This window comes from Thermobia domestica, chromosome 17, assembly GCF_964235325.1.
Source record: "Thermobia domestica chromosome 17, izTheDome1.hap1.1, whole genome shotgun sequence".
In the NCBI taxonomy this organism is placed as follows: domain Eukaryota; kingdom Metazoa; phylum Arthropoda; class Insecta; order Zygentoma; family Lepismatidae; genus Thermobia; species Thermobia domestica.
In genome coordinates, this window is record NC_137470.1 from 19,059,954 (window position 1) to 19,132,042 (window position 72,089).

At 36.1% G+C, this 72,089-nt stretch overlaps 1 protein-coding gene across 1 annotated transcript in view; it reads left to right on the forward strand.

The window, feature by feature from the left end:
* Positions 1–1,108, forward strand: part of LOC145674598 (uncharacterized) — a 50,929-nt gene extending 49,821 nt beyond the window's left edge. Inside the window, exon 3 of the mRNA XM_081744815.1 lies at positions 1–1,108. This exon is cut by the window's left edge and continues 1,372 nt beyond it. The gene's annotated coding sequence lies outside the window, so the exon portion shown is untranslated.
* The last annotated feature ends 70,981 nt before the right edge of the window (positions 1,109–72,089 follow it).

Here is a 72,089-nt window from a genome sequence, read left to right on the forward strand (position 1 = left end):
CTATTAAGTGGGATATCTAAGATGGACGGTATATGTGATAATTATCAATTCTTTATCTGTATCAATTTCATTCATGTTACGCTATGAGTATTTTTCATGTATTTCCCTTTTACGTATATGTCCATGAATATTAACTGAGATATCCAAAATAACCAATTAATCAATAATATATACAAGGTTTAAAATATTCAACAGGCAAAATTCGGGAGATAATTCCTTATATCAAATGAAAGAAAAATTCTAAGTAACGTTGGAAGAAAAATTCCTCTTTTCAGAGTATTATAATCGCCAAAAAACGCGGAGAATCACATTTTAGAAAAGCTGTAGCATAAAAACTACATAACCTATCGGTAGTAGTTGAAGGAATTACACCGAAACAAGTATAGACTTACACAAATATTCATGTTTCACAATGCTCCGGTTACGGGGTAACGAATTGTAACACAAAGGAGGTTGGTTTTGGAAAATGTTTTTTCTTAAGTTGTGATATGCTATGTGGTTGCATAACACTCCAAACTAATAACAGTTCTATGAAAGGGAAAAGTTATGTTAGTAATTTTCGATTACTTACAGTGAGATAAAATTAGTTTTAAATGGCATCTACTTGATTATCTTATTCATGCTCATGTAGTACTTAAAAGTGTAGTTCCTCTATACAATTCATTCCGCCGATACCAGAGGATTGTGAAACATGGGTATTTAGATAGAGCGCTTAGTAGCTTCTGTCAAATTGATTTAACTGCCTGCAATAGGTCCCATAATTTTCAAGCTACGGCGTTTTAAAATGTTTTTTTTCGCGTTTAGGTGGTTTTTGAGTCTGGAAAGAGGCTTTTTCTCCTGTTTGTTTTACTTTTTTTCATTTGATGTCAGGAATCTCCCCCCAAAATTTTTCAGTTTAATTTTTTGACACCCTTTAGAAAAATGGAACTGGTCCTAAATTCACTTTGAACGTTTCTGATTTTCAAAATTTGTTTTTGTTTTTAAGTAGCTACGAAGCAAAGATAACACTACTCCTTACATTCCACATTTATCAAGTTTGCATAGGATAATTTTGTGATATTTATTACTACCATTTTGTTGTCTATGTTCTTACTAATAAATTCTGTTAATTTATGTACAGCATTTGATGAATTTTTGTCTCTTCGAAAACCATACTGATTTGTTGTTAAAACATTTTGTTCAATACAAAATAAAAAGGTGTCTTTTATACAGGGTGTTCACGTGCCCAGTTTACAACGCTTGGGAGGTGAATTTACTCACAGAAACATGAAAAAAGTTCTGTAAACATTTTCCCGGAATTACTTTCTAAGTTACAATCTGCCGAAGTCGTCTGCATGCACGTGAACACCCTATATATATACATTTTCTGTTAGTGTCAAAGTTACTAAAAATGAAATTGGTCTTCAGTTATTTGGAGCAACATTTTTTCTTGTTTGGGGGTTTAACGTTCTACGATTATGCACAGAGGCTAAGGGAGAATGTGATAATGGTATGGATGATATTGGTGAAATGAAGAAAGTGGGAGGAAACTAGAGAATTCCGGGAAAACTGTCTCACACAGTGTTTGTCAACCAAAGTTTACTTAACAGTAGATGGCGCCAGAGGCAGAGGTAGATCCAGGACGGACCCCTGAGGGGGTGGTTGGGGGTAACACTGCTGGTTAGTTAGCTTAATTTTATTTATGAAGAAATGTGGGCTTTTGCAAAACTGGTGGCTGTGCCGCTGGAGGGGCTAACGACCCTTCGCCCCCTCTGGATCTGCCTATGTTATGTACTCAGAGAGCCTCAGTCATAACATCACTGAGAAATTGAATTATTTGATCTTGTAATCTTGCATAAGGCAATATCAAACATAACTAAGTTTTATAAGAAAATGGAAAATATTGAAAGTTCGTAATGTCGAAAAATATCACAATATCGAACATCAAAATTTCGACACACGGGTTTGTACAATTTTTGATATCTATTTACGTATCGAAATCTTGCACAGGCCTGTGTTAAAACTTAGAAAGCTGTTAATGTCTAAATCTAATTAAAATCCTAACACGTTCGCTGCGTTACGAGTCACCGGTTCCTCGTGCGATATATCATTTCCGTGCGGTGCTGTTTTATACATATGATTACCTCTGTGTATTTGTGGTATTTTCGTTTGTACTGATTTTTAACATCACTAGCATCCACGAATTAACCTTCAACGACACACACGGTTACTCGTATAGCACTGAGATCCAAACTCAAGTTTTACGCTGCCACAGCGAACGTGTTAACACTCGCATTTTTTTAATGCCTCACGACAATGCATCAAGGTTAAGAGAGTCGGTGATGATATGATGGATGATAATGGAAGAATGATAAAACAGGGAGCAACAAGAGAGCCCCGAGAAAACCCACGGATATGGTGTTTGTCCACAACAATACGCACTGGGCGTCGGCTGTGATCGAACCAGGGACTCAATGGACCATAGGTAGCCGCCGTAGCTCCAATGTTTACATACAAAGGTCAAAGCACGTACACAGGACTTTATTTTGGGAGGGATCCAAAGCTGATCAGGGGGTCAAATTCAATACGATGATCAATTATATTAAAATTTGTAAAATAACCTCCAAATGTAGGCTAAATTTACTAAGAAAAAAGTAGCAATGTTAGGGAAGGATCGTCCGGACTCCTAGGACCCGCCCGCTGTACCCCTGCCACGCGATATTGGTGTTGCTTTTGTGTTTTGGTTGAATCTCGGGTACAGACCTGCCTAATAAGGTTTTGTTTCATTTTGATATTTCCTACCATGATGGAATTTTTCGGTTTGTTTGAATTTAACATACCGCGTTACGCCATGGCGGCTAAAGGAAACGTAAACCAATAATTATATTGGAATCCGAACCACTTGTTTCATTCAACGCACTCCCACCGGGAATCGAACTCGGAACACGCGCATCGAAGGCAAGCGTGGTAGCCACTAGACCAAACGAGGTTCTCCATCATGATATAGACATGTTTCTTTACTTACACTTACATGAAGATTTACGCTCAAAGTAGGTAATTAATAAGGCCAAAACATCACATCCCACATGCAGGAAACAGGAGCTCAGATCATAGCATACACTTGTTATATTATCACCATTAAGTTATTTTCCGTCATCAGTCTTGCTGGGTATTAAAAGCCCAACTGAAGACACCTTACCACGAGATCTTTTCGTGCACACATTAACACTCAATATTTCCAATTTAAATATGTCATAAATAATTCGATTGTCCTTCAATTGATTAAAATCACGAGTATATGTCGAGATGAAACGAGAAATTTCACGAGTACACGGTAGGCTACAGTAATTTACTCAAGCCTTAAATCTCAAAAAATTGTTTTAGTGTTAAATAATTCATAGTATAAAACCTATAAATTAATAGTGGCCATACAGCACGAACACTTGTAATGAAGAGTATTTATCAACGTTTAATAATACGCAAATCAGTACACAATATACTGGAATTTTATATATACAGGGTGAGTCAAAATAAGTGTTACAAGCCAATATCTCCAAGCCAATTTTTCAAGCTCTTTCGAACGAGGTATCACTCGACATATGTTCCTATTTGAATATTTTACGTTCACCCCCCTCCCCCCAAAATGGGGGGCGGGGGAAACCTAATGTTTGACTCATTTCTTAGGCCCCTCTGTATTGTATGTTGTCTCTTAATAGTTTTCTTATATGATGTATAGTTCGCGAGATATTGGCTTGTAACACTTATTTATAAGTACTGGAAATTTTATCGGATACAGGACCATTTTTGGGGCCCATCTTGAAAACGGTGCCCCATAACAAAAATTGTTTCCTACAAAAATTGTTCAATTTTTTAAGCTCTTTCGAACGAGGTATCACTCGACCTATGTTACCATTTGAAAATTTCACGTTCACCTCCCTCACCCCAACATGGGGGGCGGGGGAAACCTAATGTTTGACTCATTTCTTAGGCCCCTCTGTATTGTACGTTGTCTCTTAATATTTTTCTTATATGATGTATAGTTCGGGAGATATCGGCTTGTAACACTTATTTTGACTCACCCTGTATATATATATATATATATATATATATATATATATATATATATAGAGAGAGAGAGAGAGAGAGAGGCCTATATATATATATATATATATACAAGGGCGGATTTTACACTGGATAAAATGGGCTTCAACTCTGCTTTACACTGGATAAAACGGCAAATTATGGTTTAGCCCCTCCCTCGATCCTATCCTAGATCCGCCACTGTATATATATATATATGTTGTTATGCACACAGAAAAATCAGTTATCCGGAGAGCGGGTATATTATAGGTATACATATATACGGAATCGTTACGTTTACTATAGAAATCAGTATTGAGCATACGTTATTCATATGCTACATATGTATTGCCCTTAGATGTTATATCAGGTTGCAGGATGTCTAACATCTAAGAGTCTTCCATATGTTATGTACGTGCACGTACATGTGTTTCGTCTCGTCAGCAACACTAAAAGAAACACATCCGATTGGTGTGTGCAGATCTATGGTTCTCGAGCCATTGGCCTGCAAAATTGGGTTTGAACCTATTGAAAGCATATTACTGTATATATCACGCTATCAATGAAACTCATTCAATCTTCAAAAAACTATATCTCAATGAACTGAGTACGCATTTTACATGTTATGATGTGCAGATCTTCCATTTCCGTTTTGTTGAGAAATAAATTTGGAGTTTTGACTAAGTGAAATATATATAAAAAAGAAATCACTAAAAGCGTCCGATGAACTCAACCAATATTGACCAAACTTCCAAATTTTTAGATGTTTACTTACTCAGCATCCATATAACATCATTTAATCAAGTATGATATCACTTACAGCTACTCAGTGAATCAGAGTAAATACCATAACAGACAGTCCAAATAAGGTATCAATTGGAGACAATAGGAAGGTATCATTGGCGTCTCAGAGAAACTTATCTTTGGTCCAACGGTTCTCTAGGGGACAATACTATGATAGCAGGGGAACGGTCAGAATGACAGGAGGACAAAATGGCAGGGGACATAATGGCAGGAGGATAAAATGGCAGAGGACGAAATGGCAGGGAACAAAATGGCAGGCGGACGAAATGGCAGGAGGACATAAAGGCAGAAAGTATAATTTGAATTCTCGGGTTTTAAACTATTTTGTTTCTTACTTAGTAAATGAAGATTTCAGCATAAATTTTCGACTTGTTCATTATGTTCCAAAATTCGAACTGCTGATAATATTTCAATTCTGAGAATGCTGATGTCGTAAGAATTAAGAGAGTGCCACTAAGATTTCCGCCGGAAGTTTGGAATTCTCATGAAGCAACTCTGTCTAACAATCTTCGCACAAATAACTTATGTGAGGGGTGGAATCTTAAGTTTTTCCATTTGGTTGGACATAACCACCCAACGATCTTGCATCGTTTGGCCTAATCCTAGTTTCGCCTAACCAATTATCTGACACTTTTATGACAGATAAAAATAAGTTTTATGTCCCACATTTTAGGCGAAATAAGGATGCTCGTTTGGCCTAATCCTCGTTTTGCCTAAAATGGTGGACTATAAAAACTCGTGGAGATAAAACTGGAGGGAAATTTTTCGAAAAAAAATATTCCCTACTATGTGAAGAAGTGAGAAATACAAATTAGTTTTCCCATAACAAATTTGTAATAGGACTATTTGCTTTCGGAAAAATGTTTCGACAATTGTACAGTTATTTTTTCGTTCCATTTTGAGAATATTAATGCCCCCACATTGTGTATAGTGACTATATTTGAGATTTGCAGTTTGTTTCGAAATATCTGATATAATCAAATGGTACTGCTAATCGGTATGTTAAAGGAAATATGGCTTGTGTGTTTCTTCTTATGTAGGTGCAAAAGTTATTTTATTGTAGGTTTTGCTGATCTTTCAGACGATTTCATTCCAATTTCAACGCTTTTTTGAAACTGATAATGCATTATAAGTAGAGACCGGATGTTAGACAAAATGCCTATTCTTTAATATTAAAGATATGATCAAAAATAACGTTTTAAAGTTTATATGGGGGTTATAGTTTCGATTTCAGCCAATTTTATTTTGCCTATTTTGCCTATTTCGACCTTTACTGAATAAATAATTGCTTTAGTGCCTAATGTTGCCTATTCTATACATTTTCTTCAAATTAAGCCTTCATTGGAAAAAATGTAATTTATATAACATAAATAATACACACATATATGGTGTATATTAGGTGTTTGTAAACACAAGCACGTGGTACGTTGCAATATATGTATACACACAGAGTGAACTTCAAAGATATGCTCATACTTCGGGAAGTGATTAGTGATATCAAAAGAACACAAAAAGTCCTCGTGTATTTTTTCTAATTCCATGTCTTGTACGAATGACAGAGTGCCAACTTGGAATTGAAAATCGAATCCTGACAATTGGAACGAAACCGAACGATGTGCGCATACTTCGAGAGGAGATTCGTGGCATGAAAAGAAGACAAAAATTCCTCTTGAATGTCAGGAATCACCTCCCGAAGTATGTGCATGCCTTTAAGTCTCGTTCCAATTATCAGGATTTGATTTTGGATTCCAAGTTCGCCCCCTGTCACTCCTACACGACGTGGAATTCAACAATATACAAAAGGACTTTTTGTCTTCTTTTGATATCATGAATCACCTCCTGACGTATGTGCATATCTTTCAGGTTCTCCCAGTATATATGGAATGCATGACAAGCTTCGTTTTTATATGTACAATAAAAGAAGATATTAACAAAGAAGTATGTTGCTACATTCTTTGAACATTATCTATGACTTGAATCTATTTTTTAATTACATTGAGTATTTATCTTCATTATTTCGAGTTACATTTTAGTGCCTATTTTACTGCCTATTTCTTAAATGTTTAGTGCCTATTTGCCTGTCTATTTTCCAGGTTTTTAGTGCCTAAACATCCGGTCTCTAATTATAAGGGATCATATTGTGTTTCTATTGTAATTACAATTCGTATTAAATTTGTAACTATTTCGAGCTAGATCTGACAAAAGATCCCTAAATTTGCTCATAACTTAACAATGGACAACTGTGATCGAAATGAGTGATTTGTGACAAATTGCTCCTCTGACAAATTGCTCTTTGGATAATTCCAAGGTTTACTGGTGTTCAGTGCAGTAAGCAAAGTTATGAAAACATTTATACCTTGTTCTCTTACATGTGAGTTTCTTTTTACACTGTTAAATTACTGTAGATTTCCAAATTATGCAGATTCAATATTGAAACCGGAAATATATCTATAACTTACGGCAGGAATAGAGTGATAGTGTGAAACATGCAACTTGTTTATCGGAAGCTGAATTCTCATCAAAAACGATTTCTCATTATCTCCTACGATTTTTAATATTTAGGAATCAATATTGAAACCGAAAGTTGTACTAGTTCTTACTTTAATAGAAGACTCAAGCTGAGATGAAATCTATTCTTAAGATTTGGAATCCATACCATAAAACTTTTGAATCGTTAGAGAACGTGTCGATATATATGAGTAGGCCAATGGCAAAACCCGTTAAATTCACTTTTAAAAAAAATGAGATAGTGGTTGCTCTGAAAACCTTAGTTGGGAAGCTATTATTTCCAAATAGTATTCAGTAGAAAAAGCCATTTTAACTAGTTGAAAATTGAGATTGAAACATGTGCCAATTACCAAAACTTGTTAAATCCATCATGATAAGGGATGCAAAACCAGTTAAATCCCTCTTCCATATTCAGTTTCATGAACTGTTAAATCCCAAACCTGCAAATAACCTCATGAGAAAAGCAGAATCAAACCCGGTTAACTCCATATTTCAAATAATTTGAGGTTTCGTACTGTATAGGATTAGTTTAGTAATCTGAATATTTATTGCAACTCTTCGTAAATCATTCGAAATTTTATTTGGCAGAATTTGAAGTGTGCTTTCATTATTTTTTTATTTTTATACTGAAAATTGAAAAAAATGATATCTTTAGTCTTACGTCCCACGGTTATGCCGGTTAGGCTAAAGGAGACGGTGATGATGAGAAATGAATGAAATTAAGAAAGTTGGAGGAAACGGGAGAACCCCGAGAAAACCCACGAGCACGGTGTTTGTCCACCACAGTCCACACGGCGCGAGCTGGGATCGAACCAGGACCCCAAGCACCGGAGGTGAACGATCTACTACTGAGCCACCGCGCACCCTGGACTGAAAATGGAGACACTATAAGTCTTAACCTAACTGTTCGTGAAACTTTTCTGTGCTTATTTGCTTTTCTTTAATAATTACTAGACAAATGCATGCAGAATCGAAAGAAAACGACACTCTAGGCAGCGATTATCATAATTTTGTTATCAGACAACACCAAAATTGTCTAATAAACGTACAAGACACATGAAAAACTGGAAAAGAAATGTAGCCAAAAAGACAAGGTGAGTGGACTATCCTTTGGTTAAAAGTCATTTGTTTTGTATTTCAGGGTAACTCTTTACTTTGAACAGAACATTGTTGGATTAGGTTCTTCTCTAAACAGTCTCTTCAGCTTCAGCAGAACCTCTTTCTTAACAAAAATGGCCGCTCGTCCAGATGCAAAAGCTGTTATTTCCATTTACATACGCAAAACCTGTCAAATCCAAACTATTTTCTTCAATAACGCAATTCACAGACTAGTGTGATTATACAGCTTTCGACAGACCAACACTCACATTATTCTTAATTTTTTAATGTTCTCTAGTTTCTAATGTTATTTTACAATTATGACGTGTTTAAACAGTTTTTCTCGATTTGTCACAAATTTTAAAATGTGCATTTAACGGGTTTTGCTATTCGCCTACTCATATATATTCGTATATATCCATGGTCCTAGTAAATACATAAAGGAGTTTTGGTAATCCTAACTCCTCGAAAATAGTTAATATAATATTAATCTATATATTTTACATTTCTTAATTCTTTATATACTAGGGAATTTTCTCTTATATAATTTCCCTCTAGTTGAATTTATACCATTTTTTCTTATTGTCCGCCATTTTAGGCGTAACGAGGGTTAGGCCAAACGAGGATCCTTTTTTCGCCTAAAATGGTGGACACAAATCTTATCATTTATCAGTTATAAAAGTGTCAGATAATTGGTTGGGCGAAACGAGGATTAGGCCAAACATGGCGACACGCCACCCAACGGTATGGAATCTCATACAAAGCCTACAGAAAGAAAATTCCATAGTTCATTCTACCATTTCCTAGTGCGAAAGAGGACAATACCCCGTCAAGAAAACTAAAAAGGTTTATGTTGATCTGCAGCATAGATTGAGGATCCTATGTGTGGATTATGACACAAACAAAAGATCTCTTGAGGAATTCTTGCGGGGAATTGATCACAACTTGAAATTAACGACAATGAAAGTAGTTAGTCATTCTTATGATTGCAAATTGCTTTGTAGTCTATTTCACGGTATATTTTATTATATAAAATTAACGACGGTGTTAATAATTAGCAATTCTTTTCTTAAGACTACAGAATGTTTTTATAGCATATTCTAGGATATGTGTTATAGGATGTTCACGACACTGTAAGTAACTAGTCATTCTTACGACTGCAAAGTATATTTATAGTCTATATTATGATATATTTTGTTATATAAAATTAAAGCCGATGTAATTATTAGGTATATGTGTCATAAGATGTTAACGACCAGGTATCAAGCCGGTAGCCAGCCCAAAAATGTAGGGGGGACCCGGCTGAAGTTAGAGGGGGCCCGATCCAACCATATTATTGTTCATCACCATCGTGAACATTTTAGGGGGGGGCTGCAAAAATTTAGGGGAGCCAGGCCCCTAGATCCCCCTGGATACGGGTCTGTCTGGTATGTAATTAGTTATTCATAAGACTGTAAAGTGTATTTATAGTCTATATTATGATATATTTTGTTATATAAAATTAAGGACTATGGTTTAGTCATTCTTACGAGCGCAAAGGGTTTTAACTGGTGCTGTCGAAATCGGTTTTTCAAAAACCGAAAACCGCTTTTGCGGTTTCGATGTTGGAAACCGCTTTTGCTGTTTCCGTTTTGAAAACCGCATGATTAAATTTGGCATGATTGTAGCTTTCCGGGACAAACCCACAGAAAAATTGCCAAAAGTGAATATTTTGAATTTTTTAGGGGTGTAAACGGTGATGAAGAGATTTCCATGTTATTTAAGCGGACGTTTTCTTGGGATACAAACCTTATCTTCTAGATAGTTGAAATAGGAAAAGAAACGATAGAATTATGGGTTTAAGAGATGCGAGGCCGAGCAAAGACAGTGGTTGTGGGACGAAGCCCCCGCATGGACAGATTCAGGAAATACGAAGAGCAAGTTCACGAAATTCATTGTTGATGCAAATGTGGATAGATAAGAAATGCGAGGCCGTAGGCCGAGCAGACCTGGGAGTCTGGATGCGGAGCCCCCAGCTAGCCAAAGGCTAGCTTTGTTATATAAAAATTAATGACGATGTTAGTAATTGGTCATTCCGACGACTGCAGTGTTTCTGATAGTCTGTTCTATGATATCCGTTATTATTGAGAATTAAGAAAGATGTACGTAATTAGTCATTCTTACAACTGCAAGCTGTTTTTATAATTTAAAGGATATGTTATAGGAAATTAGAAAAAAAAACTTTGTCATTCCTATAACTTTAAAGGAATTTTGTAATCCTGTTCTGTGATAGGTATTGGTATTGAAGAATAAATAGTAACCATTCTTTCAGTTTTGTACTTGTTTGCTTTCAATCTATATTTTCTTGTAGATAGAATTGTTACAAGACCAAGATATCAATTGGAAGATGATTACAAAGAAATATTTTTTTTTTTTTTTAAAGTTAAGATTTTAAGTTAAGTTTGGATATGTGATATTTACCCTCTTTTACGCTCTTGGTTCAATTTAGCTGTATTTATATGCTTTGGACATTCGAGGCAGAAATGACTAAATCGAGAACCGTTACCTACTAACAAACACAATATGTGAGCCCTAAAAATACGAGCCCTAGGAGTTATAATTTTTGCCAAATTAACTTCCTGCCATTCTGTCCTTCTGCCATTTCGTCCGCTGCCATTTTGTCCTCCTGACATTTCGTCCGCTGTCATTTTGTCCTCCTGCATTTATTTCCTGCCATTATGTCCCCTGCCATTTTGTCCTCCTGCCATTCTGTCCTAAATTCATGATAGCAACGCTGTCCCTATAGTGACTAGTATGGAAGGAACATTGCATTGAAGTAAACTTCGAGTATTTCTTGTGAAGATCGTCCACCAAAATACATCTCCAGGAGAAAAGTACAGAATAGAAGACTTTCGCAATTATAAAAATTACATATGTTAATTAGTCTTGTTACATTGTGTGTTCTAAATGAAGAAAATTAAATAATCGAGTTTTACGTTCCACGGTTATGCCATGTAGGCTACGGAAGACAATGATGACTATGAACGAAGTGGTAGAATAAAGAAAGAAAGAGGAAACAGGACAACCCAAGAAAACTCACTCTCAGAGTGTTTGTCAACCACAAAACCCATTTGGTACGAGCTGCGATCGAACCAGATACCTCACGCACCAGAGATGAACCTTCTACTACTGAGCCATCACAATCTAAAAAAAATTTTGATATAATCAGTGAAAGTTGGATTATCCTTCCTTGTCTAATATTAAAATCCTATTCCTTGTCCAAATATACCTATTTCTTTAGCGTCTTTTCTTTATTCTTTTTCTCAACAATATAACATTGATAGTACCCGCACTTAAAACTTTGCTTTCGATCGATCCATTCTGCAACTGCTTTCCTCAGCTTATATGCGTAAATTCATGCACAGTGCATGAACTGTATGACGCGCATAAACTCACATCGTTAGTTTACGCGCCTAAATATACGGTAGTGTATAGCTGAGCTTATGTTGCAGACCTACATTAAACAGGTGTTTGCTTCAGGAATAAAATATAAGAAATGTATTCCAAATCCAGATTATAGCGACCTGCAAGATTTTAACCGCTATGCAAACGAAAATGAAGAAAAAGTGCATTCTGTACTATCTGAAGTGTATTATATTTATCCACTCGACGAATGTTTGACATCTGACCTGTGATCTCATTGTCGAAACAACTTTGGGAATGAAAATCCCATTTTTTCATACTTATTATCAGTGGTGTTTGAGGCTGGCATTTGTTTTTGTTTTGCAAATTCCATGGCCATTTTCTTTTTCTAATAGATCATAGAGTAAGGAAACTGCTTGACTCTACAAGATGGGAAATTTATATATAGCAACTAATGTGAAGCTGTATGTTCAAAGAAAAGTCGAGCGAAATATGTATTATTTTAATTGTAGGTTCTTTAAATCTCAATAAACAAGAGTAGCTCTTAATAGTGTTAAATACTTGCAACATAATTTTTTCTTAGCTTATTAATTTATATTACGAAACATTTTATTTATTCTTTCAAAAAGAAATTACAGTTTTAGCAAGTCAATTTTACTGAATTCTTCTTGAGATCTTTAAATGTATTTTACGCGAAATTTAACTACTGCACTATGTAATTTTAATACAGTAGAGCGTCGATTATCCGAACGTCAGTCAACCGAACGACCGCTTAACCGAACTGTGTACTCGCTCGCACCTGTTACTCTCCCAGCCTACCGTCCATCACCCCGTCACTCCCAAACCAAGTTTCCCACAGCAAGGTCCGTCGACCCTACTGTTCCGCGCTTTTACACGTCCCTTCATAACTCCTGTTTCTGAGTAGCCACTTTCTCCAGCTGTAGTGTGACGTCACCGCGGTGAAGCAGGGACAAATATCGTGTGCTAAGTCTATGTTCCACCGTAGCGATTTGCAGAGGAAAACACATTTTTAAATGCAATAAAAATAAAGACTACATACAGATACAATATGTACTCACTATAGCATTGAGTGGCACTTGAAGAATAGCTTTGCATCCACTATCTTAAAGAACACTCCTCCTGCGGAATTCCTGTGTTTTTCTATTCAAAAACCGAATTCTGAAGTATGTCTTAGCCTTGTCGAATAGTTTCAAGAGCGAATTGTCTTTCTTAGGACATAAAACGGTCGGCCAATCACATTCTTTTTATTTTCTTCGATTCACAGTTTTTTGTGAAATGTTCGAAATATAACTTTATACTATTTTATTGCTTCCATCCACCTGGAAGAAGGTGAAACGAGACCACCACATAGCCTCATATTGCCACCATTGAACTTCGAAAGAATCTCAACTATCTTGAATCCTGAGACTTCAACTTTCGATATGATTTCGAAGAGTAATTTTTTACTTTTCATAGTCTTATCGAAATCATAATGTACTGGCTGTTTCCACACATCTATTAAGCCTCGAATTATTGCCACCTGGACATTTCTGTAGGGTTCTAAAAATAAATAAACTTCTTAGTCATAGCATACGTGCCTATTAAAATTCAATTCACCGTAATTTTTTCCACACTCTTTAAGTAGCGCCCTTGCTAAGTCAAAATTTTCAAAACTAGGGTAAGAATACCAGAAAAAAACGGTAAATTTTGCATACAACGTCGAAATGTTGACACATTGGGTACGGGAATTCTAACTTGTAACCGCAGATGATTGTATAATTTATCAGTGAGGCGTGTTGCGTTAATACAGGAATGATATCTTAATCAATCCATCTTAGTTTTTTCTTGCCATTTATTAGCATATATACTTGCCTAGTATAAAACTTTTTCGTAATATATCATCACCCGGTTATTAACCACTTTGTTGAAACGATCACAGTATTATATTTTAGAACTGGCCCTTGAAATTAATTCTTTATTATATTTGCTTTCCAATTGTTTTAACTTGTTTAATTGTTTGTAAACATATTATTTTGGCTTTGTACACACTGTTAGACTTCATTTTTTCGTTCTCTTTACGCAAAAAGAAAAGCTCTTCTTTTGGTTTATGCCCCTCACTCTCCACAGAACAAACGGAAAATAACATAAACAAAGAGTTATTTTTTGTTTCAGTCAATATATTTATTTCATCTGGCGCATCCCAATGTCTGATTTGTTCTTTCTTTAAACACCTAACTTCCGTACATTTAATTCTTTCATTATTTACATCAACACGGTTCCGTATGGTAATGGTCAAGTTTAGTGAAGGCATATCTTGTTTAAACTTTTTGTTGGATAGAATATTTAGAAGTTCACATTTAAATTATGTCCATAAGCTTCGAGAATAAAATGATCGGAATGGATGCTGGCGTTTTCAACTTTAAAGACGTCTTTCCGACAGCATTTCTTTCGCCAAACTTTCCGAAAAGGATCTGAGGGAAATACATGATAAATAACTTTGGAACCCGTAGTACTTCTACTATAATTGTGACAAGTACTTAGTGTACAATTCGACATGCTTATAGGTTAACACCAGCACTACAGTAATTAATGTTTTCTTAATACAGGAAAGCAAGAATCACTCACTTTCCTGCAAAAATCAAAGAAACAAGCAAGGGTGAATGACAAGGACCTTGGGCGAAAGCTGTTTCTGCGCCCGCCGTGACGTCACAATTTTACTGCATCTTCGGTTTTCAAAGAAGGGTAGTTATGACGCGAGCTTAAAAGAGGAAAGGAACAGTAGGGTCGACGGACCTTGTCCCACAGTAGTCGCCGCACTGAGTCACCGCTGGCGGAACATTGCTTCTAATGGGGCCTTCATAAGGCGCTGTTGACCGGCCAAGCCGCCAGTCGCTGTGTTTCAACAATCATCAGCACACTTTGTGTACTGTGTATATTGTTCATGCAAAATGCGTATGTAATATGTACATATTTTTCTTTAATAAACCTCCTTGTAGACTGTATTTGTCTATAACTGAATAAACCTTTCAAAAATTGCAGATCTTGTAATGGTGAATGGGATGTTTGATTACATTTAAGCCAAGCTTGAACATATAGTCGTATCAGGAATCGCATACTCTCCGAAGACCCGTTTCTATTTGCTTCGTTAAACGAAATTGTTGGCGAAAGAGAAATGTTTTTAAATAGTAGATTTCTTTTCCCATCCACCTTAGGAGGTATGCCACCCAAGAATATGATGGTCAGTTCTAAAAATTCCCAGTAATCTTCTCTGCGGTGTCCTACTTCTACAAGTTTGATAGCAAAATTCAACACTTCATTTCTTACATCGGAAATATTGTTCATTACATCATCACCATCAATTCCTGGAATAAAGGTAGTGCAGTCTATTTTAGACCACTCGTTCTGAAAACACTTCAATAGAATATCTGGTCCAGATGTAAACGGAACACAACACTTGAGGCATTGGGTGGCAAAGTGGCGCAAGTCAGTTTTGAGACATTGTGAGATGTTGATACTTTTATTAGAATCGATATAGTAAAAGCGGATAAAATCGGTTCTTTGTTCTGCCATCTTTTGGCCTATGGCCTGTTCTTTTAACTCTGAGATACACAACGTTGCCATCCATTAGATTATGGTTTGAAGTTCACAGAAATGACTACATCTCAATTTTTTTTATGACGCCACTTTGCCATCCAACGCCTCACTTATCAAATACACATTTTAAAACTAATCCATAAACGTGGTGTCTACAAGGAAGGTATAGAAGGTTATTTTGGAGCTACTGCTCTAGCAGAGTGCAAGCACCATTCACATGACCCATATTACAGGGAGTAGTGTCACAATAAACTGACTGCACGAACTTTATCAAGTTCCATTCTTCAAGCGAATGTACTATAGAAGAAGTAATATGTTCTTCTCTTTATGATGACAAAATGAGAACACCATTTAGCTTCTCATGACCATCTTTTATAATAATTATTGATAACCTGTCGGCAGTCTCTCTGCCAGTCAAATAAGGCAGTAATTATCCATTCCAATGCACAACTAACGCACTTGATACACTCTGAAATTGTTTTTTGTGGTTCTGTACAACTTCGCTATGGATTTTCTCTCAGCATCGGTGAATGGAAGACCCATTTATTACTAGTTCCTCTGCATTATGGCCTAATGTTTCTGTCGTCGCTGTCAGAATATGTATTGCTGCTCTAACAGTGACCCTTTATCGATCAAGAACAACACCAGTCTCTAAGTAATAAAATTAGTTTTTCCCCTTTTACATCTCTTGGAGGGTCCGGGCACAGACGCATCCAAATTTACATTTTGTCTAACATTCTCAACTGGGTTTTCCTCTTCATTACTTGAATTGCTCCATGTCTTTTGGTGTATAAAGTTAAAAGAAATACTTTTCAGAAGTGCATTTTCTTTCGCATTCCCCTTTCTTTTGAAGCCGTGCATATCCCTTTAGTTCTTTTCGCGCCAAACTCATGTCTTTGGTTTTAGTCGTGTAAAAATTACTACCTGTGAAAGGGAGAAATCTTTTCACAGGTAATAATTCTTACATTACTAAAGCTATCTTTAAAATAGTGCCAGATTTGTGCTTCTGGTAAAACGCTACCTCAAAATGATATGTCATATGACCCTCTTCCTATTTGAAAATTTTGACCTGAATCCAAGATGGCGGATTTTAAGATGGCCACTATGACAGTACTATACAAAATTAGGTATGTTCCTTCCTCTATTTCTATTATTCAGGGTATCTTCGCATCCCCTTTAGCCGTTTCTAAATTACATGAGTTTATTCCAGATTTTTCCCATACACCATGTACTGTAATCGGATTCAAAATTGTAGGTCGCTTCGGGCACCATTTAATATTGTTCAATGAAGCTAATTTTTCTCCTGGATTAATTTAGTCCCATATGGAACCATTTTAGGGGGTGAGTACAAAGAAATTCGGAAATCAAAAATTAAGGACCAGCCGAATATATATATATACTTCCTTCCTTTAAAGTCTTTTTATTTTTTATTATTTTTTTTTCGAAATCTACTCTGAAACGATAGCATTCAGTTTGCCACTACTCGATTTTGGTGTTGTTTGTCACAATATTTTCATACGGATTTATCAGATGATATTACAGTGAAGTTTAACACATACCTAACGAAACAGCTAACGGTTACCAGGCATTTATATTCACATTGATTTAATGTGATTAAGTGGTATGTATTCTCGTCTTCCGGACAAATGAGGTATCATATACTAATTGCTAAAAAAAAGAACACAAAACATCCTAAATTTTACGATAGCTTCGTCAATTGACATAATTGTTTAAATAGTAAGGTAGTTAGGGATCTCTTGCCTGTCAGATGTCAATTAACAGATTAATAATTTCCTTCTACAACAAGCAAGACTTTATTTTACATGAAGTAAAGACCAAATACAAATTCAATTTATGCTCTTTCGCAGGAGACCAATTCGACAAGCTTGGAGCCTTATATAAATGACAGCGAGTTGGTACAAATGAAAAATACAACTTACGGTATAAATGTTAATTTTCCACCCATGTTGTGTAGATGCTGGTCGATTACTCGACGAGATGCTGGTTGGTTGCTGAGATGATCCTTGGTCCTCTCCCTTACCTTTTTATATTGTATAAATTTCGTCAGTTAGACCCTGAGGTTCTCCATAACAGCCTTGTTTGTTCACTTAATTACTTTTTACGCTACGTGACTCCCGGAGAACCTCATTAGTCCACGATGAGTGTGACTGTTTATTCAAAATTCCTTTGTAACCTAATTTAAGTACACATATACATTTTTTTAAATATAATTACTAGAAAACAATGTTAGTTATTTGACAAAAACCTTTTTTTTGATATATTCCTTTTTGCAATATCTTGAGCTTTTTTTTTACTCAACTCATGTCATAGTTCCATTACAGTCCCTCACTGATGAGGAACTGTTCCTGAACATCACCGTAGTGTGTGCCACTCCTTTTTTTTTCAACTCACAGTTGTGTAATGAAACTATGACATGAGATGAGAAAAAAAAGGAGTGGCACACACTACGGTGATGTTCAGGAACAGTTCCTCATCAGTGGGGGACTGTAATGGAACTATGACATGAGTTGAGTAAAAAAAGCTCAAGATATTGCAAAAAGGAATATATCAAAAAAAGTTTTTTGTCAAATAACTAACATTGTTTTCTAGTAATTATATGTAAAAAAATGTATATGTGTACTTAAATTAGGTTACAAAGGAATTTTGGATAAACAGTCACACTCATCGTGGACTAATGAGGTTCTCCGGCAGTCACGTAGCGTAAAAAGTAATTAAGTGAACAAACAAGGCTGTTATGGAGAACCTCAGGGTCTGACTGACGAAATTTATACAATATAAAAAGGTAAGGGAGAGGACCAAGGATCATCTCAGCAACCAACCAGCATCTCGTCGAGTAATCGACCAGCATCTACACAACATGGGTGGAAAATTAACATTTATACCGTAAGTTGTATTTTTCATTTGCACCAACTCGCTGTCATTTATATAAGGCTCCAAGCTTGTCGAATTGGTCTCCTGCGAAAGAGCATAAATTGAATTTGTATTTGGTCTTTACTTCATGTAAAATAAAGTCTTGCTTGTTGTAGAAGGAAATTATTAATCTGTTAATTGACATCTGACAGGCAAGAGATCCCTAACTACCTCAATATTTAAACATAATTGTATTTCCTGTTTTAACGCACTTCGTAAAATTACCTCATTTTATATAATGTAGCTACTATTTTTTCCGTTATGTTATGCGATTTAAAAACTGACATTTTTATACTTAAAGAAATGTAAAGATGAATCGAAAACTAGAACCACATTATGCTTATCATTATCATTATGCTTATCATATATAACTTCTTGACTCAAAGTTATATTATGACGTAAGTTTCATATTCACAAACATCTTGCTTGACCTTTCATTAACTTGTAATTTTCTTTGATAGGTGTTGTTTTAACAAATTACAGGCTGTAATCAACGCACAATTTCAAAAATTCAGTTTTAATACTCTTAAATTTGACTTAAATTAAGAAATTTTCATATTTACTGTATTGTAACAGGACAATATGCCTTCAAACAGCAAACACATATTTAAAAGTAAAGGCTGCTCCGGAGGGAAGTCACCGTTAAAAAATTAAAGTTTTCTTTCTTCAAGTGAGAGAGAAAAGATAACCTAATGGACTTACAAGACGTGGGACTCGATTGGAAACACTATTTTACGGGCCCCAGGTTTCCAACGAACTTGCATATATATATAAAGGGCTTGGAGTAATATAACTTTAAGCCACATTTATACGTATTGTTCCGAAAAAAAACCCGAAATTTATCGCTGCACTACAATACAAATTAATGAAGGCAAGAACACCATTTACGATATTTACTGCCATCTAATCTCAATTTTTGCAAATTTGTCAACAGCAACGGGTAGATTTTGCTTTTACAAATGCGGCTTAGCACTATATTGCCCCAAGCCAATTATCTATCTATCTAATATATATATATATATATATATATATATATATATATATATATATATATATATATATATATATATATATATATATATATATATACAGTGTTATGAAAAATGAAATAAGCGCCAAACTTTGAAAATTCAAGTAAATGCGACGATTGGTTCCTGATTAGCATTAGAACGGTTTGCACAATCGAAAAGAGAGGAAAACCAACACCTTTCCAAAAAAAGAAACATAATTTCACTTTTGATTACGGCTACATTAATCCTGGACATCAACCTTTAAACGTAATTTTCTTAAAAGTATGAAAGTGGCGCTTAGTTCGTTTCCACAGGACACGGTATATATATATATAGGGTGCGAATTACCGGGAGAGATGAGGGGGAATTTTCCCCTCAATCGCATTTTCTTCCCCCTCAAAGAAGTCAGCTGAAGTATACCTACCGGGGATGCTCGCTTCCTCCCCCAAACTATGCTCAGTATAACTCCAAATTTCTTCGGAATGATCGATGCAAACTATTCAGTTTTGTTCATTTCTACTTACAACCTAATTATCCACTATTTTCAACGTTGTTTAGTTGAACTATATTATTATGACTATGGTTGTTACTTGCAACTGTACCTTCGTACCCTTTAGTTCGTCACCGTTCGTGAATTTGAATGTATTAATTGCGTATAACAAAGCCACATATGGATTTATAAATGTTCTTAGCAGTTGGTCAAGAAGAAGTAAACAAATAGCTTCTTCCACCGTACTTGGCGAAGTTCGGACATGCCATATTCATCCTCTACATTTGTATCGATTATCATCTTATTTTAATTTTTGTTATAACATGTTATTTCATTTTCCAGTGTACTCTTTGTTAGTACATGCTCGTCATTCCCTAGTAGTTTGTGTGTATGCAACTCAAAAGTTGCATTTAATTTGTGATAATTAGCATAGCAATTACTGTCTTTACAGCTTACGGAAATCAACTTTTGAGACTGTACTCAAAATCTGAGATATAGGTATTTTCTCGTAAGTATATGTTAACGTACACGCTGGGGATTCGCTCCTAGTGAGCAGACATGTTAGTGAAGGTGATTTTTAGGTGAATAAGCGAATAATTCAAGATTTGTTTCAGCATTTGTTAATACGACTGGTTATGCGTGTCATTGTCTGTGTCTGTATCATAGGTGTCCAAACTCGCGAGCCCGACGCTCGTGAGCTCGGCACTCACGCTCAACCGGGCTCGGGCTCAATAATTGAGCGCGAGCCCGAGTGAGCCCGAGCCCCAATGAAATAATTAAGCACGAGCCCGAGCCCACTTGAGATTAGTGAGCGCGAGCCCCAGTGAGCGCGAACCCAATCGAGAGAAGTAAGTGCGAGCCCGAGTGAACGCGAGCCCAGTTGAGGGAAGTGATCGCGAGCCCGAGTGATCGCGAGCCCGAGTGAGCGCGAGCCCAGTTCAGAAAAGTGATCGCGAGCCCGAGTGAGCGCGAGCCCAGTTGGGAGAAGTGATCGCGAGCTCAAGTGAGCGCGAGCCCAGTTAAGGGAAGTGATCGCGAGCGCGAGTGAGCGCGAGCCCAGTTGGGAGAAGTGTGCGCGAGCCCGAGTGAGTGCAAGCGCAGTCCAGAGAGATGAGCGCGAGCCCGAGTGAGTGCGAGATCAGTTGAGAGAAGTAAGCGCGAGCGCGAGTGAGCGCGAGCCCAGTTGAGACAGGTGAGCGCGAGCCCGAGCGAGCCCAATGGAAAATGGCCATCTATGGAACAGACACATAGATACAGAGAATTCAGTAACGAACTTTTTTAAGTTCGTTGAAAATGGAGCGGGAAGAATAACTGATTGTTGCTACATGTAAACGTAAATCTTTTTATCTGCACGTTCTTCTGTTTCTCGCAAAATATCATTTCTCTATGACTTACGGTTCCGAGACATGGCTCGTCAAGTCTCCGAAAATTCGAACATTTTTGACCAATATAGGGAAACAATGGCCAGCTGGCTAGTAGCCAGTTAGCAAGTGGTCATCGGTTGCTATTTGGTACCAAATGTTCACCATCCTCTTAGGTACTGATCAACGCCAATATTATCTCTTTATGACTTATTGTTCCTGAGATATGGTTCCTTAAATCTCCCGAAATCGGAACTTTTTCTGACCCATATCTCGGGAACGGTAAGTCATACAGGGATGATATTGGTGTTAATCAATATCTAAAAGTATGGTAAACGTTTTGGTACCGATATTAACTGGTCGCCAGTTGCACAGTGGCCACCCGTTACTATTTGATACCAAAATATTCACTATCCTTTTAGGTATTGATCAACACCAATATCATCTTTCTATAACTTATGGTTCCCGAGATATGGCTCCATGAAACTCCGGAAATCGGCCACTTTTTAACCAATATCTTGGAATTGGTAACAATGATGCAAAAGAATTCCATCAGTTTCTCAGATAGTTTTTGAAGCTCTATCGAATGGAGGGCTCAAAATTGAAAATATCGGAAATAACCGACAGACAGAGACACAGACATAGAGAATCCAGTAACTACTGAGAACGTGAGAAATGGAGTGTTAGCTGGAGCAAAACTACGAAATTAAATTTTGCTTTCATGTGAGCAAAACCTCTTCCGAGACACTTACCTTAGTCGAGGAGGCTTACAAAGACGATGCCCTCTTAAGAGCCCAGGTTTTTCGGTGGTTCAGTGAGTTCAAGAATGAAGGGGAGACTGTTGAAGACATGAAGTAATCTGGACACCATTCGAGTGGTTTGAAAAATTATGTGGCCAAAGTAAAAAAAAAAACCCTCCTGGACTCCGACCTGTAATCATGTAGCGCTGAAACTGAACGGAAACTGAAACGGAACTGAAAATAATTTTGGTTCCGGTACCACAAACTAAATGAATGTTTAATTCGGTTCTGTTCTGAAAAGAGAATCGAAATACCTTTGTGCATGTGGGTTCTGTTCATGGAACCGAAATTCACAGTCTTTTAGGTTTCGACACCAGAACCTAAGTAAATCTTTTAATTAGGTGCGATTTTTGGAACAGAACTGTAATATATTTTGATGTAACTATTCTGTCTAGAGAACAGGAAACCATTATAAACTATGCTTTCTCAAAAGAACTAAAATATATTGTAAAGCTTTGTCCCATATAGGTATAGGTAGAGCGTTAATAAAAAGAGTGTCCAGAATTGATCTCCCACTGCCTATTTATTTATATAATTTCTCTATAAAAGTATTTTCACAAAATACTGTACAAATTAATATCTCTAGTATCAAAGGTTAGTTATAGGTGGTCTTTGACCGTAAGGTCGCAGACAGGATCTCTTGCAGAGCCCCGTGCAGGCTAAGCAGAGTGGAATTAGGTGCCCAAAACTCCGAAGCAAGCAGTGGGTAGGTTAGATGGCCAACAGAGCCCCGAAGCAGGCTAAGCGGCTGAGGTTGGAATTCCCAGTCAGAGCCTCGAGGAGGTTAAGCCAGAAGAAAGGATAGACGTATTCCCGAAGCAGACTAGAGGCCCTGGGGTTATATTACTCCTAAAGTCCCTAAGCAGACTAGAGAAGTGTCACCAGAAAACTGGTACTGAATTGCCTTTGTCCATCCAATTTATAGGGTTCCTTGGGTGGCGGTGACGCTGCTGCTCCGATGTCGTCTTCTGCTCCGTGGGAAGGGCTAGAAGCCTTCGTCTGCAACTGATTGTAAATCCATCTGGTGTGAGGTCTTCTTACCGAACCACGTGGTGGTGTTAGTAAACACTGACATGTGGAATTGTTTGTTTACAACATCACATGAAATATTACACCCTCTGGCTTGTTTAAAAAATAAGCCGCAGGGTTTTTTTCTTCTTGTAGGGGTTAGCAATACTGAGGGATCACACACAAAAAATCACTGAAAACATTATCAACACTGGCAACAGGAAAAAATCAGTTCTCTGGGCACTAGAAGGTAGCGGAAGAAAGCACTAAACAGTTAGTCCTTAATCACAGGCAGGATCGGCGCATACTATATGTCGGTGCATTTCCCTCAAGGTAGGGATGTTTTAGCTTTGGTGTTAATATATATATATATATATATATATATATATATATATATAAGTTCACTTATAGTTATGGGTTTTAGAATCTGTGAACTCGGTCGCTCTTTAGTTGTAAGAATTGTATTAAATGTGTCCATTGGAATTGGAAGATATATTTCTAAGCCAGGTCTCTTGGATATTTTTGGTATTTAGCGAAGACGGATATATAGTATATATAAAATGATAAGAGTTACAAGTACTAAAAAGTTGCGATTAACACTGGGATATAAAGATAATTTATATTGGAATGTTCGTAATGCGAACGGCGTGATTTCTTGGTCACCCTATATAAGGTGTAAAATTTCTAAAATATTTGCACTAATGATATGTATTTCGATAAAATAATCCAATTTTAAATTCCAATGATGATAATAGTAATGGTCCTGAATTCCTGGACATCCCGTATAGTGATCGTGATTTTTGGAACATCATGTATAATGTAAGAGTGGTCATGACTTTTGGAACATAATATATAATATCTATGTTGCATGATGTCGGTGACAATATGTAGTCCATAGTGGAAAAAGAAAAAATATCAAAGAGTTGTAGAATTATGAGCTAATTGTCCTTGTAAAGATCAGTTGCCTTTTAAATGCGGAAATGCAAATCTCAGTATTCTTTCATTCAGTTGCTGAATAATGAATCAGCTTTCTGTTAAAGCAGAAAATAGTAAGTATTTGTATTGCAATGAAAAGTATTTTTATCTGTCTGAGTACTTGTGTTCATATTTCCTTCTTCCTAGTGGTGAGTATTTTATTTTTTTAAAATTAAGAAGTGAGAATGATTAAAATGTTTTATGCTATTCAATGTTCTTTGCCAATTGAGTTAAATAATGTAGATGCGTTTATTTCGTTGCCTTATGCTTTCCTTTTCGAGCTACCAATTGAAAGAAGAGAAACATGTAAAAGATTAGGTATTTCAGATCTTATAGTGTATCTTGCGCTCTTCCCTGGCTATTATATACATTTTTATTATTATTTTCTTAAATTAAAAGTCTTCGCTCGTGTAGAAAATAAAAGAAAGCTACTTATTCTTGCTCCATGTCTTCTTCACCTTCATAATATGGTTTAATTCTGTCTACTGAAATTTCCTGTATTGTTTGACGATATGAGTCTGGAAATTTGATCTTGTAAAGATTAGGATTAACTCTTTCGATGGTTTCTAAAGATCCTACGTATCTAGCTGAAAAGGATTCTGGTATTCTAACTTGCCGATTGGGAAAAAATACAAATACTTTCTGGCCCTTATCAAAATTAATTTGTTGATGTTTACGATTGAAATATCTTTTCTGATTGTTATAACTTGCAATTAAATTATCCTGTACGATCCCACGTATCTTATAAGGTGTTCTTTGTGGACACATAACGTCGGAGTTGGTGCTAATGCTGTATCAGAGATAGTCTTAGGTTTGTATCCGTACATAAGAAAAAACTTGAATATTTAGTTCCAGCTTGTAGAAATGTATTGATTGCGAATGTTATATACGGAAATAGTTTTGACCAATAGTTTTGATTTTCCTGTACAAAAAATTAAGAGCCTTCTGTATAATTTTGTGGAACGTTTCAACTACACCCAGAGTTTTGTGGTCATACGCTGGACAAAATTTAAATGCGAAGTTGTATAACTTTGCTAGGTTCTGCAGCCTCTTAGCGTTATGTATAGGGTGTCTGTCCAAATAAAGGTATGAAAAAGCTCTGTATTTAAGAATAATGTCATATATAAGAAATTGTTCAATTTCTTCTGTTGTAATATTGTCTACAACCTTGGTCACACAGTATTAGAGATGCAAAAAAGCCGGCTTTTTTGAATCGATGGTTTTTTGCACATAAAAAGCCGGCTTTTTGGGAAAAAACGAGAATTTTTGAAATTTTGGCTTTTTTTCATTTTCATGATTTTTCTATCTAAATAGCTTTCTTATAGTATATTCTATAGTTAGATAAGAATTCCACGACCTAAATGCCATATTTCGCTCTAAAATTCACCATCAAGCTGGATGGAGCGCATGTTTTACGAATTAAAGCTAACATGAAGAATGTAGTATTTGAGGGCAATTTTAGAGGCCATTTAACTTTATTTTAACTTTTGAGTTATCGACATTTTTTCCTCTCGGGATCATTTCAGTTTGTCATCTGTGTTTCATTTCTAAGAGCTTAGTACTCTAGCTTCTGGCGCGAAAGTTAAACTTACGTTTTTCTATATGCCCGTCAAAGCGTACGTTTTTCAATATAACCGTCCAACCGTACTTCCACATTTCTGTTATACTGTAACTGTGCAACGATTTAGCAATAATTTTGCGGATACAACCTTGAATACTAATTTATACAAATAATCAGTAGCGGATTTAGAAACGTACTTTGGGACGGGTTTCTCTGATATTTTTCGTTTTCTAAAATGTCCTAATTTTATTTGGGAAGAGCTTGAAGTTTATGAGTATAGGCATAACTAATACTGTATTTCGTTTCGTTTATATATTTAGAGATAATCTTCCGGATACAACCTTGAAGATCATTTTATACTGAGAATCAGTGGCGGATTTAGAAAAGTATTTTGGGAGGGTTTTTTTCTTACTAATATTTAGTTTTTCTAAACATTCGTAATTTTTATTTGACGGGAGCTTAAAGTTTATGAATAAAGTCATAACTAATAGATATTTCGTTTGTTTAGACATTCCGTAATTTTGGGGAACAGGCTTCAGTCCGAAAGACCGTCCCCCTAACCTTCGCAAAACCATCACTGCTAATAATTAGTAATAATAACGATTTAAAAACAATAAGAAATGAACTCGGTCAACTCACAGTACACGCACTATTTCTACTTCATAGATGGAATGAAGAAACGTTTTGTCAGAATGGTCGAATGCTGAGTTGAAGCCCGGACTTCCCGATAGAAGCGCAAAAACTCCACTCATTCATGTTTGTTGTGCAGTTGTATTTATCTTACCTTAAATATATTCCGTATTCCTTTTTTTGTGGTGGTGGGGTGGGGAGAGTTCCATAATGATATGAAGGGTGTGAGCCAAGAACATGGTAACTAACAAATTTTCAGTTGCTGAGTTACGCAGCACCAGATAGACAGCAACGCATACCGCTTCGTTTAATCCTTCACGTATAGTCTTATGTGAAAAATCAGCTTTCCGACTTTCAAAATGGATTGTGCAGCAGAAAATTTCTAATTTCTTAAAATAGTAAAATTGTGGGTTACCATGTTCTTACCTCACATCCTTCATATGTTGAATCCCTCTTGTTAAAAATACAGAAAACTTAAGGACTGAGTAAATCGTGATGGTGCTTATATAAAACTGCAGAATTTCAAGAATATACAAAACCAAAAGTTCTAGATGTGCAGCCTTTAAGTGTATCATATAAATCTAAGTATTTTTCTTATGTTTTATTTTAATTTTATTTTGTTCCAAAAAGAGAAATAAACACACTGCTGAACAAGACTGCACTTATTTAATATAAAAACACATTTACACGTGACATTTCGATCTTCTAGCCAAGACCCTCATCAGAGGATACATCAGGATACATCAGACGTCCTCATCAGTGTGTTTATTTTTCTGATTTTATTTGCAAGACGTATGACTATGATTGTGTGTCAGTCCAAAAAGAGGGTATGGAATATTTTGAAGTAAAGATACTACATAGAATTTTGCTACTTATTTGAGTATTTTTTTAAAGAAGTATTTACTTTTAGGGTTGGCTGGTTTACACCAGATTTTTTTTTAAATAAACAACTGGTTTAAACCAAAAAATAAAATTAAAAAACGAAAAATGCGAATCGTGTGAACTTCATGGTGACGTTTCCACACATCAAATCATCTGCATTAGTTTTATTTCCTTTTCACCATTTAATGAAGGTGTCCCATGTTCAATTCTTGGTCGAACTACAACCCTTCTTTCATGCGTAAACAAAGTAGCGGTTCGGATGTAACTTAAAGCGAAAGTCTTCTCCTTGATAACCTCGGTATTACGTAAGGATGTTAAGCCTGAACATACGAAACAAAACTAAATTGTATATTTCCGCATGCCTGAATGCCTGTTGTTTTATAAAGAAGCCAAGGTTGCTTAAATATATTGATATAAATTGGCAAAATTTATCGATTGCCTACGTAGCTTCCAACATTAGCTTGGATTGTACTTTCAATGATACGTACGTACTAAATTTGTAATTTAATACGTCAGTTTTAGCGTACTGATTATGATACGTTGACCTTTAAATTTTACATGCAAAGCAATAACAGGATTTTTCCGTTATTGTTTTACATTTAGAATAATGACGGGATTTTCCCGATGGCTAGGGCGGGAATTTCTCAATTTAAGAAATTTACTGACCGGATTTCTTTAAGCTTATGTGACCTCTTCCAGCATAACCCCCGTTGTTGCATAATAACACCAAGGTGAGAGAAACTTATTTCTGTCAATATGTAATAAAAATACATAAAGCAAAATATCTAAACCCAAAAAACTTGATTTAAACCCAAAAAAACCTAGTTTAAACTCCTCCCCAAAACGGATTTTTTGCATTTTCAAAAACCACCGTGGTTCTTGCCAACCCTGCTTACTTTTGTATGTAGGAGATTAAAAATAAATCTTATTATATACATTGGTTAATCCTATTTTTAATTCATAATGTAAATATGTTGAGAAGTAAAACTGTTTGAATATCTTTTCGAAATTCATGGTTTATTTTGGAGGTTTTATATTATTATTGGCATCAACCACTAATTAAATGACTTTTTGTGATATAGAGAAGCGATACAAAATCTGGTTTATCAATTTAAAGCAGAATTTTCAAAAAAGCCCAAAATTTTCCAAGCAAAAAAGCGAAGCAGAAAAAAACGAGTTTTTTTCCAAAAAAGCCGGTTTTTTTCTGAGCCCTTGCATTTCTACACAGTATTGCATAGACATTTCAATGGCAACTAGTATGTGTTTGAAATTTCCTTGCTCGACTGGGATTTTTCCTATTGAATTATACTGCCAGGCAGTGGTAATGGGTTTAGATGATTGATGCAGCAATTGGCCTGCTAGCTTAGCTGGTAACTTCTTGAATCTTTGGCAAAGATTGTATATCTTTATTCTATTGGCTACGGAAGCTTTCATATTAGGAAAATAATATTTTCTGAGTGCCGATTGGTACGTCTTAGTATACACAAAGTGGAGTGCCATTGGGTTGTTATGGATTGCGTCAAACTATTTGCTTCGCAAGGATTTTGGCACACAAAGTAAATACAGTAGTCCTAGTTGAAGGTGTTTCTGAGTCCTATATAACAATCCATTTTTAAGAGATAAGTGTTTCGCCGCACGGAGTGTAGACAACTTGTTAGGATTTTTTTATTTTCCAACACAGTAATGATGTCCGAAAATGAAGGGTCCTTCCTTTGTTCATCTGCTAAATTGGGTAACATAATGGACTGGTAAATTTGAAAGGTGTGCTCCAATGAGTGGGAAGCAGGGACTTTAGCATCCTCTGTATCCGAGAAGTTATCAACTTCTTGATTTCCGTCACGTTGTATATCTTGCTTGTCTTCTAAGCGGCTAAAAATGTCTGCAGGATGTTGCTGACTTTTAATGTGTTGAATTTCAAAATTGTAATCCGCCAAGAATATTTTATAGCGGCGGAATTTCCCTACTTTGTCCAGCTGGGTGTTGAGTGATGCTAAGCATTTAGCATCTATAAATAATTTAAATTTTCTATTCAATAAGAAATATCGGAATTTTCGCAGGACATATATATCAGTGCATATAGTTCCTTTTGCCATGTTGAGGCATATCTATCGGTTTTGGTAAAACGACTACTACAATAGGAAACAACACGTTCCTGATTAGTTTTATTATCATAACATACCAATATGCTGCCTGCGGAGGTTGATGATGCATCTGAATATGCTCGGATTTTCACCGATGGATTAAAATGGAACAAAGATGGAGCTTGTACAATATCCGTCTTAAGTTTTTCAAATAGCTCATCATGCTGAGTTGTCCATTTAAATTTTGAATTCTTGTCCAAAAGAATTTAAAAGGGTTCCACCTTCTTCGTGAAATTTTTATATAGTCCTTCAAATAAGAACAGTGTCCTGGGAACTCTTCAAGGGTGTTTTAGAGGATGGTCTCTTAAAATTTCGCATTTTATTGGCAATTTTGATTTCGTTGCCGCTAACTGTAAATCCCAAAACATCCAATTCCGAGTATAATAGATGGGTCTTATTCATGCTCGTTCTAAAATCGTGTTTTCGTAATCTTTTAAAGAGGAATTTCAAGTCTGATAGTTGTTGTTTCCAATTTTTGCTCCCTATTACGAGGTCATCCGCAAAAGCAGTTATGCGAGGTGGTAAACCTTCCAAAAGCATGCGTACTGCAATAGTGAGGGCTGCTGCCGACGTGGTGTGTCCCATTACACGCCTTCATAGTATGATTAAGCTCAAAAGTCGTGTATTCTTTTACTTTTAGGATGTAATAATAGTTGAAAATAACTAGACTTTATGTCGATAGTTGAGATACAAGATTTGCCTCTAAGTACATGTAAAATGTCTTTTGTGGACTGGGATGGAATGTTCAAATACTGTGTAAATTTATTGTAAGCCTGTAGATTCAGAACTAGGCCGAACTCTGAACTATTTGGCTTGCTCACTATGAGAAGTGGCAAGGAATAGGAACTGTCACTATTCTAATAATATTGGCCTCTAAAGTTGTGTAATTTGCAAATCAATTTGCGGTCTTACTGCCAATGGAATGGGTGGTGACCTCTGGTGGAAAGAGGCCCCTTTATCTATCCTTATCTTATGTACATAACCGAGAAAGTGGCCAATGTCAGTTGATGTATGAGAAAAGACATCTCTGTATCTAAAAGGTAGATCATGTAGAGCCTTTTTCTGTTGAATCGTTAATTTTGGATTGATGTCGAATAAGTTAACATTGAAGAGCGATTTGGTCTCGTCCAGCCTATTTTGATTTTCTTGTTCAGTTCTATAGAATGTTTCATCATTTTTTTCGTCAGTTTGGTAATCATCCTATATATCTACTTCTTGAATATTTTTTCAACATATGCAATGGGTGTATTTTTTCTAAGGTTACCCAATACCGGTCTATTAGTCGGATTTGGTATTAATAGCGTGAAATTATTCTTAAGTACTTTGATAGGCAACGTTTGTAGTCTGTACTTGTCCAATAAGTTTTCTAATGGAGAAATAAAGAAAATATTCGCTATCTGCTTGCCGATTCTTGACATAAATTGGTAAAAAGAAATGTGACCTGGCTAGTATAGTAACCTTTCGAGTAGTAAATACGTCAGCCGATTTATGCTACTTTATTGTATGCATAGCGCTAGCAGATAATTTTTCTTGAGTGTCAACTTCAATTGGATACAGCGGAGGCCGTGGTTTCCTATATACCGATAACATGTTATATTGTAAGTCAATTCTGGTCTGTAAACAATTTAGAATATCCTCACCAAATAAGGGCAAAAAATCTCCATGCTCTAGAATACGAAAATAACGAAAAAATTGCTGAGCCAATCCTGAACTTTAATCAAAGCTATATAACGTAAATTTACGACGGAATTCTAAATTCCTCGTAGATTAGTGCTAAAAGGAATCTATTTGGAAGAAGCCAATTTTTAGTCCATAAACTCAATGAGCTGCCTGTATCAATGATAACAGAATACTTTTCTTTGTTAATTGTTACATTAATTAATCATTTATGTTCCTGATTTAGTATTTTAATGTTCTTCCTTCTCTCTGATAACGGAGCCACCGTTTAAGGTGATGCAAGTTTTTGTTGTTCATTAAGTTCCTGACTTTCGGCCCTCAGAACATGTTCTTGAGAGGGTTTGTCCTGTGGACTCTCTATGCGTTTCCCTGTTGGTTGTTGTTATAACATATACTGGAATAATGACCTTTTTTATAGCATGTGCCGCATACTGTAATTGTTTCCGGTCTAGGATTACTATTATTATTTTTATAATTATTTTTCTGCTGATTTTGATTACCGTTATTTGTATTTTTCGATCTGTAATTGTTACGGCCACCTCTCCTAAATTGTGAATTCTTTATAGGATTTTGAGCTACCAGAAGAGATAGTTCAGCCATTTGATTTGCTAATTTAGTGAAGTTTAATGAATTATTTGCACTAGAAGTACTAGACGTGCTAGGCACTGGAGTTCGGGAGGGAATTTGGATTGGTAGCTTGGGAGGGGGATTTGGAGGTAACTGATTTTGTGACACACCCTGTAGCTGTGGTGCTGAAGGTGTAGGAAAGACTATGGTCGGATGTTAGTAGTGATTCCAGTTAGGTGTTGGGTTTCATAATGGATAAGTCAGTTGTTGTTGATGCGCATGGAAGGAAGCGCCAGCAATTGCTGATGAGTTTAAATTGCTGACCGGTGAATTATAATCACAGAGTGAATATAAGATCTGTTGTAGTTCCATGTAATCACGCTTCTTCATTAGGTCATTTGCTTTCTCCAGATAATGTAAATGTGTTTGTAAGGCCTGAACAGTTGTAAATGTTTCTAACGCAATCTTTTGTAAAAAGTTTTTCTTTAGCCCTAATGATAAATAATATTATTTTCTGTTCTTCTGTGGCTTGAAGCAAAACTTGCCGAATAACTCTCAGTTTCCTAAGAAAATACGCATCTATTGGCTCGTTTTCGCCCTGTTGGACTTGAAAAATTTCAAATTCCGCCCGATATGCCGGTAATTTTGGTCTACTCAAGTCAACTAATTAATCCTTTAATTGCTCGTAATTAAGCGCATCTAATTGGTTCTGGGCCTTTAATTGTAGCACTAAATCGAGCGCCATATCTTGTAAATACATTGGTAATAGTTCTTTCTTTTTCTCAGCATTCCAAGAATGCAATAATGCAAGAGAGTCGAAAAGAATAAAAAATCTATCGGGGACCTCCGTAACGTGTCTCGAATACTTAGTGAGATGTGGTATATTGAAAAAAGGGCGCGAACTCTGATCCATATTTGCACCGTCCTCCGGAAAAGGGTTCTTTCCTGTTCTAGTATGAGGCATGCACTAAAATAAAGCCAAGTTCGAGTCGCTAACTTCACTAATTGTACACTTAAGAAAATCACATACCTTAAAAAAGAATTCACTTTCAAGTTAACAAAAATACTGTCCGGTAGAGGAGTATTCAGATCAATGCTGAGCCGTATTAACAGAGCTGTATTAACGTAGTGGCGTGAGCATTCGTTTTGTAATTCAGGGGTCCCGGGAAAACAAGCTACAATATTCATATTGCTAATGTGTAATAAAATGAAAAATACTAAATTTCTTTCGCTCTTCCAAGTTAGAGTGGAGACGGCTTTCTTCACAGGAAAAATACTAACAATATGACGTCACATGTCTGTCTAGAACCTTGATACGTACTGTGTGACAACGTAACGTCTTTGGCAAGCAATTCATAAATACAACACCTAAGAGTCATGCTTAGTATGAGATATAAATGTGTCTCAAATGATATTGTTTCCGAGCAATTATTCCGAACGTCTTCCACTATTCCTCCTACTGCTAGAAATAATAATATTTTCGTTCGCCATTTCCAACACGTTTCATATATCTCTTCAATCAAAATTTGTAAATAGGAACTATTCTTTTTTATATTGGTATGTATATTTTGTTAAAAAATATCAATATAGCGCACACATAATCTAAAGTCTTTTATCCAAAGAAAGCGTGTTACTATGTATCGTGATGAAGACAAAACCTACTTAGTTTCTGTTTAGATATCCGAAGTTTCGATGTTAATTTTGTCCAGGAGACGACATCTTCTTTCTCTCCTCTCGTTTTCCCTTTCGGACACTAATTCCTCGAATTATCTCTTAACCTTTCTTTTTCTTTTCCTATCAACTTCAGTATTTTATTTACATTGCAATAGGACGTAATATTGAGGTCTTAAATTTTCAGTAATAATAATAATAATAATAATAATAATAATAAGAAGAAGAAGAAGAAGAAGAAGAAGTAGAAGAAAATGTTATAGCTGCCATAACATTAGGCAAAACTTACAGATAATTTTCGATTTCGGGAGGGTGTCTGGACCTCCAGGACACACCTCTGCAACTACCAAAATTTTAAACGAAAGCGTTCCACTGAAGGTTCATGTTGAAAGTATTCTACTGTACGTTTTAAGGAAAATTAGAGTAATAAAAATAAGTGAGTATCACTGAACAGTAAGGCATATAATAAACTAACTTTTAGGATTCGCAGAAGTAATTATAATAGCTTTGCTACAAAAATACCTACACAGACTATAATAAATTCAATGAGCTCCGAAATACAAAGTAACAAAATAGCGTATAAGATTCAGTCTACCGAGCAATTGTTAGTTAAAGAATGGACATACACTATTTCGAGAATCGAGATAAAACGAGAAATGTTTACGATACTTTCCGTCTCGTCTCGATTTCCATCTCCAAAGCGAGACGATAATTTGAGTTAGCATTGTCCCGTCTCGAATGTAAAATGTTAATTCTCGTTTCAATTTTCTTTGTTTTGTTTTAGAAACGAGATGAGAAATTCCTCTTCTTGTGAACACCACTAAACAAAACCGAAATATTTTTGCCAAATGTTACATTACTGGTTGTAATGTTATGCACTGAGCGATAATAAGCTCCTAACTTTTAATCTTCTATGAGATAAGAATAATTATTATTAGTTTATTATTATTACTATTATTATTCCTAAAGATTTGATAGTTCAAGTATTTAAACCTCCGAGTATTCAAATATTGAAGATAATAAAACGTGTGACATCACCGATCTATTGCCACCCAAAATTCTAAAGTAAAAAAGAAGTACTGGTCTTTCGTGGATCCGATTTGGTTCGACTACCTTCAAATTCCTGGTGGGGCGACTTGTCCACTGAACCACGATTACTATGCAGCAATTGATTCATCTTTAGTTTGTTTACGAGTATTATACACGCGCCGTATTTGATTCAAAATAAAGGATTTTTGTATTTTGTTTTTCAAAAAAATATTTAATGTTGATAATTTACTGAATACAGTGATATAATGCCCTCCGATTCCTTAATTACATATTCTTTTGTTTTTCCAATCAATCTATTAACAAGCTACTGTTTTGAGCGAAGAGAAAATGCTCTTTATTTAGGCGAGCCGGAAGAAGTAACGCTTTGAATGCGTGGTCGGCGTTGTAGTTTCGTAATGCGATAATCCGTGTTCGATTCTCGCCTTCGTCGTTTATACTTTTTAAAATGTTTCATTTATAAGGCTGAGGTCCAGTTGGATGCTGCTAAATAAAAGATAATCTCCAGTGGAGAAATTCAGTGATGATGTAATCCTTAAAATAAAGGAAGAAAAATGAATGGAGAAAAGGAGTTACAGAGTTAATTCTGTTAATGGTTCTATATTTGATATTTACTGTTAATTTCGTGGATTTTTAAATTGTTGAAAAACAAGTCATGGCCTCCTTTCAGGGGCGTCGTTTAGGGGGCAGATGGCAATTTCCCCTCCCTGAGTTTGAGAAACAATATACTTTACTCAACTGTCTACTAATATACTAGTAAAACCCGTAAAAATCTTATGTCGGTGTGGGCCTTCCCCTTCCCCCAAGCCAAATCTGAAATGATCTAAAATGACACCCCTGCTTTCTTTTAGTAGCATTTTCAGTTTTCTATTACTACAAAACATGAAAATATTATTTATTTTGATGATACTGTTATTATCGTAAAACTACGAAAGACAATAAATACGAAATGAAATTAGATGACAAAATGGATTACATAAAATTAATCTAATATATACATTGTACACCAAGATTGTACAGACTACTTCAAAATTTTTGTAGAACAACCTTTCTCAGAGTCCTCTTTCAAAATATTTCTTTCTTTCTCTCGTTATTTAACAAGACAATATGACATATGCACTTCGATTCACATGGAAATACGCATTATTCATATAAGAGCAACATGAACTTTTATCAACGCTGAATAGAAAATGTAACAGAAAATCATGTATATTACTTACCAATAGCAGGAGAGACCACATTCAGGATTATCACAATAGTGATCACTATCAGTCTGCCAACGCCCTCATACTTCTGGAAACAAACCATTTCAGATTTCACTCAAACAACTAAATTGATACTAAGTTTGATTTGAAGTACGAATTTCTATCCTTTATTATTCATTACACGAATCACAGTTACTACTGCAGAAATTTTGCATATCTGGGAAGTTTGTTTTATAATGACTCTTTTCAAAGTCACGTAGTTAATTAAAAAAACGCTCGATTTGCTTCATCTCAATTACTCTAATAAATATTAAAACAAGATTCACATAACGCACGAATGATAACCAATCAATACTTTATACACGTTACTTTTTGAACAAAAATTGTAGACGTCTTGTCTCTATTCCGAAGGCATTTAACACAGCAGATATAAATTCTGTTTTGTTCTTTTGTACAGTTTCTCGATGGAAACTCATCATGCATAATCCTGTTAATCGTTCTTCAGACATGGTAGATCTTAACCAAGTTTTAACACGCCTTAATGTACTAAAACTTCTTTCAACGGTACAAGTTGTAACTGGATGTGTAATAGTAATCTGAGTTGCCTCTTTTATTGCTGGGTAAAATGTAGATTGGTCCATCAATTTAAAAAGAGTGAGTTTTTCTAAATTGGCAGAATCCAGATTTCTATGCCTCCACAAATCAAACCAGCATTCTGCCTGAGATATGAAATTTTCTATCTTGTACGTTCGGCTTACTTCCATCTTCTGCAAGAACTGAGACTTAGAAAGATTTCTCACCTCGGATGAATTTAATGCAGGCAGAAAGAAACCTGGACTTTTATTCTCAGAATATCTGTTATTTAGTGTTTGTAAAATAGAATCGATGTATGGGATAAAAATTGCTCTGCGATAATATTCTTCTGTGCAAGTAGAAGAGGGATTAGCACAATGAACTTGTCGAGACGAAGTTCTTGGTACTGTTAAGTGAATATCAAGTTCTTTCGCTACACTATTGCACTTTTAGAAAATCGCTTGAAAAGTTTCTTCTGCGTTTACTCTGTGATTTCTAAATATACCAATCAACTCATTGATATGAGACTTTGCCGGCATTAAGCTCAATTGGATTCCTTGTAAAATTTGCGCCACTGACTCAAGATAGGAAGAATAATTACTGATAGTTACCAAAGAAACTATGAAACTACCTGTAGATCCTATACAGAAAAGACGATAAGCATTGATTCTTATATATGAAACAGGAGAATTTATAGATAAGTCTTCTAATGCACGCATTATTTGAACGAAGTGTTCAGAAAATATTCTTATGCTATTCCATCTAATACATGAAATGAGTGGGATGCTAGGAATAAGTTTCCTTCTCAAAGGGCTTTTACGAAAGAAAGTAATGATTTCTTTAACTGTGTCGATGGTGTTGCGTATGTCGGAAACGGAACACAATTTGTTAACAAGATTTAGCTTATCTGAAGCGCAGTAGTAAAAAGATGCCTTTGGACATTTTTTCCTAATAATACTTTACACTCTATCACTACACCCTGCCATGGCAGAACAGCCATCAAAGCCTTGTGCAACAAGTTCATATTCAGATAAACTGATCTCCTCTAAAACCTTTAGAATTGTCTTAACAATGTGTTGGGCATTGAACTCATCTAATGGAATGAATCCGATGAAGTCTTCGCGTACCTTATTTTCACTGGGGTCATAAAATCGAATTTCTATCGATAATTGTTCTATACCCTACAACGATATATTCTTATTATAATGGTATTGTCAATCTGTACCTATTTTGTCAATACATGATCAGAGGCGCAATAATCAAACATATATATATAGTTAAAAGAGAAAACGTTATTATTGACATGTTGTTATGGTAAACATTATTATTTACAGGATACATATACACAAAGATAGGGTTGTTGTTGATCTGTAATGTATGCATAAATTGAAGAATAAATCGACGTTAGTTGGTACGTATAATGTTATGACTTATTGATCTGAAGTTATGTTTATTATAATAACCTGGTGATTTAAATATATACAAACGAATTAGGGCTAAAGTGATTTATTCGCTTTATCTGGTGCCGTAAAACCGGGACCTTACCTCAAAGTTCTGAAAACAAGTAAGGACGAGGTATATTTGCAAACATATATCCTTTTTATGAATTTCACCGTTTTAAGAAAATACAAAGGATTAGAGATATGCAGAATCCTGACGTAATGGATGTACCGAGTACTCTAGTAGAAACACACCTGAATATGGCCAGGTTAATCTTGTTAGCAGGATTAGCCAACTGCTAACTGATAAGCTGGAACAAATGCAAAAAGCGAATCAACAAATACAAAAATCGAACGATGAAAAGATGGAACAGATGCAAAAATCGATGGAGCATATAAAAAAATCGAATGATGAGATGTTGGAGCATATGAAGAAATCGAATGATGAAAAGTTCGAGCAAATATTGACCCAACACAAATCTCTTGCAGATAGAGTTCAGGGTATCCATGACAATTTCGATAGGCTACAGCGTAATTTGAAAGAGGACTTGCAAGTATTGATTGAAAAAGTGAATGGTACTGGTGTGAATATGAAAGTAGAACCGGAAGGAGGTCAGAAGAAGGTCGATGTAAGAAATCAAAATATTGAAGAACAAGATGTAAACGAAACAACTGAACCTGTGGTGAATTGGGATGCGGAAGATGCTGCAATTAAAGAAGAACCGTCATCTCCGGCCAAGGAGACCACCACCACCACTACTACAGGCGTATTCAAAATTGAAGTGAATACAGGCGTATTCAAAATTGAAGTGAAAGGTCTGCCGAGATTATACAGGTTAGGGGAATTGAAGAAATTGTTGACAGACGATTTGAAGTTGGGAAGCCATACTATTAGGTCACCGAAAAGAGCGAGTTCTTGGATTTATTTGATTTTCAAAACTGAAGAAGACCAACAGAAGGCAGTAAAGACCTTGAATGGATACAGTTGGAAGAAGCGAGTTCTTTTAGCCGAAGTTGCCGGAACTGATCAACGTAAGCGAAAATTGGAAAAGTCTGATGATAAGGATTCTAAAAAGGCGAAAGTTGAGTTACTTGTAGAAGATAGAATAAAACAGGCTACAATACCTTTGTGGGATGTTACTTATGGAGAACAGTTGAAGAAGAAGACTGAAGAAATAAAATCACTCACGCGACTGACGGATTTGTTGCTGAGAAGAAATCTGGATTTAGCAGGTTGGACAGAAGAAAGAAAAGAGAAGAATGAAGGACTTGCAGATTTTCTGAGGCGTTTGCCTATAGGAAAAATTAAGGATGATTTGAAAGATTATTATTTCCAAAACAGAGAAGGAAACAGCTTGAATGTAACATCGCTCTATTTTCAGATCTTCACTGAAAAGGAAGAAGGTGAGAAACCTCCACCACTGCAGCTGTTAGAATATGTGAAAGAAACCATCTGTGACATGAGTTTCCGATTATCTCCAGATTCTTATTTTCAAGTGAATACTTCGGGAGCCGAGCAGCTTTATGCTTCCATTGCGGGAATGATTGAAGTTGACGAAGAAACTTCCTTGATAGATGTATGTTGTACCACTGGAGGAATTGGATTTTTTCTTGCTAAGAAATGTGCTCAAATTCTTGGCATAGAAATGTCGAGCCAGGCAGTTGAAGATGCAAGAGCCAATGCTGTAAAGAATGCCATCACAAACAGCGAGTATTTTGTTGGACGAGCTGAAGATATTTTGCCCACCGTAGTGGAGAAAGTAGCTGGAAAGAAGATAATTGTTATTGTAGATTCATCTAGAGTTGGGCTTCATCAGAAGTTTCAGCGACGTAATGAAAAGGTAGAACAAGAAAAGGAAAATAAGTATCAGATTAAAGTTGGAAATGGCTAAAGCTAGTTGAAACTTTAGTCAACCTTGATGTGTTAACTAAACTAAACTAGGATAACAATCCTTAATCTATTTTTTTTAGGTGTTACGAGTTGTGTTATGAATACTTCATTTGAAATTTATAAATGTGCAATATGTTGTGATATGATTATGATATACTTGTTGATTGAAATATTTTATGTTGTTGGTTTATTCTGTCTTTGTGATAACTTGTAGTGCTGTGTTCATTTTCATTTTATCTTACGTGTTCAAAAGAGATCTGATTGTGTTAAATTGAAATCCATGACATTGATTTTATTGTTGCCTTCTGATCTTGTTGACGTGTGATATGATGACGATCTTAATTGTAAATAATATCATTTGTATATGGATGTTATCGCTCGATGTAAAAAGGAACGATTAACTAGTAACTCTGCGCAAGTCATCAGTTAGTTATAATTTTGAATAGACCCATAAACAATATTTTTAATGAATCGACGTTTTTCTAATGTGATTAGTAATAAAATAAAATGTTGTTATGAATGAATATATATATATATATATATATATATATATATATATATATATATATATATGGAGAAGGAAAAGAGAAGAAAAATACTTATATTGATGTAACAATAATTAATATGAGGGTTGATGTAATAATAATTAATACGAGGGTTGATGTAATAATAATTAATACGAGGGCTATTCAAAAAGTGAAAGTTTGAAAATATTTCATCCAGGGTTCTTTCCTTCACTGTAATACTGTTACGGAATTCCCGTTCTGGGCGACATTTTATACAACGATATATTCTTATTATAATGGTACTGTCAATCTGTACCTATTTTGTCAATACATGATCAGAGGCGCAATAATCAAACATATATATATATAGTTAAAAGAGAAAACGTTATTATTGACATGTTGTCATGGTAAACATTATTATTTACAGGATACATATACACAAAGATATGGTTGTTGTTGATCTGTAATGTATGCATAAATTGAAGAATAAATCGACGTTAGTTGGTACGTATAATGTTATGACTTATTGATCTGAAGTTATGTTTATTATAATAACCTGGTGATTTAAATATATACAAACGAATTAGGGCTAAAGTGATTTATTCGCTTTAACCCGCAAAATTGGCTGTCTCGTGTTCCAGCACGCTGTAGTACTTGGAAGACATAATCTTAGGTTTTATATAATTTCGGAATAAAACATTACCGGCAATTGATATAAGCTCATTCTGAATACGTACTGACACATACTTGGCGTTTCCAGCGGCAGTCTGAAAGTGCTGGTTTAATAAACCATCGTCAGAATCCATCCTAAATTGGAGAACATCATACAAATTACCGAAATTGAAATCCTTCCTTCTCAAAGTCATGTGTTGCACAAAATACAATTGACTCAATAATAGGTGATAGCTTTTTCCTGTTCTCCTCAACTTGTTTCTGAGCTGCTTCGTTTACTTTCTGTTCAACATATAAAGTTTTGTTAGTCACAATGTTTGAAACAGCTTGAACACGTTCTGTGGATGCGATGTGCCGTTCAGATTTTTCGTGTCAACGAGGACAGGCAAAAAAGTCTCTGCACTTTTGGAATGGAGTTACAATAAAAGACCCGTGAAATCCCTTTTTATAGGTGGCCGAAATAAAACACAATGCCTACATAGCCCTTCCTATAGCTTTCTAGAGTATGAAAGCCAAGGAAACTGACTAAAACATTTGTATAAAAAGGATGCTTTCCAGTCACAGCATCTTGTTTAAAATTATACGTTTGGCTAGGCTGCCATGGAGATACTAGGAGATCATAAATGTCAGTGTCGGACAAACATGCCTGGGAATTTAAATCAATATAATTTCCAATATCTTTGGGATCATAGCTGATCATGTCACTTAAAACACTGTCAGAAAATGTGGAATCAAATTTGGGACATTTGGACTAAAATACACTAACTTCGCTGTCATTTGATAACTCCACTTTTCCACTATCACTTAACTCCACTTTTGCACCAACGCTTACTCGAGAAGAAGTTTCTTTAGAAAAGGTAGTTTCTTTTATGAATATATCAATCTTTGTTTGTTTTCTTCTTTTCCTGTCCATTGTCGGAGCAGAAAAAAAAGGCTACTATTACACGCACAAATTAAAATAAATTGGAAACAAATATCAACAAGCGGTTTCGACACAGTTAAGAACTCACCTGAACTAACTTGACCTCTTTTACTTGAAACATTGACTAGCTACCACAAATAGAAATTTATAACGCCTAACTGGCAACACATGGTGTATTTTATTAGCATCTCTTCTTTATCAGCCGAAAATAACATTCCATGCAAAGGAAGCTTGGTAGGCAGATCATTTACCCAACCTTGAAATATGGATTAGTGACTAGTCATTATTGGTGACAAGTAGCAGGTCATACCTTTATGGGTCTTGCTTTTGAATACGGGTTTAGGGGAGGAGAAATGAAGGATAAATACCTCTTTTTCCTTGTTTCAACAAAGAGGGAAAGAGCGAGCCAGCCCCAAACCAGCGAACTCATGTCTCCCTTTAGTTTTAAAGATGTTCCGTTTTGCGTGCTTGTCCTTGCTCTCCTGGGAAGACACAAACAACGCCTTTGTTCGATTTATAGAGGAAACCGCCCGCTGAATTCAAATATTTATTTTCAATTGTGCACTTGACCCAACCCAAGTCACGTGTTTGTAAAGATTTGATATAAGCAACGCAGAGATTGAGAGAGAGAGAGAGAGAGAGAGAGAGAGAGAGAGAGAGAGAGGGAGAGAGAGAGAGAGCAATACATATTTTTTAACGATGAGTATATTTCCTCCTCTTTCTTCGAAGAAGTTTTGGTCACTTGGGAACACGGAGTAATGCTACCTTGTTTTCCTGACATTTGACTTGGAAGACCCACCAAGAGGTCTAGCAGGACAAAGTAATTTGTTCTAGAGTGCCAAGGAAACAATTTCAAGATATTGTCATAGCGAGCATTTTACATACGTGCATCAGGTCGACACACACACACACACACACACACACACATATATATATATATATATATATATATATATATATATATATATATATATATATATATATATATATATATATATATATATATAACTAGCACACAAGTGGAAATGCGTAGATAAAATTTTTATGTATTTAAACAATATGAAACTGCAGTTTTATAGACATCCTTCTTTCTTTAAAAAATACATACATTTTTGTTTGAAACAATCACTTCTTATTTTATAGATATTAGCCTGTACTCACTGGATTCCAGGGGGAGGGGGCGGTCGTCCCGTTCGACCCCCCTGCGGACGCCATGAATTTTCGAGCCTGAACAAAAGGAATATTGACAGAAATTCATTATGTACTACATATCTGTTGTTACTTTGAAACTCAGTTTTTACTTTTCAATAACCTCACACGAAATATTGTTCTAAGTATACAAACATAAATTTATGTTCTTTCTCCCCTCCAGCAAGCCCCCCCTAAATTTTACCGTCCCCATAAAATTTTCACGGTAGGCTTGCAAATAAACTATAATATGGTTGGATTCGCCCCCCTTCCCTTACATTTTTGGGCTGGCTACGGGCCTGTCCTCAGCTCTAAGATAATTAATATTGGGTATATGGTGGTACATTTGTAAAAGATTATATCGTGAAAATATTGCGTTTTGTGTTCCGAGGTCCACATGTAAAAAAATATAAATAAATAAAAAATCATAAAACAAACGTTTCAAGAGTTCAGACTTCTGTTAAGTTTCATCCGATAGATTGATTTCCCTTATATTGTTTCACTCAGTGGAACAGAATATTGCGTTCAGTACTCGTCACAACATATCACAAACATCATTATCAAAGAACACAGTGATCAATAGTGGGGAGCGCTCACCTCTAGTGTGAGGGGTCCCTAGTTCGAACCCAGGCCATATGATTTTGTGGTGGACAACATCATGTCCGAGGGTTTTCTCGCGTTTCTGACGTTTCTTTATCCGTCTGCCTTTGCCTAGAGGTGATATTTGTGGAACATAAAAGTATAAATTTCATTTTATTCAGTAATAAGCCAATGTAACTAGTTTGTTATCATTACTGTGAGATCATATCTGCTTATTTATTGGTTTAAATGTTAACTTATTTGTTCAAAACACCTCAGTCAATCTGTAAATGTTCACATGAACTGTTTAACCTCTTCAGTCCGTAGGTGCACATATGTGCACCTCTGGTTTTTATTTTTTTTTTGCTTCTATTCTGAGGCTTGCATGGTAGTAGAAACTGCTTTGTAACGTTTGTGTACCTTCCACCTGTGTTTATTACTAACCTTGTTCATTAGATGGCATCAATAATCATCATATTTCAAGCAATAGTTACTAAAACAAAATGTGGACCGCTTAGTACGAGAACTAGAGAATAAACAATTTATGAATATGCTCCATGGGCTAAAGAAAACAACAGTAAGTGTAAAAATATTATGGTGAAATAATACTACTAATGTGTAAAGTAGCTCGACTGGTGAATTCTCAGAATGCTCATGAGCATGATTACGATCTTAACGGGATGATCTACCTTTTCTCGGCACAAAAATTTTTATATTGGACCTTATGGGGAGAACATGGCTACCGAATTTCCTCAGTTTCTAAGGAACTAGGTATCTCTAATGGGAAAGAAAAATTTTGCAGCATTCTACAGAAGTTTATTAACGGGTTGAAATACTTAAATTGTATATTTGTCTGCTAGTTTAGCAGAAATAAATTATTAATAAATAAATAAATAAGTTTCTTTTTATACAAATTATAATATGTCTAACTTTGGAACCAATTATGGTAGAAAGATCAACTTTTTTTGTTTTATTCCTTGAGAAGAAACGACTCTAATAGTTTTAATCACAACCATATCTAATACGCCAATTAAAAAATAGTATTTTAATATAAGTATTAAAGTCCACCTGTCAAAGTTTGACGAGGGTAAGTCACGCCCCACTCTAAGCTTGGCCGCGGAAAGTGCGGGGGTTGGTGAAATGGAGGGGGAAGGGGGTGGATGTCTGAATGAAACAGGTTCTCGACCAGTTTCTGAGATTACCTGTCAGCTGCCAAATTCTGTTAGCTTTATAGAGTTTGTCTCCCTCAATGGTTCCATACTAAGAGACTGGACGATGCGGTGTGAAGCAAGGTCCGTCGACCCTGGAGCAGTAGGGTCGACGGACCTTGGTGTGAAGTATCCTCTTTTCCCCGTTACCTCTGGAAGTTCATCAAGATGCATTCTAGAGTGCGCGGGAAGAACTATATATCAGAAAATGCTGTTATTTTGGGATTTTTTTCCCTTCCGGACAAATATTATAGCATACAGTAGTGGAGAAGAGAAGGGGGGCAGAGGGGTGCCCCCAAAGGATTCCGAGGGGCACTCTCTGGCCCCCATATATAGGTCCTGGCCCCCAGATATAGGTGTCCGTAAAAAAATGTCCCCTAAGTTCTTTTTAAAATAATGTCTTGGGAATATTTCAAATTTGAGGTTTTGTCCTGGTAGCCGTCATTTTCCAATATGGCCGCCACCCTACGTAAATCTCTCTCTCTCTCTCTCTCTCTCTCTCTCTCTATATATATATATATATATATATATATATATATATATATATATATATATATATATATATATATATATATATATATATATACAAAGAGAGAGATCGTGAACCAAGGCACTTAGAAAGATAATTTTGGTGTCAAACTATAGGTTTCTGAGTCCGATGAATTTAAATATGGCATTGTTTATTGCCACTTAGAAACTTTACAACCTGGCAACACTGTTGTCTAACGATTAACTGTACAAAGTTACAAATGCGTATATGCACGCATTACTCTAGGATGTAGCGTACTTCCTTAGGACTAAACGAAACCTACTTTTTCTGGTAGCTTTCATCACGACAAGACATATTTTACATGGTGACATGAGAGAACATTTGTCTAAATCCAATATGGCAGCCAATATGATGGCTAATTACTAGGCAACCAAGTAATGGACTTATTCAAATGCCTGTCAGTCCTAATTGGCCTAGAGCCTAGAGAATGGGAGAAAGAGGCAGGATACGGTCTCATTGAAGAAGCGTCTCCTGAGGGGGCGAGGGAAATTTAAAATACTCAATTTTTTAATGAAAAACACGGTTTTGCCTCCTTGTCCGCAGACAACACTGCACACCAAATGCTCTATAAGACGTTCTCTAAATAGTCCTGTTAGATCCAACCTGTATTGTGTATAAACCGTGCATTTTCACGGGGGAACAACGGAGCAAAGGCCCTGCTTTTTGTGATATTTCTGGTTTCTCGTGCTTACTTCGCTAAGACTAAGCACTGTAAGCCAATCTTCAATTATCCTATAGCAGTGTTAATTTCAGATCATTTCCTCCAGAGGCACCACGCACAGGGGGGAAAGCGACTTAAAATTGTGTGCTCCACAGAAATTTCTGCGAAGATCTCAAGCACCCGAGGGTGAATTTCGTAGCTCTTGGGAGAATTCCCCCCCAGAATCACCCCTGAAATCATCACTGTCCTAGGGAGTTGAAACAAGAAGCAGGATACGCAAAAAAGAACAAACTTTCAAAGCATTTAAAGTTTAGGCTCGTTGCGCTAAGCGCCTTCTTAGGACGAGGATATGGGAATTGAAAAATGCACGTTTTCTTTTATTTATTTATTTATTGAAAAACATGTTTGCCCTTTTTTGTCCCCAGACAACCATGCAGATGACACACACCAATTGTCTTATACAAAAATGTTGCCATGATAGCTCCTATAAGACCCATTTGGAACGGTGTCCATACTGTGCATTGTTATATGGGGACAAGGGAGCAAAGCCCTGTTTTCTTTGTCTTTTTCGTTTTCCGCGCTTACCCCGCTAAGACTACGCACTGTAAGTTAGTCTCGATTTATCCTAAAGAGTTGAAACAAGAAGCAGGAAATGCAGAAAAGAACATACTTTCAGAATGATGACGTCCTATGGGTGGGACCTACAGCTTAACGTAGGATCCGAACCACTTGTGTCTTCATCGGGAATCAAACAAGGGACTCCTTGATTATAAGGGATGAGCGTAACTATTCATCCACAACACACACATACATACATACATACAAACCTATATATATATATATATATATATATATATATATATATATATATATATATATATATATATATATATATATATGCAGAAAACACTGGATAGATTTCCTCATCACACGAGGGGCACTATCCATGATGCCTTACCTTTTTATTTTTTACAATGGAAGGTTCCCCTGTAGGCATATGAAACATTGATTTGCAGTTTCTGTATGCAGATTAAGCTACTGAGACTATTCACTAATGACATCCATGCACTGATTTACAATATTTACATTAGAATACGAGTAATATTTTGTAAACAATAGGTTATTGCAAGTGTTTACTGTGATGAGGCATATCCAAACGTCGGTTCGCGGGCCGGATCTGACACGCCGAGTTCTTTTATACAGCCCGCGAAATTGTCCGTTATTAAATTATCCGATAATTATTTCTTGTGAAAATGTCATATATTACCTTTTACAGCCCGTGACGACAGTAAGATTTCTGTGATTCGGCCAATCCCTGTTCCTACTTGCAAATGCCTGATTTATAGCATTTACGCTATTAGTAAGCGCTACTGAGGTCAATAAGAGTGGAATTAGATTTTTGCGAGGGGCGCATTGTTATAGCATGTTTTCTAACGCACAAAGGGATGTTCTGAATGGGGGCAGCTATGTGTATGTTTAGCCAATGGAGCCATTTGTATCTTCGTGGCTTTGCACTCTAACTCCAAATAATAATAATAATAATAATAATAATAATAATAATAATAATAATAATAATAATAATAATAATAATAATAATAATAATAATAAAACTTTTGCTTCCTGAAAATAACCAGATGGTAAAGTTATGGTCGATACATTTTTGGAATTCGAAGGCATTTTAGAATACTTGTCTATCATCTGTCTATCAGAAATAATTGATCACCATTTTCTCTACATATCTATAATTTTCTTACAGGGTAGAAACACCTCCTCGGAAGAGAGAGAGAGAAAAAAAAAAGAGAGAGAGAAAGTGGCCGAACTTGGGCTATTGAACGTGAGGACAGAATGTTTACATTCGCATTGACACCTGCTGTGAAAACGGTCCCTTCATATCTCTCGGGACGAAAACAGAAGAAAAGGGTGGGCGCGGATGCCTTACCCTCGTCAAACTTCTTGACAGGTGGACTTTAATACTTATATTAAAATACTATTTTTTAATTGGCGTATCAGATATGGTTGTGATTAAAACTATTAGAGTCGTTTCTTCTCAAGGAATAAAACAAAAAAAAGTTGATCTTTCTACCATAATTGGTTCCAAAGTTAGACATATTATAATTTGTATTAAAAGAAACTTATTTATTTATTTTTTAATAATTTATTTCTGCTAAACTAGCAGATAAATATACAATTTAAGTATTTCAACCCGTTAATCAACTTCTGTAGAATGCTGCAAATTTTTTCTTTCCCATTAGAGATACCTAGTTCCTTAGAAACTGAGGAAATTCGGTAGCCATGTTCTCCCCATAAGGTCCAATATAAAAATTTTTGTGCCGAGAAAAGGTAGAGCATCCCGTTAAGTTTGTGCGTCGTTGTGTTGAACTAAGTAAAGAATTTAGACCCTTTTTACTTGGGGAAATGTTTTTTCGTGCATTAATTTCCTTGGGCTTCCGCCTGAGCACATAACTATCGAACCCACGACGAATTTGCATATAAGAAATTATCACTCTACTGTCAAATAACTATGCTTTTATATTGTTGATTAATAATAAAGCTTCTTATTCTTCTTAAGAATGAACGGCAGGGGGGCTAATAAAGATTTCTTCTTAAGAATGAACAATATTCGTTACGTAAGGTCGGTCGGTGACCGAAACATGAGAATATTAATTAGTTTATTAGCTCAGTACAAAGTTGTAGTGTATTAATTTGCTACATTATTGACATTGTTTGCGGCCTAAGATATTCAAGTAATGTTCAAATAATTGGTAAAATATTTATTTATTATCAATTATTTGAATATTACTTGAATAACTTAGTACAAAGTTGTAGTGTACTAATTTGCTACATTATTGATATTGTTTGCTTTCTTTTTAAAGCAATCTTAAATTCTGTTACTTTTCTTATTCTTTGTGTTATTAGCAACGTTGTACACATTTGAAAAAGATGCATCATATCTTTCACTAAGCCGTTTCCCTAGTGAGCGGCGCAGACATTTTACCCTTTGCCAACCTGTGACTAGTGCTCTCAAATGGGTCGGGTTGACCCAACCCGAGTCGGGTCGGGTCAGCTCGGGTCGGATTGTCGGGTCGGGTCAGCTCAGGTCGGGTTGTCGGGTCGGATTATTCGGGTCGGGTTGTCGGGTCGGGTCAATCGGGTCAGCTCGGGTCGGGTTATCGGGTCCGGTTGTCGGGTCGGGTCAATCGGGTCGGGTTTTCGGGTCGGGTTGTCGGGTCAGTTCACTTTGGTCAACTGAGTTTAGGTTGAGCTTAAACTCGGCTGGATTCGAAAGCTGCTGTTTTTCACTAGCTGCCTAAATAAAAATACCAATTTTCAATTGATTTTATAGAAGCCACAAATCTATTTTGAACACTTTTAGCTAGTGTTTTTATGGTAAATGCTTATTTTTGTTCTTGTGTGTACTTTAATTTGTAAATGTGGAAGATTGATTTTACCAATCGACTGTACTATTAATATCTACGCCAATATGGAGTCTGGATTTAGAACAAAACTAGAAGTTGTTTAAGCAAGGCCAAAAGAAAGATTGGATATCGACAACCAAGCCCAAGCCGGGCTGCGGTGGCTCAGTGGTAGATAATTCATCTCTTGTGCATGGTGTCCATGGTTCGATCCCAGCTTGTGCTAAGTAGGCTTTGTGGTGGAGAAACGCCGTGTAGTGGGTTTTCTTGGGGTTCTTCTGTTTCCTCCCACTTTCTTCATTCCACCATTTCATTCATTACTCATCATCACCGTCTCCTTTAGCCTAACCGGCATAACCGTGGGACGGAAAACTCAAAGATTTCATTTTTTTTTTTCATTTTTTCATTCATTTCTCATGGTCACCGTATCCCTTAGCCTCGGGGCACAATCGAGGGACCTTAAACTGAATATTTCATTTTATTTCACCAAGCCCAAGGACATCGATACAAGAACAAGATAAAGATTGGATATGCAAGACGAATTACATAGTAATCTTGCTCTTGGCCTTGTTCCGGTTATCACCAAGTAGCAATGAGCGTATTTTCTTGCTTTCCGTATAGTATGAAAGACTATAATCAAAATCACACTTGGTCTTCATTTGTACCGATGAGGCGAGCATTCTTGGCTCTTGTATAGCATGAAAGGCCACCACGACTACGAAATGCAGGACCAAGACTTGACTGCAAGACAAAGAATAAGACACAGTATTGATTAAAATTAAATATCATACTGTATTTTTAAATTTTAAATTACAAAATTCATATTATGTATCTTCTTACGTGCAACTATATATACTGTAAAATACGTTTTAATTACCGAGAAAGAAAAATCAAAGTGGCACGGGTCCAGGAATCATAAGAACCTATTTTGGAATGAAAGTTGAAGGGTTGGAAAAAATCACAGGTGTTCTCCAGTTTCCTCAACTCTTATCATTGTAGTTAAACGATTTCCTTTTGTCTCCGCCAAGATACTCTTCCTACTGCCTTCCGAGAAGACCCCCTGCCGTCCGAGCAGGTGAGAACACTGACCTTGAAGAAAAATTTCGTCACACAGAACTAAAGCAAGAAAAAAATTTCTCCCACGTCGGACAATGGTATCAGTTATAAAAAAAATAACTAAACCTCAAAAGTGCCAAATATTCATTAAGATGCATATACAAATCCCCCGCTTGATCTAGCTAGTGGTTAACGTGTAAGTACTAGGCTAGTCGAGAAAGCGTTACCCCCCACAGCGAACGCGGCCTAAAGAGTCTTTGCACACGTCCCCGGCAATGCCGGATCCGGCACCGACAATGCCGGAACCGGGGCTGCTTTGCACACGCAGCCGGCAAAACCGGAGCCGGATCCGGCAATGTCGGTGCCGGCGCTGCTTTGCACACACATCCCGGTAATGCCGGTGCCGAAAGGTAGTTTGAGTTTGAACGTGAAGGAGAGAACATGAGTCCGTTTTATACATTATATGTAAAGCTGCGTACATATGATTCGAAATTTTTTTATTAATTACTTTCGCATGTCTAAACAAACGTTCGATTTCTTAGTACAACGAATTAGTAATCATATTCAGCGCTGTTCAGATTTTTTTTTTTTTTTTTTTTGCAAGAGCCGTGTAATATTACAGACTGACTTGAATAAATGGAAGGGTCGTTCAATATCTGAGAAATAGCTCAATGCAAAGAACAAGGTTAATTGTATTACGTCAATCAAGTGACGTAGGAGCATTAACGTCTAAATCCCCAAATATCTTTTATTTAGTACACAAAGGTATATTTGCTCTTTGTGTGTGTGGATGTGTGCGCACGAGGTATATGGCCTTCTTTTGGTTTCTTTCTCTTTTTTTCACTTTTGTTGCCATAATTTTAACGTTTATTTAAATTTCTCAAAATTGAAACATGCTGAGATCAAGCTATTTAAAATAATAATAATAATAATAATAATAATAATAATAATAATAATAATAATAATAATAATAATAATAATAATAATAATAATAATAATAATAAGCTCTACAAAGGCAACATTGCGGCTGCGTATTCACTCAGTATACAATCGTTCTATGGAACAAATACCAGACAAGACAGAGTATATATTTTTATTATGATCTATAAGGTAAAACAGTATGCAACCACAAGAATAGAAATTTTCTTGTTCTGTTTGTGCATTTTCATTTCTTTCTGTAGCTGTGTTGTAGTTTTTATTTACTTTAATTTTATTTACAACCTTTGTTATGCTTGAAAATGCCTACTTCTACGATTATGATGGATATTTATAAGGTACATACTGGGTTGCATAATTAACAGGATAAGCACTGGACAACTATCCTAGATTCATAATTTCTTCGTATCTCCATTTTGTTCATTTCCGCCAAGTTGATTTTTTAAAAATTATGACTTCATATATGCTAAGACATATTCTCTATCAAAACGAATCCAACGACCCCTTTGTTTAAATCGTTTAAGTAAGTTTCAGCTGTAGAAAATAACAAATTAATATACATACATACATGTGTGAAACTCACTTTACGCGTTGCCGTAGTTGGATAATTCAAACAAGATCCGAATTTCCCTTGCTGAGAATTTATGTAAATAGCAAGCCACTATATCTGTTGTACCTCACAGCCATTTTGATTATTTCATTCTTCATTATATATTCATATGATGTGAAAAAAGAAAATAACAAAAAAACCTGAAGTAAACAAAAAATCCAAATACAGGAAAAGAAACAAGAATACACAACGCCTTGCCACTCACTCACTGTAGCTAGATTGAAGAAACCTATCAACAAGCCGGCTCCGTCTTTGCCGGCTGCGTGTGCATCTACGCATAAAGGCCAACATACACTAGCGTATTTTCAGCGCGCATTTTCGGTCCGTAAAATGATGTCGTAAATTTCGGTCCGTAAGTTGACCCATACACCTAGCGTAAAAATAGGCGCGTAAAAGAAGAAGAAAAAGAAGCGGTCATTTTTCGCTCTTCCTCTTGCCTGTTGTTTGAGCACATGATCGTTTTCCAGTTTACTCAAGTTGCTTGAACAAGATGGATCTATCTAAGGCCATGGTTTTAAGCGCAGGTGCTATAAACATTGTGTTGTTAAGTAAAAGAATAAAAAGAAAGCATAGAAGAAACAGAGTGGGAGCCACGCCGAAGAGGATTAAAAATTCACATTTATCTATATTACGTCCAAGTAGCTCAATCAATTTGGCCTATTTTTGGTACAATCTTAGATCATTGTACTTAGTGATCTGAGATCACTACATATTTATATAAATCGTACTTCGAAGGAGGACACAGGACAGGGAAAAAGTTATATTCAATTTTTTACGATGTAGATTGCAAACATTTAAATTTCTAAACAGACACAATGATGATTTAATACAATCTGAACGAGCTTGATGTGTGGTTTCCTCTTACCTTCCGAAATAAGCCTATTGTTTGGAACTGGAGTTTACAAAGAATAAGGGAGTAAAGGAGTGTTCCGATAGTTGAGTAATTGATTGATTTTTTTGTTATACAGTGTTTTAGACTGTTGACTTTGGTCGTTAAAAAGTGGGCTACTGAATGATAAATTCAATTTAAAGAAAATATGATTTATTAATGGTTGCAGCTTTCGTTTTGTTTCTTTCTTACAAAATTAACGAAGAATATAGTAATAACAAATAGAATAAATTATCCCCTCACGGGATACCAATTTTTACTACCTTATCCACAGCTCAAAAATAGGCCAGAAAGGAAAAACAAGACTTATACAACTCTCTTCAGCCCCATTCTTTAGAAATAGTTTGATCCTTGTTACCTCGGCTTTGTAAGTTGAGGGGATCCTCCCCGCTACATCCACCTACCTTTTTTTTTCAAAGTTTATCTTGCCATTTAGTTTTTATCTAGTTGTTAAAAATCATTTAAATATTTATTTATTGAAAGGTTGGGTGTTAGCGGACTTCATGGTACATTGCGTTATAACTCTTCTATTTGAGCTTTTTCGTCCTTTTTTTTTTTTTTTTTTTCAAGTCCAGAGGCATTGTAGAAGACCTTACGTATGGTTTCACACCTTCCTGCGTTCAGACATAGGAGGTGATGACGTCATAATTTTAAAATATATTTTCTCTTATTAAGCCTATGTTCATTATTTTTTGGCGGGCTTATTTTTGCACGTTGAAGATTCAGACGTGAGTCGTACCGTCTGAAAGGCAGTTCTATTCTGAAGAGAATTATGGGCGAAACATGACCCTAGGGTAATTAGGGATGTATCAGGATTTTTTTTTACCTGAGATCATGGTATTTTGCGGTAATTTGGGGCATTGTGGGGATTCTTGATAAAATTTCTCCCGCCCTTAGTATTCAAGATAGAAACTTGAAATTTGGTACACACTTTCAGTCTACCAAGTACTATCTATCAGATTTTTTTGAGATCTCTACATTCACACAGGGCCGCTCCAGAGGGGCTCAAAGTGTGAAAAAAATTTTCCCTCCAAAATTTTCCCTTTGACATCAATTTTCCCTCTTCTTGTATATGATATGGGCATGCAAGTGGTACCATTTGAAAGCCAGCTTCATTCTGAAGAGAATGAAGTATGAACCATGATCCTAGGATAAATAGTGACGATGCAGTAGCTGCTTGACTGAAAGTCTTAAAAAATGCCCCCAAAACCCGGATCCCTTAAGGGATATTTCTGTGATAGAATTACTGGAAACTTTTATCTTTTGTCTCAATACGATATCTAAAATATGTAATTCTTTATTTAATAATAATAATCTATTTTTATTATGCTGCATAGTTTTGCTTCAGTTGAAGATTAAAGAAAACAATTTCAAAAACTTTTTCGAGTTCATTCATTGGACTTGTATTATGTTCTAAAAGACACTGGTGATGAAATTATCGTGACATTATTTTCGGTGACGAAATTACCGTGACGAATTTTCCGGTGACAAAATTACTGCCGCCCGGTGTTAGCATGCAGGGTCAGGTTAAATTCAGTTCTACTCTGGTTTTCGTTTATTACCAGTTTATCACTGTTTATTTTCATGTTTTCTTTAAATGTAGTTTTTAATAATTTACTGTATTTAAAAAAGTGTTTTAAATACTTAATGACTATTTTCTTCGTTCTTGCTGTCGGGTATGTGACATGAGGGTAAAATCCACCCGAACTTGAGGGTTTTTACATATACATACAAATCAATTGAGTAGTAGTAAGGGCGAACTCAACATCGGATAATTTTCTTTAAATTCGAGTGATAAGTTTCTAAACTTAATACTTTTATCAGATTTCCAAGGGAAGGTTTTCGAATTTTCTTCCTATCCCCCAAAATAAAGGAAGTTCACTGATAGATGAAAATAAAAAGACAAACGCGATTTTATCGAAAATGACTAACGATTCTGCTCGTACATCAATATTTCATTACCACTTTTATTATCTGGCATAAGTTATTTCTGTGGTAAAAATACAAAAAGGTTAGTTTACTCTTGCCTGTGAGTTTTTTCGAGATATTTTCTCAAACACGAGTCAGTTAATTTTGTTCGTAATTGATAAATAAATGGTTTATTAATAACCGGACAATATGACGTAACTAATTTTTCCTGAAAAGATCCACAACGGGTAGTTTACTCTTGAGGAAGAATTTTTTTCGAATTTCTGAAAAACGCCTTAGGTGATAGTTCATATTTCATAAATAAATGTTTAATTAATAGCCTGCAATATGGAAACATCCACATGAAGCAGTCTTGAAGATGAGTTTCTACTATGTTCAATATGTAATGTCTATGAAAAATATACACTATTAAGTAGCAGATTTCGTCAATTATGTCAATTCTTCTAATAATGATGCATATACTACTTACAAACATAGTAAAACGATTGAGTTGTTCGTGAAATAAATTATTTAAATGACAAGTATTGAGTGTTACATAATATTTTATGGCAATATACTTTAAGTTAACATTTATCAAGGAAGGTTTGATAGTACTCCCAACACTGAGATTGAGAAATGCTTTAATAAGTTAATATAAATTTATGAGTGTATTTCCTGTACATGGGTGTAATTTTCAATTCTGGTCTTAGTTATGATCTCTTTTGGGCTTACATCTATTGTACTTTTCAGGTAGGTATTCGTAAACATATCCCCATCATGATGAGATATAATACAATGTTGAAAAATATTCAACATGGCCGGTACCTCGAATTGAACAAGAACTTTTAAGGCTGGGAAGCAACCACACACACACACAAAAAAAAAAGCTGTACAACGATTTGCTATTTGACTTACTATGTAAGCATTAATGGTGAAATAGGATTATTATTAGATTTAAATATTTGCATAAACTGAAGTTTGGCATAATATACGAAGAAAGAAACATTATATCTCGTGGTTTACTATTATTATTTTTACGAGTAATGTCAAGATCGCGTGAAAAAATAGATACTTTCTGAACCTATTTCGCTATAAATTCTTGTAAAGTTGAGAAAGTACTTAAAATAACAAGCAGCACATTGTCAAAATGGCAAGAATCGTCATCGAATTTCGATATTCAAACCCAATTATTTGCTCCGTGTTATCAGGGAAATATCGGATAATATCTTGTTCAAGATCAGGATTACTACTATTTAAACTCCTTCGTAGGTAGCTATAGCTTTAATGCTGGTGATGCTTTCTTCGAATAATTTTTTCAGGGAAGCGTCGGATTAAAAAAAAATGAATTAGTTGGTGAAGGAGTGTCCTGCACAAGAGTGAAATGTAATTTATCTTTGTTATTGGGATCAGGTTTATTTGTGTTCGGCCGGAGGCAACCATGTTCCCGCAAGTATGCCTGGAAGAAACATTGCTGCTGGATGCGCTAACCTTATCTTTCACTTTTCTTTCTTTCTTTCTTTTTTCTTTTTCTTTTTTTTTTTTTTTGTTTTTGTAAATAGCGTGGCATCATTTATTTATTTATTTATAACAAGTTTCAGATACAGCACTAGGCCATTTTACTCTGAAACATTTTAACAATTTGAGGTCAAGATGGTACAAGACAACAGCGACATTACAAAAATAGCTTATTTATAGATGATCTGAAAGTATCCACTTGAAGAAACGTCCACAGTTTCTGGTAACTGATTATAGGTACTGATAATTTTGTTTAGAAGGGACCTTTGGACAATATTAACTCACCGCTCGAGTGTAAAAGAGATCACTAGACCGTGTTGTTCTAGCGGGTACGCGAAAATTGATCTGACTTAACAACTGTTCATATGATATGTGGCCATTTACAATTTTTTGCAAAAATATTAGGTCAGAAATTTTGTTTCTCACTAGGGGAGGTTTGATATTGAGAGATTTTAAAACGTTATTTTTTGGAAGTGTTCGGAGCACTAGCGGATCCAGAAGGATCGTTTGGGGGGGGGGCGGTTTGCTTCCTGAAAGATGATCGTACCCTCATGGTGATCAGAATTTTTCTTTTGAAAGAATCGGACGCTTATGAATGCGGTACTGGAGGGAGGGGTGCGAACCTGATTCCGAGTTTCCATTTTGGTACCCGAATTTGTAAGTTTTCTTAAATGAAAGTATATTCTGTCTCTAGATTTAAATTAAATACGCACTTTCGTTTCGGAGGCATGGCGGTGTCATGATTCACTAGTCACCGAACTGTATCAATGCGCTGTCTTCCACAGTACTTGCACAAAAGAAAATACTGTATTGAGGATGGCATTCATTTTAACGAAAAAGTGTACAATTTGCTCTAATCATTTATATTTTGAATAACAATTGTGGGACAACAGATAAAAGAAAAACAGACTCGGTCTGCGCAAATATAGATAACAAAAATATACGTGAATAAAGAATAATACAAAATGTCAACAAATAACAAAAGACATGATGATATTTCTATGTAAATTTCTTGGTATAATAAAATACTACAATAATTAATTATAAACTGATGTTTAATAGTATATGGCACACATTGTTCCAACTGGGCCAAAATATAGGGGAGCAATCTTTACATATTGCCTTCATTTATGTTTATGTCAGATATAATTCAGCAAATTAAAAATTGAAAAAAAAAATCAAACTGAACTCCAAGGATGCTTAGTGGTTCCGTGATTATTACCCATGGTAGTGATTGCCGAAACATGAATTTCGTGGCTTTCTCCGGAAATAAGAATGTTATGGGTTTTGCCTTAAAAGAACTAGCCTGCATACTTAAGGGCACAAATCGAGTACAGGAGAATGAAATGGATACACTTCCTAATACATAATACTAGTCCTCAATGCATTTAAACCTTGTACTGTACTACTAACAGTAACCCAGAGCGACGGTTTGAAGTTAAACTACAACAGTAACATATAAAGAAATGAATTTTGGATATAATCCTATATAAATATAATATATTGCAGGTACTCCTTAACCATATAAATCACTACGAAGGCAAATGCACATTTTATTCAATAAAAGATTGCAAATAATGTAATAACAAACATATCAATGCTACACTTTCTCTTACACAAACTCAACAGAAATTTTGTCAGATCATCTAGCACGAAATGTGTATAAATTTTACATGAATTAAAATATGAATTACAACTATATAGAATCACAATATAAGCCATTATAATGATAAATGGTAAAAAACAAAATGAACGAAGATCTGAAATGTAAAACCAAAGTGATGTTTTCGTTCATTACTGCACACAAACTATATTTCCTTTAACATTCCGACTGGCGATATTATTTGACAATATCAGATATTTGAAAAAAATCAAATTCAAATTTAATTTTGAAAAATTCTCACCTTTAAACGAAATCATTAATGAAGAATAAAGTACAAAAACAAACTTGTTGTTTTTCTTTAATCTCAGATATAATAAGGTTTGATCTAATGGCTAACTTGCTTGCCTTTGGTGCGAGTGATCCCGGGTTCGATTCCCGGTGAGTTTACAGTTGAACGAAAAAAGTGGTTCGGATTCCACTATAATCAGTAGGTCCACGTTTCCTTTAGCCGTCCTGGCACAACCGTGGGACGTTAAACAAACAAATATCATATGTATTGTTTATTAAAAATATAATATAGTCTATATACCGGTACACATTTTTTACGATTGTTGTGCACTTTTGTTTCAGTTAAATATTTTAAAAAATACAATTTCAAAAACTTTTTCGAGTTCGTTCATCTTTCTTGCTTTTGTTTGCGATTCAGATACATAGAAGGAGTTCAACGTTATAGATTCATACTCATGATTTTTGGGGAATACCCACGAATTGAAAATAACTACGGGCCAAAACCACGGCCTTAGTCACCTTGTAGTCCATCTCTGTGAAAGTTACAACACAAACTCAAATCTACGTCCTTTCTTGTTCCTGGCAAATCTGTCGATGACACGAACGTAATCTACGTTTGTCTCGGTGCGTATATAGTAGTGCCAGGCCGGAAGTCGATCTGCATCCATCCGGGATCGTAGCCATGTCTTTAGCCTTTTTAGTGTTGAAAATGTTCTTTCAGATGATGCTCTGTATACGGTATTTTGTCCGAATACACCACTATTGCAGTAGTATAATTGAGTATGTAAAGTAAAAAAACATTAGACCAGGCTAGGACTAGGAAATTTGCTCTATTAGGTAATTTCTTAAATGCAGTTCTTAGAAACATAGTATAATTATAGCTATGCTTACAACAACAATAAAATTATATTATACTAACCTTCGCCTAGGTAGAGCTTCGCTCACAGATAATTTGTTCTACATATGGCCTCGCACGATATGTATAGCAAATGTCCCTGCGTGCTATTGTGACACAATATTGCGTTGTTCCTTTCGTCTCATTTAGAATATAGAATTGGGCTATCATATAGAATATAGAATTCAGCTATCATTTCAATAATGTAGAATTGGATTGAGCTAAAACTCTCGTACGAAATCCAAACACCTCGAAAGGCATTTTAGTGAATTACCCGCACCTCTTTTTCTTCCCTTCTACGTTAAGTGGCAAAAACGCTCAAATACATGTTTAATTATTTTAAATGAAAAATTAAACTACCTACTTTCATGTCTCTAACTGTAAGGGATCACGAGATATGGGCATTTAATAATAATAATAATAATAATAATAATAATAATAATAATAATAATAATAATAATAATAATAATAATAATAATAATAACAATAATAATAATTTTCATCCCTTTTCTTTCCTTCTAGGGAAAATATCAAAAACGCTGAAATACGTATTGGATTATTTTGAGTGAGAAGTCCATACACCTAATTTCATGTTTCTAACTTTTAAAGATTCTTAGATATTGATATATTATTATAATAATTGCAATCCCCGTAACCTTTTCTTTTCACCTCTTTTTCTCCAATTTTACTAAAGTATTGAAAAAACGTTGAAACGGGTGTCAAATTATTTAAATTGTGAAATCCAAATACCAAATTTCAAGTCTCCATCCTTAAGGGATTCGGAGAGATGGCCACTCCTTTCCTTTCTTCGAATTTCCAAGAAATCCTTCCTTAGTAATACTCTACATCACAAATCTTATCTACTGTCCGAATTCCAAGTTTCTAGCTTGAGCGGTTTGGCTTGTGCGATCAGTTATTCATTCAGGACTTCGTCTTTTATGTAACAGTTTGTGTTATTTCCCAAGGAAAGAAGAAACGCCATTAAAAGTCACAATGAATCCCTGGTTCCTTCCGAATGTTTTCGTGTTGAACCTCAAAAGTCACGGCTCTCTTTGTTGATCTAGTAGCTAGCGAACGTATCTTTGATCTTTGATGCATGAGGTTGTGTGGTTTGATTCCCGGTGAGTAAGCATCGAACGTACTACAGTGGTTAAGATCCAACTTTAAACTCTAGTTCTCGTTCTGTAAAGCATCGCATTTGACAAACAACCTAAATACATATCAATAAATCAACCAACCGAAAAGTCTCAGATTCAGAGAGCTTTTCGGTAAGGAGCGCTGAAGATTCTATATTTCTCTTTATTCAAGGTAAAGATACTTGAAGTTTCAGGGCCCGAATTCCATTTATATATCCTTTTTCTAGGACACAATTTTAAAATATAGCTTTTTAGTTCAAAGAGTGAGCCGTCACCGTCTTTCCTAAAGCTGTTCGTCTAATGAATGAATCATATTCTCGCTCCTTTGGGGCTTATAGTGACCACCTCAAGGAACTAGGGACATAATTATTCACACTTCAAATACCACATATTTTGATTAGACTCTGCTAGGCTTGTCACACAGATTGAATCTGTCGGGAAAAGACCATATTTGTATTTTACAACGATAAATGCTGGAATAAAAACCAGACCTTGGGGGAGGGGGCGGTCGCCCCCTTCGCACCCCTTGGATCCGCCAGTGGTTCGGAGGTGAGGTACTCGGTAGGATACAATGGTTAAAAAGAAATTAATTACGGACTTTAATTTTTTAAATGAGTAGAGCAGGCCATAGACCAGATAGGAGAACAATACTCAATATTGGGAGCAACATATGATTTATAGATAATTTTCAATTCGGCAAGAATTGGTCAAATGCTATTGACAGTCATACTTTTTTATAGGGCCACAGCGGCTCAGTGCTAAAGCACTTATCTCTGGTGCGTGGGGTCCCTGGTTCAATCCCGTGCAAATAAGTTTGTGTGGGCAACATCATGTCCGTGGGTTTTCTCATCGTACTCTCATTTCCTCCCACATTTCAACCCACCAATTCTCTCATCATCATTCTCTTGCCTTAAGTATTGTATCCTTTAGTCTAAAGGGCATAATCGCGGGAAGTTAAACTCAAAGATTTCATTTCAGTATCACAACATGGGTAGCTCTGAAGGTGTGACTTCATCTTTATATGCGCCTTTACCTGTGTGAAAAAAAAAAACTAATGTCCAAATATTAAATTAAATCTTAAATTCCTAGTCGAAAGGCATCAGGTTCGATAAGTTTAGCGAGCCTATATGAGAAGTAGAACCCGAACCGCATGAGCTCCCCCCTAGAATCGAACAGGATGTCCTGCTCCGGAGAAGCTTACGCTGACCATATAGCCACGGAGAAGCTCTCATCATTTGCGAATTCTAATTAGAAAGTATTGGATTTAAATACCGTACCTTTTTCTCTGTGCACTCAAAATTAATTATGAATTTTAATTAGGAAATAATGTCTCGTTTTGTGCGATAGGAAATATTAGTTTAGCCGAAATCGTATCTTGTATGGAAAGACTGAAACTAGATTGGAATGATGATTTCTGGTGAGTCTACCAGCAAACCTCAGCTACGATTCGCGAGGACAACACAAGAACAGGTTTTCTCTTCTGAAAACAATAAGACCAGACCAGGGAGAAGGCCGTGGAAAGGGCAAGAGACCACCTGCTGCTCGAAAACCCTTTCATCTGAGCCGTTTTTACGCGCCGTATTTACGCTCGAAGTTAAAAGCATCCAGACTTTTCAAGCGTATAAAAATTCGGTACGTAAACGTACGCCAGGTCCCATACACTAACGTATTGACAGCTGCTAACAAGACTAGCGCATGAAATTTTATGGCTACGGCGGAAAAATACGTCAGTGTATGGCTGGTGTAATAAAACATTGCCGCCGACAAAACCGGAGCCGGAGCCGGCACCGACATGTCGGCGGCTAGTCCGGCTGCATTTGCCGGAGCCGGGAGTTCTACCGGCTTTTTTGCCGGGTCGGAAAGCGTGTGCCAGCTACCATTTGATTACATTGCCGCCGACTCCTTCGCCGGCATTGTCGGAACCGGATCCGGCATTGCCGGGGACGTGTGCAAACGCTGTAAGTGGCTACACGGTAATTTTAGTTTCACCAAAGTTGTAAATCATACTATGAGCCAGTCAGGGTTTCCAGGTCTTTTCTTTTCATTTCCCGCGCCAGAAGTGGTAGACCTGGATTCGATTCTAGGCAGGAGGTTATGTGGTTAGGGTCCCACGTTGAGCTGTAGTTCACGTCTGATGAAGCCTCGCTGATATAGTCGAAAGAGACGAAGCAAGAGGCATTTTTTAAAAGATATCCTCTGTATCGAAAACAAATATTAGACCCCAATCAATAAATTCCAACATTTACACTACTTTATACTTTACTAGCTATGCACGTGCCTTTGGAGAATGGGGTTCCGGATTCGAATCCTGTGGGAGATCATTGAAAAGTTTCAGCGCATAAAGGTAGTTTAGATTCCACCTTAAACTGTAGGTTCACATCTTGTATAGCTTCGGTGCTGAAAGGACCGCTAAATTCCAAGCCACCAAGTATAAAATTTACATCATGATATTTCTAACCAATTCTCTGGTTTAATCTTTTAATTTTTTTCCTCTCACGATTTTGGCTTCTTCTGAAATTCCTACTCTCTACCAATTTTAGCACCTTATTTTCAGTTTCAGAACAAAGTTGATAAAACACGAGCAGTTACAGTTAAAATAAATAAATAAAATAAAATAAACATATCTTTCCCAGGAATATTTCTAAGCTGCATGGAAAGAAATGTCTGGAAACTGAAACATTATGTGTTTGTTTTACAAAACTAAATTTCGAAATAATTTGGCAACGTAGTTTTTCGGTCATTTCAAAGACTGGAAAGAGAATAAGATGTATTGAATCCCAATTTAAAATTATGGTCTTTGCTGTTTAAAACATTTTCGATATACCTAAGTACCAAACTATTAGAGGTGGCATTTTCCGCCTTTCTACTGTGCACACATCTATGGCTTAGACCATCTAAGGGCAATTGTTCCATCATCCACCCCATAAAATGACGCATAGGCGACCCTGGCCCTTTCGGACTGTTGCGCCTTAAGGTTTGGTATATATTAGGTATATTGGAAGTTGGCACAACTTTAACAAAGTATTTATTATTATTATTATTATTATTATTATTATTATTATTATTATTATTATTATTATTATTATTATTATTATTATTATTATTATTATTATTATTATTATTCAGAGTGAACATCAATTTGGCTCGATGTAGCTCTACTTAACAGTATTAAATGAAATCATAAAATAATAATATTCTTACCTTCTTCATTCTGAGAATTCCGTTCCATTTCCTCCCAGTCTGGAACAAATATCGCAGCCACTTCTCTCCACATTTTTAAGTCACTATTCATGTAGTTCGGATCTCTTAAATCATATAGGCATGGCCTATTTTCTAATTCGATTATAAACGCCTCTGTGTTAAACACACTAACCATGACTGGATATGTACACAGGACACATTTTCAAACACAACTGAAAATTTCTCTTTGTGATTACACTTGTGGTTATCTGTTTGGTGGTGGAGTTCGAGCTTCGGAGATAGGGGCTCATATTCAAGTTATTTCGTTGTTTCATCTTTTGCCTAAAGCCAAATATTTTGCTTATAGACTACCATGGCATCAGCTAACTGTCAATCAAGTGTATCACGAGAAATCACCCTATTGTGTTACATAGATTTTTTTTGTGATTAGCTAATTTTTCGGAATTTCCTTCTATTTTTGTGAATTTTCTTTTGTTATACACACACATACTTTATAATAGCAGAGTTCCATTCTCTGCACAAAGCGTCTTCCAAGCAGCTGTTTCTTGCTACAATCCCCTTGCCTGGCAACACGTCTTTCCTTTCTGTCCTTTCTTTTGAAATCTTTTAAACAGCAGGCGGTCTATTGTTCCGACCTGCACCAAATACGCTCGAGCCGACGTTTTTTCAGCGATTTTATTGCTTTCACGTTTATGTTTAGCCGCTCAGATTTAAATACATGGTCAGCGTATTTCAAGCATACGCAGGAGCAATAAATGCGCTTTGCGATCGCTTCAAATAGCCGGGGACTAAGACTTCGTTACACGGGCTCCGGGTTTAATTCCCAATGTGAGTGCATTTTGGCGTTCACCCAGTGTCGTGACCATAGTGCTCTCAAACGGGTCGGATTGACCCGACCCGACCCGACTCGGATCGGGTTACGGGTCGGGTCGGGTCAACTCGGGTCGGGTCAGTCGTGTCAGCTCGGGTCGGGTTGTCGGGTCGGGTCAGCTCGGGTGGGGTTGTCGGGTCGGTTCAATCAGGTCGAATCACGGGTCGGGTCAGTCAATTCGGGTCACGGGTCGGGTCGGGTTGGTCTTCAACCCGACTCGACCCGTTGAGAGCACTACTTGTGACGCATACAAACATGGTGGTCATTGTTTTAAGCGCACGAGTACCATACCGGAATTTAATTGCAAATTTTAACTACTTAGAATCATCGCATTAGCAAAAGGAAGTGTTCTCCGTAATCAGCTGGCTCTGAAGTTTTTTTAGAGGAATAAAAAAATCAGTGGAAATGTCCATTTTCCATTTTTCTGTTACCCAGTAGTTCGGTAAAAAATCTAAACTAAAAGTACAACACTAATCATTATTATAGGTATTCTGCCAGTATCGGCAGGTCACTTGCCGCAAGTGAGATGCTTCGATGCTCCACGATCTTCCGCTAACCTCTTCGTTTTCGCGTATGAATTCCTGTTTTGATATCGTTTATTAATTGTAGTCTCTTCGCCCCTTTCTATTTCCTGCCATTATACCCTCTAGCACGTCCCTCATGATACAGTTTCTTCTTAGTCAATTTGTCTTCCTAGGGGCGAGGTGGCTCAGTGGTAGAGCGTTCACCTCCGGTGCTTGGGGTCCCTAGTTTGATCCTAGCTCGCACCGTGTGGACTTTGTGGTAGACAAACCCCGTGCTCGTGGGTTTTCTCGGGGTACTCCCGTTTCCTCCCACTTTATTCATTCCACCATTTCATTCATCTCTTATCATCACCGTCTCCTTTAGCCTAACCGGCATAATCGTGAGACGTAAAACTCAAAGATTCATTCATTCATTCAAAGATTTCATTTCATTTTTCAATTTTTCTTCCTCTTCTTAATAATATCTAAAAATTTTCTTTTCTCTCTCACCATTTCTAACACCCTCTTATTCATTTTCCGCTCGACCCAGCTAATTCTCTCCATTCTTTTTCACACCCACATTTCGAAAGCTTCCAGCCGTTTTTCATAATTTTTGATTATTGTCCATCTTCCTGACCCATTCAGCACAATACTTCACACGAAGAATTTTATGAGTCTTTTTCTCAACTCTTTATTCAAGGCCCCACAAAATAGTGTTTTTCTTCCTCCTAAAGGCTTCTTTCGCCATTCCTATTCTTGCTTTTATTTCACGTTCACACTTAATGTAATCACTAATAATACTACTCATGTATCGAAAACTAGTCACTTGTTCTGTTTTCTCCCTTTCTACTTCTATATTTGACACCGACAGCTTCGTTCCAATCACCATTCTCCAGCGGTGGCTGGTACTATATGTTGCATGGTTGTGCAACCGGATATTTTTTAATACTAAAACTATTCTTAAGTATTAAAGTAGTGTATCAGTAAAAAATAAACCTCTGCTCTTGAGCGCAAAACAGTATTGATGCATTTCTGAAAAAAGTCAATTAAAAAACGGAAAGAAAGAGAGAGATTTACATTTCCGGTGGCAGCGAACGTTGCCACTGGAAGCAGTAACATTGAGCATATGGCAGCGAGCTCCTATCTCTTAACATGGGGAAGTGGATTTATTCTTGCATCGCTCCTATCTTCCCGTATTGGTCTCATGCGGTTGCCTTTTTTCCGCAACTGGTCAGCTTCTGCAATAGTTACGAATTCCTCCGCTTAGCAGCGCTTGACTCAATTGATAGGGTGAGCGAGATACAGACGCCTGGAAGAAAGAAGTTATTCACAAAACATAAACTCGCAAAGAACAAATATAAGTCTGTTGGTAGCAGGGACGGATCCAGGCTGAAAGTTTGGGGGGCGGTCGTTCGAAGTCAATAGATTTTATTTAACATTTATAATACAAAGGTGAACATTCTTGGGATAAGATTTATTTTTTAAAAGATCCTATTCTGGGGGGTCGATCGAGTCTCGAAGAAGAAAATGTCTTACTACTGGTCTAATTCCTAGCTCTGTGTCTTTCGTGCACATGATTCTGTGTTCGATTTCCGGCGGAGAGCATAAATTAATATCAAATCATTCACTTCCAATACTCATCTGTCTTCTTTAGCCTAATATGATGGAATGTTAAATTACTTTATTATTTTTTTTTTCATTTTCGAAGGAAAACATCTTAGATTTCATGCTTCTTTACAGACAAAAATACGTGGTTTCTGAAAATGGCCTTTTTGTACTTTTATTTATTTATTTTTTTATTTATTTTGACTTATTTTACATGTCGAGGTATATTTATATACCGTACCGTATATTTATACAAAGAAATGCTAACAAAATGCATATTGTCGGAGTAGAGAGGTGTTTCTGGACCCTAAAGAAAATAAAGCGGAAAATATTTGCGGTAGCGATGCTTTCTATTCAGAGAAACTTGGCGAGCAGCATTTCAGATTTCAATAAAGTCATAGAAAAATTTGAAGCCTAAAAGATGGAAGAAAGACCTTCCATTCTAAAATAATGCATAGTTTATATAATTAAATACTTTTGTTTAACTGTGTGCATGCAATTTTCTTGCTTTTTTTCTTCTTTTCGGATTAACGCCATCATTCATGGTTTATAGCACATACTATATATTCGATTTATCTCGTGTTAAATAACATGAGTGTAGAGGTTTTGTATATAAATAGGGCTAGTGTATAGACGTACAATGATAGTCGTTGTTTGAAAAAAAGGAAATAGCTTATATATTAAATCAATATTAGAGAAATAATTTAATCAATAACATACAAATAGAGCTTAAAAGACTTTCCTCTTCATATTTCCTGAATATTTTTTGGATAGGAATCAAGAATGCTGGGGGAGGGGAACACTTGCGCGTACCTACATACCTTTATATTGCAACATTGCAACCGGTGCTTGTACAGACTACGACCCGCTACTGCCATTCTCTATACCACATTAATTCTGTATAAAATGGGTCTCCCTACGAAATATGCGTGAAGAAATCCATAATAATTAATTATCAAATTATTGAAATGCTTCCTTTTATTATAGGTACTACCTTCCTCTGATCGTGAGAATAGATCATTACATTACTTAAAACCGCAACTAAATATCGCGTAGTCTAAAATTTAGTTAGTATCGTGCGCATGAAAAGGAGCTAGTGCCCATACAAACATAGAAAGCAATAAAGACTCATCAAAGATAAAATAGGTCACTAACCGACCTCGTGGCAAACACGTGGGTGTACTAATATTTGACAATTTTATGGGAAGATTTGACATGAAAGGGAAGAAGATGGAACACCCAAATTTACAATGATATATATTAGAGACACAGAAAATATTTACCAATTCTTGCTTTCTGATAATTCTCAAACCGAAGGAGTGTTCTTAGGTATCCCTCCCAAATTTTCAAAGAGGTGCACTGCCATCTTATATCTTATAAAATGGAACGGACCCCTAAGAACATAAATTTGGTCAAAAACCCCTATACACACCCATATAACCGTATAATTTAATAAGGCCACGTCAACAGAATGAATTAGGTCAAAATCCTCCGAAATCAACATTTTTGGCAATTTCTTTATCCATGAAAGGGAACGAGATGGATCCCAAAACTTACAAAGCTACATACCCTGGTCCTGTACTACCATACCAAATTTTTAAATTTAAGAATGCCAAAAAATTAATGGGGGTGGCCTCAGGTACATTTCCCGAAATTTAAGGTGTAGGCCAACGTTCCCCAGCCAAATTTAGAGGGGTGCTCCTAGGTATGTTAGGTCATGAATACTGAGCTATACCCCTAGGTCATTGACCTTTGACCTCCCCAAAATTTTCACTGACTCGACTACCTATAGTGGCGATACTACTACTAAGGAGAATGGATAGAGGATGGACCTCAACTGGTAATATTTATTCTACTCACAAAATATCGCTATTATAATAGGGTGGATTGTAATTTTACACTCACCACGAAAAGTGAGTATCTTCTCCCTACAAAATTATGATATTAATAACTTCGGACACAATGGACAATTTGAATATAAGTTTACTTGGCATAAAGAAAGCGTAATTGTTGGTAATTTGTCACAAATTGTATCCAAATTGACCAATTCGTTCTGATGTTCTTGCCAAGAGAACATTTAATGGTAAGGTAAGTTCTTTTTAAGGATTTACCGCACACTGTTCGTGGAATATGAACTTGATGACACATTTGTCAAGTTGATTTCGTTGGATTTTGTTCCATGGCGTTTGACACACGTTCAATGTTCATAGCGGTCGCGTTTGCGGTCTCATGAAAGCCGTGAATAGCACGCAGTATGACCCTTTGGGATGGTGCTACAAATTTGTTAAAATGTTGTTTGAAACGCCGTTGTGGTGTGATGACGGAGCTTCCACTACTGAAGAACGCCTGCTTGATGTTACAAAATTTCGCCGTCCATATCACAATGATTCCATGCAACAACGAAATAAACATGTATATATAACTTCCATCCTTCCACTTCCTATTAAGGGGATCTTCTACCATCTCCGCTTAGGTTTCTAACTCTCCATTTGATAACATGTAAAATTTAATATGGTAATTTCTAACAAAGTATTGCAGGTAATAACTTGAAATTTTTAATACAAATACACAAGACCCATATAAGTCCAACCACGGTCTCCAATTTACGTTACATGCGTTAGATTAATTGCAATATATTCTTCAGTAAGTTTGGCAACAGAGAATAAAAAGTATGCTGCAGAGGGGAGAGGGCTGACCATCTGTTTGCTTGTTAGCTGCTTTTAAAAGGACGCTCTTACCAGAAAAATCACGTTGTGATTCTCACTTCTCAGTGGTTAGAATGGTCTGGACTGGAAGAGCCCAAAACCTCTTCTTTCTTCCTTTCACGGTTTGTTTGTTTCTTCCACCCCCTGCTGCCACAAGAAGACAACTTGTTTCGGAAAGCACTTTGAATTAGTAGCGAAAAGCCAAACTGAATGACACCACGGACGGATTAAAGGGAGGGGCGGCCACTCCCTCCGAGAACATTTGAATACTTTGAATAATCGGAGTAAGAAACTAGAAATTGCGTAATCTAATAAGAAAAGTTTGTTGAAGTATACAAATCAAGACGCATTTTAAGTGTCACAGCATTGTACTCTCATCCCCTCCCCTCCCAATTCCCTTCTGAAGAAGTTCTCTTTTGTTTCTCTGTTCCATATTAGCCTTTACACTTACACTTTCATTATCCAGTATTGATTTTTACCATACCATCTGCACAGAAGGCGAATAAGGTTTACGAGTCCTTCCTGCCCCCTTTTTTAAAAATTGCTAATTATAATAAAATTTATCGAAAACAATTCATCTCAACGATAAAGACTTATACACATTCATTATTGCAATTTTAAAATAAACTCGCCGCCTGTCGCGTATGCTAGCGATCTAATATATACGAATAGATGAAAAGTTAGTTTGAAGCGTATTGTTTTTCTGTAATTAAGTCCGAATTCATATTTGTTTCTATTGTTGCATCGACAAAAGTGAGTGCTAAATCGATTTAGGCTCGTTGGTCTTTGCGAGGTCCCTCAAGATGCAAGGCCGTGGGCAGTCGCCCACCAGTTAAAACGCCTCTGCACTAGAGGTCTGCACGTGCTCGGGCCTACAAAGAATGTATCACTTAGGGCCCGGGAGGGGTTCGGGCAGTAGCGTCATTTCAGATTTGGCTTGGGGGGCCAAGACCCCTTGATATATGTAAAATTTCGCGTTTTTCACTGATTTACTACTATGCTATTGATAAAATTATATAAATCTCAAACTCGGGAGAGGGGCAAATGCCTCTCCCTGTCCTCCTAAATGACGCCCCTGGGTTCGAGCTGTGAATTTTTAAATATACAACCATATTTCTCGGACTTTTTCGGGCCTAACTTTGTAAATATAGTGTAAAACGATACAAATTGCACCGTTCTTTCTGGAAGACTTTTAAAACACAACTGCAAAATCAAACCTCGAATTGCTGTAAATAAAAATATAATTTTGCATTAATAATTAAGTTTCTGCAATTCGGGCTCATTTGATTATCACAGAGCTCAGTCCGGGCTAGGGCCTAAATGCTAAGACATATTTTGGACTCGGGTCGGGCCCGGGCTGAAAATTCCGGCCCGTGCAGACCTCTGCTCTGCACCCGCACACATTCCTTCCTAGTCCAGAAAATCTCCTCCCCTCCGCATCGTCAATAATGGTAAATTTGTTCCTCGTATATTTGCTTATTATTGTATTTGCTTGTATTGCATTTTCTCGAAAATATCCTCCCCCTAAGAGATGATCAACAATTCATTCCTGAATAGTACTCAGCTTCTTTTCCTACTAATGACTATTTAGGAGTTTCTCCTTAGCTGAATCTCGTTATATTGTGTCCCCATTGTAGGTAGAATAGGATTCGATTGCCAGTGTAAGCTCACAACTTCCGAAGTTGAGTCAACATCGTGAAAGAAATGGAGAACTATCCGAATAAAGTGGTAGCGATCTCTGGCCAAGAAAGACGAAAGGATTGTTTGATGTCATTCCACTGATCACGATCTTCTAGGTTGTGAATGTTTACCAGCTGGCATGTCCAGGCCCCTATGGGCTGTATTGCTGAGTTTAGATTTTAGACTAATAAACAGCTGTCTTTAGAAAATAACCTTGTAATACAAATATGATAGTCATGAGTTCCGAACCATGGTGTAAAGTGGTATAAATCTCACTTGGGTGGTAAAATTTGTTATTAGACATTCGTGGAAATCAACTGCTCTGTTAAAATATTTCAGTTTTCTAACATTGTTATGCCTAATTATTATTAAGCATTAATAATTAATTATTATTAAGAAGAAGCTGAAAATCGAGAAACATGGAAGAAATATTTCAAGGTCCAAACTGAAAATTAAGAAGAAACGAAAAAAATCTCATCAGTCCCAGGACCGGCCAAAAGGCAGAATACTTAATAATAATAATAATAATAAGAAGAAGAAGAAGAAGAATTTTAAAATTTCGTTCTTGATTATAAGAATACATTATACATTATAAAAGTCGTATACAAAGAAATGTATACATCCTAGAAATAGTATATACATATCAACGAAATACCTTACTACTGTTAAACAACATTTGTACTGTGTATACATTTATATTAATTCTATAGACTGTCACGTCTTTTAATCACGTGGCTCCCCAGCTTGGCTCACAACGATGAGCAAACGCCAATGATTTGAGTATTCTAGTAGGGAATCGAACCTAGAATCACGCGAACAGGAGTCAAAAGTTCTAACCACAAGACTATGGAACCCCTTAGTATGACGTTATGCTTGAAATTCAAATGATTCTACCAAAAACAATTATCAACGAAATAGTTTATTACATCTCTAACACATTACATTTATACTGTGCATACATCTATATTAATTACATTATGAAAAGGAGTAGAATGACTATATGCCTGAAATTAAAATGATCCTACAAAAAGCATATTTTTCAACGAAATACCTTCCTATTGTCATGTATACGGGTAATTTTATTCGTGGGTGGAAGGAGGAGTCGCCCGAAGTAAGGAAGAAATACAATATTCTCCTATCTGATAATTGAAATCATGAATAAATTTTATTATTATTATTCTTTCTGTATATGTTCATTTTCGAGTTAATCATTCCATATCGGACTCCCGAAGAAAAAAAAAACTATCGAAACAACTTATTGACCGTGCTGATAGGACTACTCCCCGTCACGACACCGTTTTTCAGTTTTGTTAGTGTTAGGAAAAAGAAGAGTGAGAAAGAAGAGTAGCAGAGGGAGGCAGAGAAGAAAAGAAAAAGAGAAAGAATGAAGAAAGATAAAGGATTGGAGGAGAAAGGATTACTGGATAATTCAGGAAATATAGTAATGAACTTGAATGGTTATTAACGAAGGATCAATTCCGAAGTGATCCGGAAATAGACACATGTCCATAAATACGAGCCTGATCTGGGTCCAGGCGACAGGGATCTTTTGGGGAGGGGGGGGGAAAGGTGAAAAATGTGGAAACAATTGGATACAATTACTAAGAACATTTTCCTTCTTCCTTCACAAGTCTCTTGTTTATGGTCATTTCGTCTTGTGTGATA